The sequence below is a fragment of the Danio rerio genome, chromosome 21, assembly GCF_049306965.1.
Source record: "Danio rerio strain Tuebingen ecotype United States chromosome 21, GRCz12tu, whole genome shotgun sequence".
Lineage (NCBI taxonomy): Eukaryota > Metazoa > Chordata > Actinopteri > Cypriniformes > Danionidae > Danio > Danio rerio.
This window is the reverse complement of record NC_133196.1, coordinates 46819019-46891107: the sequence shown is the minus strand read 5'-3', so window position 1 is coordinate 46891107 and position 72089 is coordinate 46819019. Positions and strand designations below refer to the sequence as shown.

At 38.0% G+C, this 72089-nt stretch overlaps 4 protein-coding genes across 15 annotated transcripts in view; all 4 read left to right on the top strand.

Annotated features, from left to right (window-relative positions):
* hspa4a (heat shock protein 4a) overlaps positions 1-8844 on the top strand; it is a 34178-nt gene extending 25334 nt beyond the window's left edge. Inside the window, 6 exon segments of the mRNA NM_214716.1 lie at positions 377-529; positions 3232-3357; positions 3440-3547; positions 5425-5544; positions 5708-5869; positions 8129-8844. Of these exon segments, the coding sequence (NP_999881.1) occupies positions 377-529; positions 3232-3357; positions 3440-3547; positions 5425-5544; positions 5708-5869; positions 8129-8308 (849 nt within the window). The 3' untranslated portion in view covers positions 8309-8844.
* Positions 8845-14588: 5744 nt separating this feature from the next.
* On the top strand, positions 14589-48481 carry p4ha2 (procollagen-proline, 2-oxoglutarate 4-dioxygenase (proline 4-hydroxylase), alpha polypeptide 2). Of its 8 annotated transcripts, none has more exons than XR_012396485.1 (15): positions 14596-14717; positions 19460-19551; positions 23187-23283; positions 23394-23545; positions 29022-29159; positions 30768-31007; positions 32256-32455; positions 34403-34579; positions 36263-36333; positions 36710-36809; positions 39419-39472; positions 42783-42974; positions 46048-46116; positions 47215-47311; positions 48159-48481. XR_012396485.1 is itself a non-coding variant. In XM_005173893.5 (15 exons), exons 2-15 carry the CDS (start codon positions 19473-19475, stop codon positions 48227-48229), a joined length of 1611 nt encoding a protein of 536 aa, XP_005173950.1. In that variant the 5' UTR covers positions 14596-14717; positions 19460-19472; the 3' UTR covers positions 48230-48481. The 8 variants fall into 8 exon arrangements, 6 of the variants coding, with proteins under 6 accessions (NP_001007286.1, XP_005173950.1, XP_005173951.1 ...); XR_012396484.1 differs by having other exon boundaries at positions 29022-29177; XM_005173893.5 differs by having other exon boundaries at positions 42909-42974.
* LOC110438249 (prolyl 4-hydroxylase subunit alpha-2) lies at positions 48329-67804 on the top strand. Of its 3 annotated transcripts, none has more exons than XM_073935514.1 (15): positions 48329-48694; positions 50451-50612; positions 53567-53663; positions 55191-55342; positions 57829-57960; positions 58939-59157; positions 59278-59426; positions 60197-60364; positions 62082-62152; positions 63204-63303; positions 64049-64099; positions 64227-64286; positions 64360-64428; positions 64513-64609; positions 67472-67803. In XM_073935514.1, the coding sequence occupies exons 3-15, from the start codon at positions 53572-53574 to the stop codon at positions 67540-67542; spliced, it is 1431 nt and encodes a 476-aa protein (XP_073791615.1). In that variant the 5' UTR covers positions 48329-48694; positions 50451-50612; positions 53567-53571; the 3' UTR covers positions 67543-67803. The 3 variants fall into 3 exon arrangements, with proteins under 3 accessions (XP_073791615.1, XP_073791614.1, XP_068072282.2); XM_073935513.1 differs by having other exon boundaries at positions 48612-48694; positions 58912-59157; XM_068216181.2 differs by lacking the exons at positions 48329-48694; positions 50451-50612 and adding an exon at positions 51888-52535 and having other exon boundaries at positions 67472-67804.
* A 1082-nt stretch (positions 67805-68886) lies between these two features.
* Positions 68887-72089, top strand: part of jakmip2 (janus kinase and microtubule interacting protein 2) — a 209527-nt gene continuing 206324 nt past the window's right edge. For all 3 annotated transcript variants that reach the window (XR_012396940.1, XM_073935503.1, XM_001921741.7), the window contains exon 1: positions 68887-69028. The gene's annotated coding sequence lies outside the window, so the exon portion shown is untranslated. The remainder of the gene's footprint in view (positions 69029-72089) is intronic.

Genomic DNA, 72089 nt, shown 5'->3' with positions numbered 1-72089 from the left:
AGTTGACATTTCATTATGTTGATGCACTTCCAACTGAATATTGAGTAGGGGGAGGAGCTTTCTTTTGCACATCATACCCTCATAGCAAACTACCGGTAAGAGGGGCGTGGTTTAATATATTAATATGCAGTTGATATGGAACCCCTCAGGTTAACGTCAATAGCGGGATCGGCACTCTAAACCCGGAAGTAAATGATTAGACTTTAAATTGAAGACTACCAAAGCAAACTGTACTTTGTTTAGTGTATTACCTTTCACGTATTAATTGTTCACCTTACGAATAACAATGTGCACTAGCAAAATAGCAATGTAAATGTTTATTGATATTGCTCCCAGTGAAGATCTGTAAATTCACTGTGACTATCATTGTTTTCAGACTTCACCAGAAGACAAACAGGAGAAGAAGAATGATCAGCCTCCACAGGCCAAGAAAGCCAAAGTGAAAACCAAGACGGTGGATCTGCCCATCATGAACAGCCTGCAGTGGCAGCTCGCCAGCGACGCGCTCAATCTCTTCATGGAGAACGAGGTACATCTGTTCATATTAATGATCTGTGGGGTAAAAAGGGATGGTTCACCCCAACATTAACATTTCTTTGACATTTACTCTTTTCTTTATTCTGTTGAACACCAAATAAGATATTCTGACGAATGTTGCAAATGTTGTTGATTTCTGAGTGTGCCTCACACAGGTGAGTGGGCTTGACAAACCACCTGTAGAAACGCTCTCCTCTCCACATGCACCGCACACTTTACTTAAACTCCATCTAAAGGCCGGATCACACTGGGGGATTTTTTATAATCCTGAACGATTTAAGCAAATCAGACTGCATGAACATGGCTCTCATGTCACACTGTAAGATCTCAGCTGTCATAAAGTCAGACTGAACGATGATGAAGAAGTGCCAAACACGAAAGAGCACCACCAGAGCTTGACGTCATTCTTCTGTGACATTTTCACTATCCCGCGTTCTGAAATGATTCCTCACAGCAAATGTAAACTATCTGTAGCGGCAATTTTGCACACAGCGTGTCTCAATGTGTTGATATTTCCCCGCATTTGAATTGTTGCATGGATTGCGTCATCAAATTCGGAGCTGCTATTGGTTCTTGGATTGACGCTCATCGCAGCTGTTGTCACACCACAGGAAAGTTTCTGGAAACTTCTGGCACTGCCAGAACTTCATCGGAGGAAAAATCTGATCACAACAGGCCGTCAGTGAACATGTCAAACCCACGATGAAATGACCACGGATTTTAGCCTAGGATTTCAGGAATCTTTTAGGATTTCCCAAATTTGTCTCGGATGACAGAATCGTGGCTGAAATCTTGCATTCACATGGGGCGTCAACGCTTCCCATTCACTTTAAATGTATGATGTCAGGCGTTGCCGAACTGCGTTGCTCACTGCAGAAGTTGGGACTTGCTCAACTTTACAGCACCGACGGAAGCGCCAGCCAATCAGATCGCTGTATGCAAATACACCAGCTCAGACAGTGGCCTATTGCTGACTAATTTCATTGGCTGACGCTGCTATGATGATCGCGTCAGCCCCAGCTTCACACACGCCCTCTGTCAAGCATTAATGCTGAAGCCCCGTATGAATGGGGCGTTACAGTGTGAGCAGAGCTTTACAAGGATTCCATAAGGAAAGCAATGATTACTTATGAATGTACTGCAAATCATGCAGCACTATTTGTTTTCTTCAACCTAATACCTTTTCTGCACAATATCTTGCACAATATTGCTCTATCTTGAGTAAAAGTACTTGTAGTGTCTATTTTAGGTTATGTTTATAGGTAATTATGTATAGTTAGATTACCGCTCAGGAATGTTAGTTGCTCACTGGCCAGTTTATTAGGTACACTTTACTAGTACCAGGTTGGACCCCTTTTGCCTTCAGAACTGTCTTAATTCTTCATGGCATAGATTCAACAAGGTGCTGGAAATATTCCTTAGAGATTTTGCTCGATGTTGACATGACAGCATCACACAGTTGCTGCAGATTTGTCGGCTGCACAGCTATGATGCCAATCTCCCGTTCCACCACATCCCAAAGGGGCTCTATTGGATTGAGACCTGGTGACTGTGGAGGCCATGAGTACAGTGAACTCATTTTCATATTCAAGAAACCAGTCTGAGATGATTTACGCTTTATGGCATGGTGTGTCATCCTGCTGGAAGTAGCCATCAGAAGACGAGTACACTGTGGTCATAAAGGGATGGACATGGTCAGCAACAATACTCAGGCAGGCTGTGGTGTTGACACGATGCTCAATTGGTACTAATGGGCCCAAAGTGTGCCAAGAAAATCTCCCCCACACCATTACACCACCACCACCAGCCTGAATCGTTGATACAAGGCAGGATGGATCTATGCTTTCATGTTGTTGATGCCATATTCTGACCTTATCATAATGTGGCAGCAGAAATCGAGACTCAATTAGGCAATGTAAATATCTGCTCACTGGATATTTTCTTTTTTCAGATCATTCTCTGTAAACCCTAGAGATGGTTGTGTGAAATCCCAGTAGATCAGCAGTTTCTGAAATACTCAGACCAGCCCGTCTGGCAGCAACAACCATGCCACGTTCAAAGTCACTTAAATCCCCTTTCTTCCCCATTCTGATGCTCTGTTTGATCTGCACCAGATCGTCTTGACCATGTCCACATGCCTAAATGCATTGAGTTGCTGCCAAGTGATTGGCTGATTAGAAATTTGTGTTGCCGAGCAATTAGACAGCTCCATAAACATAAATAAACAATCATAAATATGAACACCACAGTGAACGTAAGAGCCATTGTAAACTCACCAGCATCAGGTAGCACCAGGGTCCTGCAAGACAACATTATCCACTCATTAAGTGGAATGGCACTAAAGCTCAATTTGACTTGGCTTAAAATTGTCATTGACATCCATAGAGGAACAAAAAAAAAATTCATGTCAATGTCTGTTTTTTCCAGCATTATTCAGTATATTCAGTCTTGTGTTCAACAGAGGAAAGAAACTCAAACAGGTTTGCAGGATGAGCAAATGATGACAGCATTTTCATTTTTGTGTGAACTGTCCCTTTAAGCTGTTTATTTTATGTTAAAGGAAAGAAAATCAATTCAGAAAAACAACACTCGTACTCGAGTCACTTTCAAACCAGGCTTTCTGTTGGATTTTCTGTTGGACTCCAGGAAAACCTCTGCTAGAACTGTGTTCTTACTCTGTTTTCTTGTGTACAGGGGAAGATGATCATGCAGGATAAACTGGAGAAAGAAAGGAACGATGCGAAGAACTACGTGGAGGAATACGTTTATGAAATGAGAGATAAACTGCATGGAGTGCTGGAGAACTTTGTCAGCGAGGCGGTGAGTGTCTGCATGTGTTCACTTTAATTCAATGGGACCCATCAGGGATGGTTTCCATTAATCAAAGTTGTCTTTAATTCAGGAGCGCGATTCTTTCTCCCTTAAACTGGAGGACACTGAAAACTGGTTGTATGAAGAAGGAGAGGACCAACAGAAACAAGTGTACATTGACAAACTGGCAGAGTTAAAGGTAAGCCTGGTAGTGGTATTGAGTAATTGACTATTTAAAGTCGGCATGAATTCAAAATGTGCTCTTCTTATTTTTAAAGTGTAGTGCTTGTCATAAACGATGTATCTGTGCACTTCATTATTTTGTACACATTAATTTGCCTCTAGAATCTTTAATTAAACACAACCTTCGCTCCACCCTCGAAGCGACTGTTCTTCACTTCTGGTCACATGGAATGCCTTTAGGGTGGAGCTATCATCCATTTAGGGCGTGTCAATCAGTCATTTTTGGTGGGGCTTTCAGACATTTAGGGCAGAGATATCAGTCATTTAGGGTGGGGTTATCCATCATTAAGGGTGTCAATCAGCCCTTTTGGGTGGGGCTATCAATACTTTGGGGCAGGGCTATCAGTCATTTAGGGTGTGTCAATCAGGCCTTTTGGGTGGGGCTATCAATACTTTTAGGGCAGGGCTATCAGTCATTTAGGATGTCAATCAGTCTTTTTGGGTGGGGCTATTAGAGTTAGGGCGGAGCTATCAGTTATTTAGGGTGGGGTTATCAGTCATTTAGAATGTGTCAATCAGTCCTTTTGGGTGGGGCTATCAATACTTTTAGGGCAGGGCTATCAGTCATTTAGGATGTCAATCAGTCTTTTTGGGTGGGGCTATTATAGTTAAGGCGGAGCTATCAGTTATTTAGGGTGGGGTTATCAGTCATTTAGAATGTGTCAATCAGTCCTTTTGGGTGGGGCTATCAATACTTTTAGGGCAGGTCTATAAGTCATTTAGGATGTTAATCAGTCCTTTTGGGTGGGGCTATTAGAGTTAAGGCGGAGCTATCAGTTATTTAGGGTGGGGTTATCAGTCATTCAGGGTGTGTCAATCAGTCCTTTTGGGTGGGGCTATCAATACGTTTAGGGCAGGGCTATCAGTCATTTAGGGTGTGTCAAGCAGTCCTAATGAGTGGGGCTAACAGATTTTTAGGGCGGAGCTATCATTTCTTCTGGGTGGATCTATCAGACTTTTAGGGTGGGTCAATCAGTCATTTTTTGGCAGGGCTATCAGTCATTTATGGTTGAGCTATAAGTCATTTAGAGTGTGTCAATCAATCGTTTTGGGTGGGGCTATCAGACTTTTAGGGCAGAGCTATCCCTCCCTTGGGTGGAGCTGTTAGTGTCTTAGGGCAGAGATATCAATCCTTTAAGATGGGGCTATGAGTCATTTTGAGCATGTCAGTCGGTCCTTTTGGCTGGGGTTATCAGACTTTTAGGGTGGGTCAATCAGTGCTTTTGGATGGGGCTATCATACATTTAGGGAAGGGCTATCAGTCATTTAGGGCGTGTCAATCAGTCCTTTTTGGTTGGACTATCAGACTTGGGGCAGGGCTTTCAGTCCTTTAGGGTGGGACTATCAGTCATTTAGGGCGTGTTAATCAGTCCTTTTGGCTGGGGCTATCAGACGTTTAGGCCTGAGCTATCAGTCCATTATGGTGGGTCCTTTAGGCTAGGATGTGTCAATCAGTCCTTATGAGTGGGACTATCAAACCTGGGCAGAGCTATCAGTACTTTGGGGCTGGGCTATCATTTAATTAGGGTGTGTCAATCAGGTCTTATGGGTGTGTCAATCAGTCTGTTAGGGTGGAGCTATCAGTCGTTTAGGGATATCTGTTCATGACTCTTTTCTAAACTGCCTTTGGCCATTTGTCAGTTTTTCTCCATTTTGTTAACAAAACCGATTTTCCAAGGATCCAATCGCTTCCCAAAGGACGAAATCATGCAGCACTCTCCATTTTTGTCATATTAGGGAAGAAGGGCAATCATAACTTCTGTTTCATGCAACTTTAAACCCATCAAAATGAATAATAAAGTGAATGAATAAATAAAATCCCTTTGCTTCTAGAAACTGGGTGATCCTATTCAGAGCCGATACATTGAGGCGGAGGTGCGACCTAAAGCTTTCGAGGAGCTCGGAAGACAAATCCAGCTGTACATGAAAGTTGTAGAGGCTTTTAAAGCAAAGGTAAGCAGCAGACAATACTCATTCATTCATTTATACAGCACTTTATACAATATCACTAGTAGTTTTCTTTGTTTTTTTTTGTGGTCAGTCTTTACAGTAAGATTCAGAACCCCCATTGTTTTTTATTGACATGTTAACGTCTGGATCAATGTCTCTGCCTCAGGATGAGCTGTATGATCATCTGGATGAGCTGGAGATGGTGAAGGTGGAGAAGCAGGTGAATGATGCCATGACCTGGATGAACAACAAAATGAACCTGCAGAGCAAACAGAGTCTCAGCCAGGACCCCGCCGTTAAAGTGCAAGAGATCCAGACCAAAACAAAGGTACGAACTCAACAGAAGATGCTTGATTTGCGGATCATGGATTATCCAAACACAATCCTGGCCAAATGGCAATTCTAAGTTTCTTTGGATTTATGACTTATTGTCAATACTAACATGCCGACAGGACATTTCTATGTCTGGAATAGAAATGACATTACTGGTAAAATAAAGCATCTCCACTTTAAAAAAATCTAACTAAATTTTTTTTATTTAATGAAATAATTCATCATTATTAAAATTAGTTTTGGCTTTCAGTTTTCGCCCAAGTGCTTCTCGGATTTGTAGTATCAGTTTTCGCCCAAGTGCATCTCGAATTTGTTTTTAGATTACGCCCAATTGCGTCTCGAATTTTGCATTCCAGTTTTCGCTTAAGTGCATCTCGAATTTGGGTTTCAGTTTTTGCTCAAGTGCATCTCGAATTTGGGTTTTAGTTTACGCCCAAGTGCATCTCAAATTTTGGGTTTTAGTTTTTGCTCAAGTGCATCTCGAATATTGACTTCCAGTTTTCGCTTAAGTGCATCTCGAATTTTGGGTCTCAGTTTTCACCCTAGTGCGTCTTGAATTTTGGGTTTGTTTTTGGCCAAGTGCATCCTAAATTTGTAGTTTCAGTTTCGTTCAAGTGCATCTCTAATTTGGGTTTCCGTTTTCACCCAAGTGCATCTCGAATTTGTTTTTAGATTACGCCCAAGTGCGTTTCGAATTCTGGATTCCAGTTTTCGCTTCAGTGCATCTCGAATTTGGGTTTTAGTTTTCGCTTAAGTGCATCTCGAATTTGGGTTTTAGTTTACACCCAAGTGCATCTCGAATTTGGGTTTTAGTTTACGCCCAAGTGCATCTCGAATTTGGGTTTTAGTTTTTGCTCAAGTGCATCTCGAATTTTGGATTCCAGTTTTCGCTTAAATGCATCTCGAATTTGGTTTTTAGATTACGCCCAAGTGCATCTCGAATTTTGCATTCCAGTTTTCGCTTAAGTGCATCTCAAATTTGGGTTTCAGTTTTTGCTCAAGTGCATCTCGAATTTGGGTTTTAGTTTACGCCCAAGTGCATCTCAAATTTTGGGTTTTAGTTTTTGCTCAAGTGCATCTCGAATATTGACTTCCAGTTTTCGCTTAAGTGCATCTCGAATTTTGGGTCTCAGTTTTCACCCTAGTGCGTCTTGAATTTTGGGTTTGTTTTTGGCCAAGTGCATCCTAAATTTGTAGTTTCAGTTTCGTTCAAGTGCATCTCTAATTTGGGTTTCCGTTTTCACCCAAGTGCATCTCGAATTTGTTTTTAGATTACGCCCAAGTGCGTTTCGAATTCTGGATTCCAGTTTTCGCTTCAGTGCATCTCGAATTTGGGTTTTAGTTTTCGCTTAAGTGCATCTCGAATTTGGGTTTTAGTTTACACCCAAGTGCATCTCGAATTTGGGTTTTAGTTTACGCCCAAGTGCATCTCGAATTTGGGTTTTAGTTTTTGCTCAAGTGCATCTCGAATTTTGGATTCCAGTTTTCGCTTAAATGCATCTCGAATTTGGTTTTTAGATTACGCCCAAGTGCATCTCGAATTTTGCATTCCAGTTTTCGCTTAAGTGCATCTCAAATTTGGGTTTCAGTTTTTGCTCAAGTGCATCTCGAATTTGGGTTTTAGTTTACACCCAAGTGCATCTCGAATTTGGTTTTTAGATTACGCTCAAGTGCATCTCGAATTTTGCATTCCAGTTTTCGCTTAAGTGCATCACGAATTTGAGTTTTAGTTTACACCCAAGTGCATCTCAAATTTTGGGTTTTAGTTTTTGCTCAAGTGCATCTCGAATATTGACTTCCAGTTTTCGCTTAAGTGCATCTCGAGTTTTTGGGTTTTAGTTTACGCCCAAGTGCATCTCGAATTTTGGGTCTCAGTTTTCACCCCAGTGCGTCTTGAATTTGTAGATTCAGTTTTTACCCAAGTCCATTTCAAATTTTGGGTTCCAATTTTCGCCAAAGTCCATCTCAAATTTTTGGTCTCAGTTTTCGCCGAAGTTCAACTCAAATTTTTAGTTTCAGTTTTCACCCAAGTGCCTCTCGAATTTTTTGTTTCAGTTTTCCAAGTGCATCTCAAATTTTGGGTGTCAGTTTTTGCTTAAGTCTGTCACTAATTTTTTGTTTTAGTTTTCACCCAAGTGCATACAGAATTCACGATTTCGGCCCAGACTTTTCATTTCAGTGTATTTCTAATGTTTCACAAACCTGCATGTCCTCTTGAGAACTGCATTTCCTAACTATCTCTATTGTCATACAGGAGCTGTACTCCGCTTGCAATCCCGTTGTCACCAAATCCAAACCTAAAGTAGAGCCTCCAAAAGAGGAGACGGCAGCCGAACAGAACGGCCCCGTGAACGGACAGCAGCCTTCAGACGCTCAGCCAGAGAAATCTCCAGAAAACACAGAGGCCAAACTTCCCGAAATGGACATTGACTAAATCTGCTCGACCTCTTCTGTGTGCGTCCAGCCTCTCTCACGCCTCAGAAACAAACAAATGTACACTGATTTTGTTGAAGCCGGCTTCGAAACTCAGCCAATGCTCTCTTGCTTTCGATGCCGTTTATCTTGTTTTTGTTTGTTTGTTTGCGGTTTAAAACAGGAGACCAGGATCCTTTTTTTTAGTTCTTCATCAATTAAAAAGCAGAACAGGATGAGAACCCGACCTCCTCATTTTGGAGATGCTTAGCATTGAAGATTTAAAGCACTTAGACTATCTACACAAGTGAAATACTTGGCGATAAAAGCACGGAAATGCTGGAGAAGCGGATGTTGAGCTGACAGAAGAGCGTTTGAGGCATGTATGCGCTGTATGTTGATGTAGATCTGCAGTGTTTGATCGTGAGCGGTGCGTTTGCCTGTTTGTTTGTTTTTCTTTTCCTTTTCTACCTGTAACAAGTGGAGACCAATTGGGTGTTCACTCCAGTCGCAAATATAATAATAATAAGAATGATAATAAACCATTTTTGGTATACAGACAAAGGGATTTATTGGAATGTAAAGCTCCTCGAGGATATATTTGGATGTACATACTGGTTTACTGTAATTTATAGTGTCAGTTTACTGCGGTGAAATAAAAACAGATGAAGGTATTTAATATCAAAATGGACTGAGCTTTCGCCAAACCATTATTGTCATCAAAATATGATCAATTTGAATGCAACATATATGATAAATGTCATAATAGTTAAGGATTATAACTCTCAAATACAGTTAAATTATTCGCCCTCCTGTATATTTTCCTATAATTTCTGTTTAACGCATTTCTAAACATAATAGTCTTAATAACTCATTTCTAATAACTGATTTCTTTTCTCTTTGCCATGATGACAGCACATAATATTTCAGTAGATATTTACAAGATACTAGTATTCAGCTTAAAGTGACATTTAAAGGCTTAACTAGGGCAATTAAGCAATTTAGGGTAACTAGGCAAGTCATTGTATAACAGTGGTTTGTTCTGTAGACAATCTAAAATAAATATAGCTTAAGGGCGTAATAGTATTGACCTTAAAATAGCTTTAAAAAAACGTAAAACTGCTTTTATTCTAGCCGAAATAAAACAAACAAGACTTTCTCCAGAAGATAAAATATTATAGAAAATACTGTGAACAATTTCTGAATCTGTTAAACATCATTTGGGAAATGTTTGATTAAAAAAAAAAATCTCAAGAGGAATAATTTAAATTTTCACTGTATATTGTAAACAATCAGTCTTGTATTTATAGAGTAAACGGTATGAAATTGTTTTCCTTATTTCTAAATGTATGTATTACTACAGTAATGTAAAGTATACGTTCTGTTTTTGAACTATACTAATATGAAGTGTATTATACTGTACACCAGGGGTCCTTAACCCTGCTCCTGGAGATCGACCTTCCTAAAGAGTTCAGCTCCAACCCTGAACAAACACACCTGAATCAATTACTGACCTGAACAACACTTGATGATTACAGGCAGGTGTGTTTAATATGGGTTGCAACTGAAATCTGCAGGAAGGTCGATCTCCAGGAACAGGGTATGTCAACCCTGCTGTACACTCACCGGCCACTTTATTAGGTACACCTGTCTACAGGCTTACTAATATTGGACATTAGAAGATTGGAGAAACGTTGCCTGGTCTGATGAGTCTCGATTTCTGCTGCAGCATTCGGATGGTCGGGTCAGAATTTGGCATCAACAACATGAAAGTATGGATCCATTCTTTCTTGCATCCACAGTTCAGGCTGGTGGTGTAATGGTGTGGGGGAGATTTTCTTGGCACATTTTGAGCACATTAGTACCAATTGAGCATCGTGTCACAGCCTGCCTGAGTATTGCTGCTGACCATGTCCATCCCTTTATGAGCACAGTGTCTCCATCTTCTGCTGTCTACTTCCAGCAGGATAACACTCCATATCATAAAGCGTGAATCATCTCAGACTGCTGTCTTGAACATGATGATGAGTTCACTGTATTTAAATGGCCTCCACAGTCACCAGAGCTCAATCCAATAGAGCACATTTGGGATTTGATGGAATGGGAGATTCACATCATGGATGTGCAAATCTGCAGCAACTGTGTGATGCTGTCATGTCAATATGGAGCAAAATCAAAGTCTGTTCTGAACGCGGCTACGCAAAGTCTAAAATAGTTCAAATAAATAAGCAAAACCTTTCCCTAACACATGGTTCTGGTTTTGGGGGAAACCATTTTCAATTATTATTTAATTAAGAGAACATTCCCAGAAAGTTCCCTGTGCAACATTGGTATTTTACCCACCTAATTGTTATAAAATTTTTACATTAGTATTCTGAATTCATTCATCTTCATTGGGCTCAGTTCATTCATCAGAGGTCGCCACAGCGGAATGAACCGCCAACTTATCCAGCATATATATTACACAGCAGATGCCTTTCTAGCCAAACCCAGTACTGGGAAACATCCATACACATTCATTCACACACTATGGCCAATTTAGTATATTCAATTCCCCTATAGCGCATGTGTTAGGACTGTGGAAACCGGAGCACACGGAGGAAACCCACACCAACACGAGGAGAACATGCAAACTCCACACAGAAAAGCCAACTGAGCCAGCTGGAACTCCAACCAGTGAGCTTCCTGCTGTGAGGCGACAGTGCTAACCACTGAGCCACCGTGTCACCCTTTGTGTTATCTTTGACTAATATTATTATTAGTTTGATGATCTAGAAACACATCTGCAAAAAAACTAAGAAATCAATAAGGGGCAAACACTTTCATAGCACTATTTAAAGAGCTTTTTATAGTACTGTCTGTAGGGGGAATCGCATTGTGCAGAGGATGAGGCTATAAATACACAACCAATTAGCATGTCTTTGCATCCAGCGAATACAACATCAACCCCCTCAAAAGGTGTCAAGACATGCGATTTCACACCACCTTTCATTTCGGAGCATTTCCTGTTTGGTCGAGTGTTTTGCATGGTCCACATTTTGAAAACAGCTGTTCTGAAAAGCCGACTCACTGATTTACACATCTCTTGACACCTTGGGGGTGTTTGTTTGCAATTGCCGGGGTCAAAGAGATGTAAACTGGTTGTGTATTCTTAACAGGAAGCAGTCGGGTTAGATTTTGGGGGCCCCTGATACATTTCTATTGGTCCTGCCCTATGTTTGCTGTGCTTTTTTGTGATTGATTAGCATGTTTGTTTGATGTGATTAAGCTTGTTGGTGGTTTTCTATTCGCATGTGTTTTTAAACTCTCTCAGTCACCGAAATTTACTAACTAATCAGGAAAATTCTCAGACCATTTTGACCTGCCAAAGCTTCTGATTAGGCAGAAAATAGCCTACAGAGACTAATAACTCATTTGATTGCCCTAACAAAGAGGGATATGAGTATGATGTGGGGTATGATATGGTGCAGAAATCTTATTAATAAACAGCTAGGATGATTTAACAGCTTAAAACACTTTATTAATAACCAGTTAGGATGACTTTACAGTGCAGAATACCTTATTAATGATGTTACAGTGCCAATTATCATATTAATAACCAGACAGGATGATTTTACAGTGTGAAATACCTTATTACAGTGTAAAATACCTTATTAATAACCAGACAGGATGATTTTACAGTGTAAAATACCTTATTACAGTGTAAAATACCTTATTAATAACCAGACAGGATGATTTTACAGTGTGAAATACCTTATAACAGTGTAAAATACCTCATTAATAACCAGACAGGATGATTTTACAGTGTAAAATACCTTATTAATAACCAAACAGGATGATTTTAAAGTGTGAAATACCTTATTACAGTGTAAAATACCTCATTAATAACCAGACAGGATGATTTTACAGTGTGAAATACCTTATTACAGTGTAAAATACCTTATTAATAACCAGACAGGATGATTTTACAGTGTAAAATACCTTATTACAGAGTAAAATACCTTATTAATAACCAGACAGGATGATTTTACAGTGTGAAATACCTTATAACAGTGTAAAATACCTCATTAATAACCAGACAGGATGATTTTACAGTGTAAAATACCTTATTAATAACCAGACAGGATGATTTTACAGTGTGAAATACCTTATAACAGTGTAAAATACCTCATTAATAACCAGACAGGATGATTTTACAGTGTGAAATACCTTATTACAGTGTAAAATACCTTATTAATAACCAGACAGGATGATTTTACAGTGTGAAATACCATATTACAGTGTAAAATACCTTATTAATAACCAGACAGGATGATTTTACAGTGTAAAATACCTTATTAATAACCAGACAGGATGATTTTACAGTGTGAAATACCTTATAACAGTGTAAAATACCTCATTAATAACCAGACAGGATGATTTTACAGTGTGAAATACCTTATTACAGTGTAAAATACCTTATTAATAACCAGACAGGATGATTTTACAGTGTGAAATACCATATTACAGTGTAAAATACCTTATTAATAACCAGACAGGATGATTTTACAGTGTAAAATACCTTATTAATAACCAGACAGGATTATTTTACAGTGTGAAATACCTTATTACAGTGTAAAATACCTCATTAATAACCAGACAGGATGATTTTACAGTGTGAAATACCTTATTACAGTGTAAAATTACCTTATTAATAACCAGACAGGATGATTTTACAGTGTGAAATACCTTATTACAGTGTAAAAGTACCTTATAAATAACCAGACAGGATGATTTTACAGTGTGAAATACCTTATTACAGTGTAAAATACCTTATTAGTAACCAGACAGGATGATTTTACAGTGTGAAATACCTTATTACAGTGTAAAATACCTCATTAATAACCAGACAGGATGATTTTACAGTGTAAAATACCTTATTAATGATTTTTAAAGTGCAAAATATCCTATTAATAACCAGGTTGGATGATTTTACAGTGCAAAATACCTCATCAAATTGTTTATACCACAATTAAATAAACTGGTAGATGGTTTTACAGTGCAAAATACCTCATTAATGATGCAAAATACCTTATTTATAACCAGGTAGGGTGATTTTACAGTACAAAATATCTTATTAATAATTTTACAGCGCAAAACACTTTATTAATACCCAGGTTGGATGATTTTATAGCATAAAATACCTCATCAAATTGTCTATACCACAATTAAATAAACTGGTAGTTGATTTTACAGTACAAAATACCTTATTATTGATTCTAAAGGGCAAAATACTTTACTAATAACCAGATAGGATACTTTTACAGTGCAAAATACCTCATTAATAACCAGATAGAATGATTTTGCAGTGCAAATTACCTCACCAGATTGTCTATATTACAGTTAAATAAACTGGTAGATGATTTTACAGTGCGAAATATCTTATTAATGGTTAAACAGTGCAAAATACATTTATTAATTACAAGGTAGGATGATTTTACAGTGCAAAACATCTCATCAGATTGTCTATACTACAATTAAATAAACTAACGGATGATTTTACAGTGCAAAATACCTTATTAATGATGCAAAATATTTTATTAATAATCAGATAGGATGATTTTACAGCGCATAATACATTATTAATAACCAGGCAGGACGATTTTACAGTGCAAAATACCTCACCAGATTGTCTACCACAATAAAACTGTTAAATGATTTTACAGTGAAAAATATCTTATTAATGAATTTATAGTGCAAAATACCTTATTAATATCCAGGTAGGATTATTTCACAGGTGTTTGACACTGTAGGTCGAAAATTAAATAAATTATATGGTTTAAATAATAAACAGCCCTGTATTTGTGACACATTCACCCGTATGACTCCAATATCCTGCGCATTTTTCTAAAATATAGTCATTATTATTACTTTAAAGACAACTTTATTTTATCAATGTTAACAACTTACATGTTAACCCATAACTTACAGCTGAACGATTCTGCAGAACCCCCGAGTCAAAAGGGAACGTGCAGTCCAGCATGATTCAGTTTTACCGTAAACCACCAAATACACACGGATCCATGAAGTCGTGCCAATTTCAGACGTCAAATGCTTACATCAGAGACAAATAGAAACACCCTTTATCTGACATAAAGAGTCGCTTGTTTTTAATATGGAGGCGGATATTTTCGTCAAGTAAGGACTAGATGAGATTATGTTCGTTTGCGATGTGCTTGGGAATGCGGATGCGCAGCTATCAGAAGGGTTGCGGGTGCGTGTGGAAAGTGTCGAGAAGGGTCTTCTGTACGTGGCAGCCACTAAAGAATCACTGCAAGACCATCTGAAACATAGCGGACGAGTGTTTATTAAACTCCTGTAGTAGAGCTGTCCCCTCACATGGTCCTTTCAAACCAAAATTAATAATAAATTTGAGCCGTTTTTACATTAAGGTAAGTGGGTTGTTTTGATTTGTATTAGAACTGCGCGCTGTACTTACGTTACTACTACAGCATAACGTTAATGCGTTATAGCGTTACCTGTGATTTCTGACATTTATATAACGTTTATTAGAGAAATATGTTGTTTTAATTGTTTTTATTTAAGCTAGTGTCGCTTTTAATCGACTGTCATGCATTTTAGAGCTGTATGGTATTAGCAAGTGGTAGTTTAAGTTGTAAAACGGTGTTTCTATCGTAAACACTGGTAAAGTATGTATGATATGTTGCTTTAATTTTATGATTTTAACACATTTAATTTACTTGTTGGTTTGTTTTAGAATAATTTCTGAATTTTAGAGATATATTTGGAGTTGTTTTTGACTTTCTGCAGGTGTTAAATCATTTTTGGCACGAATCTACTGTAAATTATTAAGTTTAATCAACTTATTTTTTTATAAAAACGAGCATACATCAGTGATTGAGTGTAGCTGAATGTATGTTTTTTTTCTATGAAGAGTTTTGCTGAAGCTCAAACTTTAGCCGCATGTTTCTGCTGCTGTGGGTGGAGAGGACATTTTCTAGAATATGTCGTCATCAGTCTCTTGAGCTCCTTTCAGACTTTTTCTTTTTTCTTAATAATATAGATTGGAGAAAAGCTTGGTTGTTGCCTCATAAATACTTCCTTCCTAATAAAACTAAAGAAATCCACTTTAAAATATTGCATAAAATAAATCCGGCTAACTCATTTGTTTCCATATACTGTATGTTGATATTCCGAGTAGTTGTATATTTTGTGGTAAGGATGATGAAACTTTAATACATTTATTTTGTACGTGTGAATTTGTTCAGAATTTTTGGTTTGACCTCTATTGTTATTTAAACACCCCTCCTAGCTTTGCACAATCTTTTAGTTTGAAAGAAATTATTTGTTATTACTCAGAATCTTCACATAAATCTAAAGAATTTATCTTCAACTTTTTAATCTTGTTTTATACATAAGCAAAAATGCATGGCTTCAGTCCCTACTTTTCGACATTTTCTGACTGAAGTTGACTCACTGCTCAAATCTTTCCATATATGTAAAAACAAAAAATGTGTCAGATTCCTGGTTCTATATGAAGAACTGTTGTCTACGGACTCTGATTTGAGGTAGAACGCTTTCCCAATGCTCTTAATTTAATTTCATACACTTTTATACAATTGTAATTTATTCACCCCTTCCTTTGTTTTGTTAATCTCTTTTTTTTTCTCTTTCTGCAGCTAATGTAATTTGTATTTTTCTCCTTTGTTTGTCTCTTATATCGGTCTCCTGGTTGTGGTTGTATATTTGCATTCTTTAATAAAAAAAAAAAAAAAAAAAACTTTTTCATTTCTTTTTTTTTTGTTTTTTTTTTTTTGTTGTTGTTTGGAGGTCATGTTAGTTTGTTCCTAAAGTTTAAGGGTGCTTTCACACCTACACTTTTATTTCGGAACGTGTTTCGTTTGCCCAGTTAGCACAGTTCGTTTGGCATATGTGAACAGGGCAATAACGCTCTGTTCCGCGCCAAAGTAATCACTCCGAGATCGCTTGAATGAGGTGGTCTCGGCTCGATTGAAACGAACCCTGGAGCGTTTCGATTACAGTGAGAAAGCGATCCGATCCAAGCGCGGTTATATCACAGTGTTTTATGGATATGTAATAGGCATACGGCTATATGAAGAGAGAATTATGAGTAGGGCTGGAAGTTTCGCGAGTCTCCGGATGCCCGCAAACGAGTGATGATCTCCCGGTAATCTCGCGTCTCCCTCCCGGTCCTCAAATAGGCATCGTCACCCTACCCCCCCGCATTTCTCCTCAGACACATCGTGCGTGCACACTGTCAATCACCACCAGACCACCACCTCTCCTGACAGCTGAGCGGGACGCTGCAAAATAAACCCTGACACTCTGACCAATGTGAGGAGAGTTTACTCGCACGTGACTTGTTTTAGCTATTTTGGTCCGATTAGAAACTTTGCAGTGTGAAAGCGAACCGCTCCAAGAGCAAAGAGCAACAATGTAACAATTGTAATCTCTGTTTCAGAACAACTGAATCGATTCACAGGTGTGAAAGCAGCAGAAACAAATCTGTTTTTTTTTAAAGACTGGTGGGAGAGAGGTATTTGGTCTGTTGTCCATCTATTAGACAAAGAGGGTGAGGTTCTGAGTCACATAAATGTTTGTGAAAAATATAACATTTAATGTGATTATAAGTGGGCATGGGCCGGTATAAGATTCTGACAGTATGATAACCTTTGATAAAAATATCCCGGTATTGTGCTTACTGCTTTAAAATATCTTCTTTTTAAATGTCTGGGTAAAAAGAAAAATGTCCCCCTTCGAAAACAATATATTTTATTTTTTGAAAGATTTATGATATTTTGGAGCAGTAAACATGTCAGGCTAATTATTTCAAATGAATCATTGACTTCTGCTGTCTTTATTTGTTTAAAAAGCACATTTCTTTACAATTTAAAACTGCTTCATTGAATTTTTGTTCTGCTGAAGATACCGTTGTCCTAAAAAACAAAACAAAACAAAACAAAAAAAGTAAATAAAAAAACCATACACCTACCTTAGGAATGGTATTACAGAAAATTTTGGCGGTTTTAAAACCCTGACTTTTCCAAACCGCGGTTATCGTCCCATGCCTAATCATAAGCAACACTTCCCACAGGTTTAACATACACTTGCGGTGGTAGCCAGATTGACACACACCATTTAATAAACATCACATAAATAGCTAACTATATGCAACAAACAAAACATAATTAAATTTTTTATTTGTTATGAAACTGTTATACACTAATTATTTTTAATGGGTTAAAGTAGAAAAAAAACTGTTGAAATAAAATGGAAATCCACTATTTCTCACACTTTTATGCTATTCAGAAGCCATGTGCACCCACTGACAGGTAAAACCTGCTTCTCTCTATCTCAAGTTCAAAGCAAAGTTGAATGCCAAAGCATTTAAGATATGTACATAAAATAGCGGGCATCACGGTGGTGAGTGGGTAGAACGATAGCCTCACAGCAAGAGGGTCGCTGGGTCAGTTGGCATTTCTGTGTGGAGTGTGCAAGTTCTCCCATTCTTCGCATGGGTTTCCTCCAGGTGCTCCGGTTTCCCCCACAGTCCAAACACATGCGCTATTGGTGAATTGAATAAGCTAAATTGGCTGTAGTGTATGTGTGTGAATGAGTGTGTATGGGTGTTTCCCAGAGTTGGGTTGCAGCTGGAAGGGCATCCGCTGCGTGAAACGTATGCTGGATAAGTTGGCGGTTCATTCCGCTGTGGACTAAGCTGAAAATAAAATGAATAAATAACATAACATATATAATATTATATCTGTAATATATATACAATATTTAATATTTTGGCTGGAATAAAAAATATTTCAAAAATGTAAACTGTTAAAATCAATATTATTAACCCCCTTCAGTTCAATTCAAATGGGATCCTGGTTTTGCTCACTGGTGTTTTTCAGGTGATCTTGTCGTTTGAATGACTCTAGTGAATCAGCAGTCTGTGTGGCAATGGAAAGATCATTCCACCAGTGAGGAACTGTGAATGAAAATGGTTTGGAAAGTGACTTATATGTCTGACCAAATTTGGTAGTATGTAATTTTTTAGGTATAAGTTTAAGGTATTTATCAGTCAAGCAATTGAACAAACAAACTATTTGGTCATACAGATATTAGCCAGGGGTTGCTTATTTGTCTTTATATTATAGTCTAGTCCAGGGGTCACCAACCTTTTGGAAACTGAGAGCTACTTCTTGAGAACCGATTAGTGTGAAGGGCTACCACTTATTAAATATTACATTTTTCTTAATTTACTTTTAATTATATGTTATTATTAATAATTAATAATATACATCTATTGTGAAGACATTGATCATGTTAAGGATTTCTCACAGTAGTTGTCAACAATGACTTATCAAGTTAGATAAATATCAATATGCAACACTTAATTTGTCTGAAATTGTTTTAAAAGTTTTTTTTTTAAATATATAACAAAGTAATTTTCAAATTTACACCAATGCAAGTGTGATTTAAAAAGAATACCTATTAAAATATTAGATGCAGCTTACTTTGGTGAGCTATTTTTAGAACAGGCCCGTGGTGACCCCTGGTCTAGTCTCTGGATAAATGTATATCAGGTTATTTCTATTTCTTCATCCTCGATATCAGTTCTGATTATATGTGATTTTATGAATTGACTTTTAACTTAAACTTGTCTTGCATTAAGTTTATTATTACACACATTTGGACATTTTTAATGTAGTTTTACTTTTGAATAGTGACGTCTATGGTTAACGTCTGTGTCTCGCATTAATGAAACAATCATTAGACTGAATATGTTTGTCCCAGATTTATTTAAGGTAATCTGGCTACTGAAAGTATACACTTCTATGATTGCTTAGTAACATGCCATGTTTTCTGTGTTTTGTTTTTCCTAAAAAAAAGTTTGCAGCTGTTTCTTGACCCAATTTTGGTGAAGCACCAAAGAGCTTTTTTGACCTCGCTTTAATAAGCAGTCTTCAGTAGTAAACCAGCTTAATACACACGTGTGTAGTTTTGCTGCTCTTATAACTCCAGATATATCTTTAAATCAAACCAGTGTGTTGCCTACAAAATCTATTTATAACGAACGCCGCAATTTCCATTTAAAGATTTTGGGTTATTTCAATGGCATCTGCACATTTCTGAAATGTCTGTCTGGTTTCTTTTGTAGGTTTTTCTCAACCATGGCGGCATTTCTGGTGTTTCTGCTGTCGACTCTGAGCTTCTCTTCTCCCACGCGTGCAGAAATCTTTACCTCAATTGGTAAACTTTATGCAGACACAACAAGAAAACCATTTGACAATTGATTTATTCAGAGCCGTGTAAATACTGTAGATTTATAATAACAACATCACCACAATGCTTTCTGAAACTTTCTCATTAGTCTAAATAATTTGTCAGTAGTTTTTAAAAATCTTATTTAACACAGTAACTATAGGGGTGTGCAATATAGATAAAAACAACGCAAACCTCATATTGAATTCAGCTGAAATATTTGGAAATTTTGATTTTGGCTGCAAATCAATGAATTTGGGCACTCTGGTCCACTCATCTAAAGAATGTAGAAGCCAATATGGCAAATTATAGCCAAAACATATTATGTTGATCACTTTTGATCTTTTTTTAAGACATTTTAGTCTCGTTTTTTTCACCAAATTTAATTTTGATGTAGTCCCTGTTTATATCCAATAATCTCCACATCGTCTTCCTCTCGTCTTAAGGCCTTTGCACACAAAGGTCTGAAATTTGTATGTGTTTTTTTTAATTCAGATCTGAAACATAGCTTTTGCTCACGCACAATTGCATCACAACCCAGAGAATATATCCAACCCGGGCTCATTGTGGAAACGTGTGGATCCGCAAGAGGCCGCTGTACGCGCTTTTCCGCGTCTTGAGCGCCTCTCGGGAGCGCGCGCCATTCGCGCCCACGCTGTTCTCGTGTGAAAAGCCTCCGGAGGCCGCTGTGGAGCGACCGTCCGTCCGATTTGCTGGCTGAACGACTAAACGATAGACCGGGCGGCCGGCCAATCAGCCGACCCGGCCGCCCTCCTCTTCCTCCTCCTTCCCTAAACCCAAGCGACGGTTTGCAAAAGCGGTCCAGAAAAAAAAAGCCCTCGTCTTTGATTTCGACCGTGTTTTCGGATCCCGCCACGTTCTCGCCCTTATTTTTTGGATTCTGTTTTTCATCTTACCTGATTACCGGAACCGCTCCTCCTCGGACCCGATCCCGGTCGTCCCCGCGGCCGGCTCCTTCTCCTCCGGCCGACGTAACACTGTGAGCTAATCGGACAAACTGGTTGCATCGGGAAAGCCCTCCACTCGTCAGCCCGTCAGACAGCGAATGCGATGAGGAGGAGTGGAGCGGCGCCACACCGCCCCGCAGCGTTCGCTCGAAAAAAACTAAACGTGGCCATACGTACCTCCGGCCACATAAATCGCGGTCTCCAGAAACGTCCGCGGGGCTACGTTTCCAGAATGAGCTTGGGTTGAATTTATCACTTTAAACTATTAAAAATGGTCATAAAAGTAACTTTTTCCAACTTTTAAAGGTTAAAAGGTGCATCAAGGTCCAATAATGCAACTCAGAAGCATAAATAAATGGAGAAAAATAAAAACATGAATCACAAAATACGAAAAACTCATGGACATTTTTTACAATGTACTTCAGTTTAGCATGCATTTATCAGTCACTGACTTCTACAGTTATGTCTGATTTTGCAAAAAAGTTTCGATTATTTAAATAAAACGTGCCGTAACATATTAAGGCTGATTTATACCTCTGCTTCAAGCGCACGCATATGGTCCGGCGCAGTCTTCGTGCTGTTGCATAGCCCTCACCACGTTTGATGTCAACGCTGATACGAACCTCTCAAAAAATGTAACTAGACAGCGAAGCGACACGTAGTGCGAGCTCAGTGATTGGTCGGCTTTGTAGCCTGATGGAGCGAGTGTTTACATGTGTAGAGTCCAGTGAGGGAGCTCTAGATGGAAATTTTTGTGTAAAATATGATTAAAGTTGTTGCACGTCTGCCGGTTTCCGCCTGAGCGAGTTTGAGCTACTTGTATATAAAGGGAGCGTTCAGTAAAAATAAAACACCTGCGAAGAAACTAAACAGAGAGGAACATAAGCACCTACTGCCAGCTAGCGTTCCGGAAGTGTTGTTGCAGAGTAACACACACAGAAGTATAAATGCACGACTACGCGCAAGGCAGGCGCCAAGGGTCACGCTGATCACTTGACGCAGAAGTGTAAACCAACCTTTATGAAGCAGAGATACCCAAACTAGGGCCAAAGACAGCCCATGGTATCTTTTTTCAGGCCCACCATCCCCTCTGAGGCCCCGTTTACACTAGTGCGTTTTAGTTTTAAAACGGCGTTGTAGAATGAAAACGATCCGCGTCCAAACTCGCGTTTTACCCAGCGTTTCTGAACAGCTCTCCGTCCACACCAAAACGCTGAAAACGCACATCACTTGACCACACACACACTCTTGAGCAAGCGCTCCAGCATTTCTACCCAGATGAGAGCTCTGCTTGTCGGACTGCTCATCACGCATCTCCCGCTGGATCTAATCTCACTATATTTGCTAAACGTGATATTTCATTCATGTTGTTGTCTTTATCTAACGACATAGGCCAATTCCCTGACTTTGGTCATTGGAATCTATTAAGTTACTTGTTCACGGGTAACATGTTTTGGTTAAGCGCAAAGATAAGTTAATGATTAATCCAGGTACATTGACTGATCGCTTGCCTTTATTTCCTACAATGTATAAACTTATTGTATGTTATACTTTTATAATTATCGATTATTAAAACTGATATTCAGCAGAAGAGAGGGTGTGTTTCGTATTTTCACTGAAATTGAAAGGAGGCAGTTGTTATCGGCTCCGTTTTGTTAAAAATATCCACACAGTGAAGATGACGCTCATATATGCAGCACGACGCCTCAACATTTCTGCTGTCTGTTAAGTTGCTAATATTAAAAAGAAAATAGGCAGTTCCTTAAATCATGTTTACATTTTATTGTTGAGAAAGGGAAACAACATAGCCAAGGTGATGTAAATGAAGTTATAAAGTTACACTGTTCCCTTTGAAGATTCACCCGTGTCCTCGGTATGTTTTCCATATCAAACTGAGAAGGGGGAGACTGCAGCCTTGATCAAACTTGCGAAGTCTGAACTTATAAGAAGAGGATGCGAGACTGAACTGTGTGTGGGCTACTTAATATTGAGGAAAAGCCCCAATCAGAGAGGCGAACGTCTGCAGCCCCGCCTCCGTTTTCAGATGTCTCCGTCTTTCCCCATCCACACTGAGACGGAGCAGCAGCGTTTTAGAATGAAAACGGCCTCTCCAGTGTTTTCAAAAAGCTCAGTTTTCGGCGCTCGAGAACTCCGGCGTAGTGTGGACGGATGGCGTAACCGTAGCAAAACTTATGCGTTTTCAAACTAAAACGCACTAGTGTAAACGGGGCTTGAGATAAGATAATAATGGGGATGGGTTAGAGATTGTCATTTCAAATCTAATGTAACCTTTTGTTTGTTTTATTGTCAAACGCTGACTAAAATTAAGCGTTTTAATTAAAGGGTAAATGCAAATGTAGATTCAACTTGACTAGCGTATTCTGCATTCAAATCCACTGTGATATAAATTTTTATTGCAAAAAGTTATCATTTAACAGTTATACTGCATTAATTGATACAATTTAAAGTAATGTTTTCTATTATTATTATTATTATGAAATAAATTAGGAAACTACCTATGGCAAATTGAATGTAATATAGTTTGGTTAAATTTACCTTTGGCCCATGGCTCTCAATAATATATATTTTTGGCCCTTCATACAACAAAGTTTGGGAATTCCTGGCATAAAGCTATTTTTCTACTCTTTTTCACAGGCCAAATGACCAACCTCATATTCACCGAGCGGGAACTTGTCCAGTCCCTGAAAGAATACATTCAAGCAGAGGAGCAGAAGCTTGAAACTGTCAGGAGGTGAGTCTGTCTGTTTCTGAAATGCAAGTTTTTGCATGACGGCACATGAAGCCGTGACTCATTTCTGTGTGTGTTTGGTGCTGTGTGTCTTCTCCATCTGCTGGCTCCAGCTGGGCTAATAAACTGGATAAGTTGACGCGTACATCCACATCAGATCCTGAAGGCTTCCTGGCTCACCCGGTGAACGCTTATAAACTGATGAAGAGACTCAACACAGAGTGGTCCGAGTTAGAGAGCCTGGTGCTTCAGGACCCGTCTGATGGTACAGTATTGTGTATATAAACTATTAAGCCTCCTGTGAAGTTAACTGTTTTTCAAATGTCATGTTTTTGAAAATAGTAAGAGCATTTTTCTATTATATTGTTTTTTTCTTGTGGAGAAACATTTTTTTCTTTTAGTTTAGCTGGACTCGCCCTCCTGTTTTTCCCCCCTAATTTCTATTTAACGGAGAGATTTTTTTCAACACAATTTTAAACATTAATAGTTTTAATATCTTATTTCTAATAACTGATTTCTTTTAACTTTGCCATGATGACAGCACATAATATTTGACTAGATATTTCTCAAGATACTAGTTGTCAGGGTTCTGCCACTCTGGTCTTGTAATTTCTTGTTTTGGTGGCAGAGTCCTATGGAATAAAATCACTGTCATAAATATTTCGTGTGTAAATAAAATTCACGCATCCGTAATTATAATATCGTAACGGAAAACGGAGCGTACTCGTAATTTTACGAGGGTACAATTCCAAAATCTGCGATTAGAACAGACACAGATACGACACTTTCTTTGTCTGTTTGTTTATGGTAAAGGTGACTTAGGCCCCGTTTACACTAGTGCGTTTTAGTTTGAAAACGCATAAGTTTTGCTACGGTTTCTAAAACGCTGCTGCTCCGTCTCAGTGTGGATGGGGAAAGACGGAGACATCTGAAAACGGAGGCGGGGCTGCAAACGTTCGCTGATTGGGGCTTTTCCTCAATATTAAGTAGCCCACACACAGTTCAGTCTCGCATCCTCTTCTTATAAGTTCAGACTTCGCAAGTTTGATCAAGGCTGCAGTCTCCCCCTTCTCAGTTTGATATGGAAAACATACCGAGGACACGGGTAAATCTTCAAAGGGAACAGTGTACTTTATAACTTCATTTACATCACCTTGGCTACGTTGTTTCACTTTCTCAACAATAAAATGTAAACATGATTTAAGGAACTGCCTATTTTCTTTTTAATATTAGCAACTTAACAGACAGCAGAAATGTTGAGGCGTCGTGCTGCATATATGAGCGTCATCTTCACTGTGTGGATAATTAAAAACAAAACGGAGCTGATAACAACTGCCTCTTTTCAATTTCAGTGAAAATACGAAACGCACCCTCTCTTTTGCTGAATATCAATTTTAATAATCGATAATTATAAAAGTATAACATACAATAAGTTTATACATTGTAGGAAATAAAGGCAAGCGATCAGTCAATGTACCTGGATTAATCATTAACTTATCTTTGCGCTTAACCAAAACATGTTACCCGTGAACAAGTAACTTAATAGATTCCAATGACCAAAGTCAGGGAATTGGCCTATGTCGTTAGATAAAGACAACAACATGAATGAAATATCACGTTTAGCAAATATAGCGAGATTAGATCCAGTGGGAGATGCGTGATGAGCAGTCCGACAAGCAGAGCTCTCATCTGGGTAAAAATGCTGGAGCGCTTGCCCGAGAGTGTGTGTGTGGTCACGTGATGTGCGTTTTCAGCGTTTTGGTGTGGACGGAGAGCTGTTCAGAAACGCTGGGTAAAACGCAAGTGTGGACGCGGATCGTTTTCATTCTACAACGCCGTTTTAAAACTAAAACGCACTAGTGTAAACGGGGCCTTAATCAACAGATGTCATGTTATAGTTAACAGTGTTTATTGATTCACTGATACTGCGCTCGCTGCCTGTAATGTTAACTTACATTATGCTAGCTCACTATCCTCGGCCCATTCTAAATTTTGATTCTGTAAAATGTCCAAGAAACACAGCGAAAATGGACCTCATTAAGTCCCAACCTTTATTACAGCTCATGACGGACATTTCTCAAAGAGGGAATAACCAAACTATTACCTGAGACGGTGTGTGGGGGCTCTGAGTGCCCTGCAGGCGCACCATTGTGATCGATGGCTCTCGCTTGTTTATTAATGCCTGTGACAGCGGTGACGTAATTTTGAGAGTGTCGCTGTTTGATTTGTATTCGTAATCAGGTTGTCCTGTTCGTGATGAAACTCTGTTTCGTGTTTGTAAAGTACACCCATCGTAAATTTATCAGTCGTATACAAACAGACAAAGAAAATGTCGTATCTCTGTGTCTGTTCTGATCGCAGATTTTGGAATTGTACCCTCGTAAAATTACGAGTACGCTCCGTTTTCCTTTACGATTTTATAGTTACGGATGCGTGAGTTATTAACGCATGAAATATTTATGACAGTGATTTTATTCCATAGAGTCCGGACACTAGGGCTGCGTCCGAAAGCGCATACTTCCATACTATATAGTATGCTAAAATCAGTATGCGAGCCGAGTAGTATGTCCGAATTCATAGAATTCGAAAAACAGCATGCAAGAAGTACCCGGATGACTTACTACTTCCGGCGAGATTCTAGAGTGCGCATCCCGTGCATGCTGCGCTATCCCATGATGCCCCGCGAGCAAATTCATGAATGGGGGTAAAGCGACGCAACTGACGCAGGCAGGTCACGTGACCATGACAAAATGGCGGATGTAGTACGTTCGAATTCCATTCATACTTTTCACGTTCATACTGTATAAAACATACTTTTCTAACGGCCGAGTAGTACGTTTACATTCAAATGCAGTACCTACTGTGTAGTAGGCGGTTTCGGACGCAGCCTAGCTCTGTCTTGTCCTGTTTCTGTCATTGTGTGTGTCTCTGTGTCTCATTGTGTGTCGTGGGTGTGCGCAGAGCGTGCGCGCTCCCGCTTGATGCGGCCGCGCGGGCTCTGTGCGTGCCTCGGACGCGTGGTTTTGTACTCGTGTTTGTGTTCTGTTCTGTCGGCATCGCTCTGTTTCATTCTCAGCGTCTCCGTCTAGTTGGTTTCGGTTTTGGTTGACGCTGAGAAGAAGCATGTGCGTTGCATATGTGTGAGCGCACGGTAAGGTCGTGTGCTCATGTCTTGCGTCTATCGTGTCTTGCAGTCCAAACACATGCGCCGTGAATTGTCTGTAGTGTGAGTGAATGAGAGTGTATGGGTGTTTCCCAGTGTTGGGTTGCAGCAGGAAGGACATCCGCTGCGTAAAACATATGCTGGATAAGTTGGCGGTTCATCCCGCCGTGGTAACCCCTGATTAATAAAGGGACTAAGCCGAAAAGAAAATGAATGAATGCCTGCACACCTTAAACTGGTAGTGTGTACAGTATATTTAGCAGCTTATATTTTAAAAGGTTTTAAATGGTCTTCAATCATATTTGGCCTGCTTTGAGATCTCCACCAGTTCTAACACGTTTGCTTCAGACTAAATCACTTGTCATATCTTAAAAGGCAGCTTAGAGATAATGCCAAAAGATAAAACCGTATATCAGTAACCACACCACAAAATTACAGTGCGCTATAAACACACAGCTATCATAAAGCTACGGTTCCAACCAGGTCGTTATCTTTGATTATAGCATCCTACAACACTACAAATGACCCAGACCTAAACAAACAACCCTTTTCAAATGTTTTCCAAGTGCTGTTTAGCGGAGAGAAGATTTGAACACAATTTTCAACATAATTTCATGCTTTAATAACTAATTACTAGCTCATTTCTGTTGTCTTTGCCATGATGACGGTTCATAATATTTTACAGTTGAAGTCACAATCATTCGCCCCTTCTGTTAATTTTTTTATATTTCCCAAACTATATTTAACAGATTCAGGAATTTTTCACAGTATTTCCTATAATATTTTTTCCTCTGGAGAAAGTCTATTTCGGCTAGAATAAAAGCAGTTTTTAATTTTTAAAAATCATTTTAAGGTCAATATTATTAGCCCCCTTACATCAATTTCATAATAAAACTACATACCGTTATTAAAGCTTCAGCGATTAATCGCAACAAGAAAATGTGATGTGATCATAAGGCCCGTCTCAGCTGAATGTGGACTTGTGTGTGCATGTGTTGCTACATGTTGCCACGTGGAGTTCTGGAGAATGTTTCCACTTAAATGATCATCAAGAATGAGAGAGATAGATAATACACAGAGACATCAGCACAAGTTTGGTGAAGTGTTATTACTAAGGCTGTCAGTTGGTTAACATTCATTCATTCATTCATTTTCTTGTCGGCTTAATCCCTTTATTAATCTGGGGTCGCCACAGCAGAATGAACCACCAACTTATCCAGCAAGCGGATGCCCTTCCAGCCACAACCCATCTCTGGAAAACATCCACACACACATTCACACACACACACTCATACACTACGGACAATTTAGCCTACCTGTACCACATGTCTTTGGACTGTGGGAAAACCGGAGCACCCGGAGGAAATCCACACGAACGCAGGGAGAACATGCAAACTCCTCACAGAAACACCAACTGAGCCGAGGCTCGAACCAGCGACCCAGTGAACTTCTTGCTGTGAGGCGACAGCACTACCTACTGCGCCACTGCTTCGCCCCAGTTGGTTAACATTTATAAGCTAATTAATTTCACAATGCAAACTGACAGAAATTACCCCCAAAATCCCCAATTGTTATATTTTATTATTCTTACATAATAAGGTTCAATATTTCAATAACACAAACCTTTTTAGCATCTTAATTGGTATCAATATTTACAAGGATTGGACAATGTAACTGAAACCCCTGTTTTTAGACCCCAGTTATTCATTAGTATGGTGTAGGACCTCCTTTTGCGGCCTGTACAGCATTAGATCACATTGGGAATTACAGATACAAGTCCTGCACAGTGGCCGGAGTGATTTTAAACCTGCTCTTCTTACAGAATAGTTGCCAGGTCACTACATGATGCTGGTGGAGGAAAAAAGTTTTGCTCCTCCAAAACACCCCAAAGTGGCTCAATAATATGTAGATCTGTGACTGTGCAGGCCATGGAAGATGTTCAACTTCACTTTCATGTTCCTCCAACCACTCTGGATATTTTGGGACTGGCACAGATGGATGGTTAAGCTGACTGAAAAAAGACTTGATTTGAACCGTTGGGTGCACATGGTCTTTCAGAATGGTTTGGTGGTAGCATAAGTATTGGGCCTAGGGAATACCATGATATTGCAGCTAAACCATCACTGGTCCACCCCCATGCATCACTGTAGGCATGCAGCAGTCTGGGTGGTGCGCTTCTTTGGGGCTTCTCCGCACTATAACTCACCCGCATGTAGGTAAGACAGTGAAGGTGGACTCATCAGAGAACAATACATGCTTCAAATTGTCCAAAGCTTAAGGTTTTCGCTGCTGGTACCAATGAAACTGATGGTTAGCATTGCGTGAGTGATTAAAGGTTTAGCTATAGCAGCCCAGGCATGTATATTGACCCTTTGGAGCTCCAGATTAACAGTTTTGGTGAAAATGGGAGAGTTAAGATGTATATTTAATTCTGCAATGAGTTGGGGGGGGGGGGGGGTAATAATGGATAATAATGCACCAATACACACAGTAAGTCTGGTGGTTGGATGAACATTGTATCTGCTAAACATGTGTGACAGCTCTATTTGTTTTTCTTTATTTGTCCTGTGGTGTGAAGGCTTCATCTCCAACATGTCGGTGCACAGACAGTATTTCCCAGATGAGGAGGATGAGAAGGGAGCAGCCAAAGCTCTTCTGCGTCTGCAGGACACCTATAAACTGGACGCAGAGAGTTTCTCCAAAGGCAAACTGCCAGGTCAGAGGCAGCACTCGGGTAACTCCAGCTCTGACTTCACTATGTGTTCAACAGTCTTATGGAAGTCTGTTTTATGGAAGGATGCAAATATATCGTTTCAATATCCAGTTTTCAAAACAGTCAATTTTAATTTTAAATTATAATAACTCTATAATCATTTATAAATCACAACTTTATATCTCACTTTAGGTTATATCTCTCTTTAAATATAAACACAATAACTGGACAAATAACATATTAAATACACCAGTGTTATTATATTTATGCATTACTGATTTTTCACAGTGTAAGTAAAAAAAGTGCATGCACACATGCGTTAATAAATAAATACATGCATACATAAATTAATAAATAAATAAATATGTATAACCAAATCAATAAATGAATGCATATATATATATATATATATATATATATATAGTTGAAGTCAGAATTATTAGCCCCCCCTTTAAAAAAAATTCTGTTTTAAATATTTCCCAAGTGATGTTTAACAGAGCAAGGAAATTTTTACAGTATGTCTGATAATGTTTTTTCTTCTGAAGAAAGTCTTATTTGTTTTATTTTGGTTAGAATAAAAGCAGTTTTAAATTTTTCAAAAAATATTTTATGGTCACTATTATTAGCAATATTATACAGAACAAACCACTGTTATACAATAACTTGCATAATTACCCTAACTTGCCTAGTTAACCTAATTAACCTAGTTAAGCCTTTAAATGACACTTTAAACTTTGTAGAAGTTTCTTGATAAATATCTAGTCAAATGTTATGTGCTGTCATCATGGCAAAGGTAAAATAAATCAGTTATTAGAAATGAGTTATTAAAAAATCTTCTCTACATTAAACAGAAATTGGGAAAAAAATAAACAGGAGAGCTAATAATTATAGAGTTCAACTCTATATGTATATAAACGTGCAGCCCTACATGCATTAATAAATAAATAAATACATGCAATCATCAATTAAAAAATAAATACTTATATAAATAAATGTGCGTGCATACATGCATCAATAAATAAACAAATTATTGAATTAACATGGAGAATTAATACATACAAATACAAATAAAAAATATGGTCATGCATACATGCATGAATAAATAAACAAATATGTGCATACATACATGCAAAAATAAATAAATAAATATGTGCGTGCATACATGCATTAATAAATAAACAAATGCATTTATACATAAACAAAAAAAAAAATGCCAATATAAATAGATAAATACGTGCATGCATACATATGCAAATAAATAAATTTGGTCATGTATACACGCATTAATAAGTAAATAAATGCATGCATACATGAATAAATGAATATATAAATAAATAAATGCATAAATTAATAAGTTTTTGTAATAAATTGAATAATAAAAAAGGTAAAAATTAACAAAATGACAAAAAAAATTGCTAATGTTTAAGCAAAAACAGAAATATAAATACAGATAAAACAGTAAATTGATGCAGAACATGACAAAATGATAAGGAAACAAAAGTGTTTACAAAAGACTTATAGAGTACCACCAGGTTAAACCGGGGCCTAATAACACAGAAATCCATGCTAATGATCTTGATGCTGATTGGCTGTGTATGGTTGTTACTTCAGGAGTGCGTTACAATGCTCTGCTGACGGTGGACGACTGCTTCGACATGGGGAAAATGGCCTACAACGACAACGACTACTATCATTCAGTGCTGTGGATGCAGCAGTCGCTCAGACAGATGGACTCTGGAGAAGAAGCCAAAACACCGAAAGCAGATGTGCTGGATTATCTCAGTTACTCTGTCTATCAGATGGGGGATCTGCCACGAGCCATCGAGCTTACCAGACGCCTGCTAGCCATCGGTAACCGCAGCATCAACATCCACATCACTACATTTATTTACTTTATTTACTTGCAATTATAATTATTTATTTGTGTATTTATTTGCTTGCTATTATATTTATTTATTTACTTTATTTATTTACATGCAATTATATTCATTTTAATAATGGGACTAAGCCGACAAGAAAATGAATGAATTATTTAACTTATTTCATTTATTTACTTGCAATTATGTTTATTTATTTTATTTAATTATTTAATTTATTTACTTGCAATAATATTTATTTTTTTGTATTTATTTATTAGCTTGCTATTATAATTATTTATTTATATTACAATTTTTAACATATTTAATTTATTTACTTGCAATTATATTTATTTATTTGGATTCATTTATTTGCTTGTTATTACATTTAATTATTTACTTTATTTACTCACAATTTTATTTATTTATTATTACTTATTTATTTAATTTAATTTATTTACTTGCAATTATGTTTATTTATTTTTTAATTAATTATTTATCATGTTTCATTTATTTACTTTATTTTTTATTTATTTACTTTAACTTTTTTAGCTGTAATTATGTTTATTTACTTTATTTATTTACTTGCAATTATATTATTATTTTTATTTATTTGTTTGTTTACCTTATTTAATTAATTTCTTGCCGTTTTATTGATTTATAAATGTTATTTTTTTAATTTATTTGCTTGCATTTGTATTTATTTATTTACTTTACTCATAAACTTGCAATTATATTTATTATTTTATTTATTTACTTTATTTATTTTTTATTTACTTTCAATTATATTATTTTATTTATTTATTTATTTACCTTTACTTGCAATTATATTTGTTTACTTTTATCTATTGATTTAATTCATTTACTTGCAATTATATTTATTTAATTAATTAATACATTTTATTTATTTACTTGTAGATATATTTATTTGTATTTTTTAACGTATTTAATTTGTTTGTTAGCAATTATATTTATTTATTTATTTATTTACCTTGTTTATTTAATTTATTTCTCTGCAAATATATTTATTTATTTACTTGCAATTATTGACTTGGCATTAAGAGATTCATCATAAACAGGTAATACACACAAGGAGTGCTGTTTTTTTTTTTTTTTTTTTTTTTTTTTACAAATGCATTGATATTATATACACACACAAGTTGTTTTTTTAACATTAGACTGAAAAAAAGCATTTTCCTAAAAGACAAAACATTCTGAGACGTTTGTGTGTGTGTGTTTGCAGACCCGAGCCACCAGAGGGCAGGAGGCAACCTGCGCTACTTTGAGCGTCTGCTGTCTAAAGAGCTGCAAGACTCAGGGCAGACCCAGCCGGAGCCTGCAGACGAGAGACCCATTCAACTGGACACGTACCAGCGGCCTAAAGACTACCTTCCTGAGAGAGAGGCGTACGAAGCCCTGTGCCGGGGGGAGGGCGTCAAAATGGTGAGCAAGGCACACACATCAGGCTATCACACCCAATCCCAATTCTACCCCTTAGTTCTTTCCCTCCACCCTACCCTCTCTTTTTGCGCGTTCAAGTGAAGGGGTAGGGGTGTCCCAATTCTCTTTAGTTTGAATGTGCTAAGGGGGAGGGCTAATGGGAAGCGGTAGATAGCCCTTGGAACTGAGATTTTTAAGGACCACACTGGAAACAAAAGTGTACGAAAATTTTCCATGGCTGCACACGAAGTTAAGGATTATTAGCGGATTATTATTTGTTTGTGATTATTATGAATTTTTATTATGAACAAACAAGCATGCAGTATGTTTTAATACATTCACAATTTTACTATGGCCTGGGTGGGCCGGTGACCATCTCGGTGACCATCAACTGTTTTCTCAGAGAATGATAAGCTGACAAAACATTGCGGTCACTCGGATACAAGTTTTATTTATGGAGAAAATGAAAAAGCACTGTAGTGTTTGGCCGTTCTGTGTGTGTCTGAGGTAATTAGTGTACCAAAATGTGTGTATTGCACACAAGGTATGAAGCTGATCGGTCAGTTCTTGTCACATGACTCGCAGTGCGCTCGAGCTAATCTGCTCGATTAGCTGTCATCTCTCACCTTATGCTGTGTGCTTCAGGGCCATTCTCCTCTGTTTTTGAGGTGATGTGCATAAGTAATCCTTTTATATGTCTGATGTGCTCCAAACACAGTGAACTATGTTTGATCAAACAAAAGAATAGTGAAATATGAAAACAATGATCGCTCCCTGTGGCTTAGACAGGTATCTAAACACGCACTAATACACCTTTTAAACTTGACAAAAACTCTTGAAAACCTTTACTGTCTGCTATGTCAGTATTCGGCGGGCCGAAAAAGTCCGGCTGCTGGCCCCGAGAAAGCCCTGCTTTGGCCCTATCAGTCCCCGGAAGTGACAGTGGAAACGCGACTGGCCTTGGATCACCCTGGCTTGCTCGCTTTATGCGCGATAGTGGAAACGCGGCTATTGTGTGCAAAGTTTATATACTTATAACCACCTCAGAGGATATTGAGAGTCGTGAGTCACAGGCAATATAATTTTGGGGTCATGGAGCTGAAAAGTTTGCTTTAATCAACATGTGTCTGCACGACTTTTAGTTGAAATGAAATAGGAGAAATTTCCAACCCAGGCTCTTTGTGGAAACGTTGTCCCGCGGACATTTCTGGAAACCACGGAATTTGTCCCAGCGGGTACATACGGCTGGAGTTTTTGTTTTCGCGAATCCGCGAGAGGCCGCTGTTGCGCGCTTTTTCGCACCTCAGACGCCTCTCGCGGGTGCGAGCTGTTCTCGCGCGAACCCGCCGGAGGCCGCCGTCCGACTGACCGGATGATTGACTGCGCGACCGGCCAATTGGCCGACCCGCCCTCCTTCTTTCCCGAACCCAACCAATTTTACTGATCGACCCGCCCGCTTCGCTGAACCCGAGCAACAGTTTACAAAAAGCCGTCCAAAAAAATAAAAGCCCCGATTTTTTTTTTTTTTTTTTTTTTTACCGCGTTTTCGAATTTCGCGAACTCGTTCACTTAATATTTGGGATTCTGTTTTCGTCTTACCTGAAAGCTGGAACCGCTCTTCCCCGTACTCGAAACCGGTCGCCGTGTTCAACTCCTCTCCGCATCTCGAGCCTGCCGACGTTACACAGTGAGCTAAGTGGACAAACGGGTTTCAGCGGGGAAGCCCTCCACAAAGAGGTAAGGCAAGCGCGAAAGGTAACGGCGTCACACCGCCCCGCAGCGTTCGCTTGAAAAAAAATAAATGCGGACGTACGTACCCCCAGGGATGTATTCCACTGCCTCTAGAAACGTCCGCGGGACTACGTTTTCAGAATGAGCTTGGGTTGGAAATTTCATCCTAAATGTGCTGTAGGTTGTTATAAAACATTTTTTCCTCTTTATCTCCTGCAGACTACTAAGAGGCAGAGCCGGCTGTTCTGTCGCTATCGTGATGGAAACCGAAATCCCCGTCTGCTGCTGAAGCCCATGAAGGAGGAGGATGAGTGGGACAGTCCTCACATCGTGCGCTTTCTGGAGGCACTTTCAGATGAAGAGATCCAGAAGATCAAGGAGATCGCCACACCCAAGGTCAGTCTGATGTAGGGCTGCAGGATACTGTGAAAAATAAGCAACGCTGTTGTTCAGTATTGCGATGACTGCAGTTGAGATCCGAATTTAATAATAATCATTCATTTATAAACATGAGTTTCCTTTTTCATTCATTCATTTTCTTTTCGGCTTAGTCCCTTTATTAATCTGGGGTCGCCACAGCGGAATGAACCGCCAATTTATCCAGCACATGTTTTACACAGCAGATGCCCTTCCAGCTGCAACCCATCACTGGGAAATATCCATACACTCTCATTCACTCACAAACAATACAGATAATTTTAGCTTACCCAATTCTCCTATATCGCAGGTCTTTGGACTTGTGGGGGACACCGGAGCACCTGGAGAAAACCCACCCAAACACAGGGAGAACATGCAAACTCCACACAGAAATGCCAACTTTTTTTAAATGAAAAATCTCAGCCAAATTCCAAGGTTGTGGAGGGATTTATTTGACATCCAAAATTACATCTTTGAGTTTCTAAAGAAAAACAAACCACAAAACTGAAATGCCACTGAAATGCACCATACGGTTATTATATGGTAACAAAATTAATACTGTTATAATAGTAATATTAGATTAGATTATAATATTTAGATTATAATATTAATATTTAGATTGTCTACAGAACATACCACTATTTTTTAATAACCTTTGAATTTCACTTAAATAATTCAATTCACTTCATCTTTATTTCTATCGGGATTTTACAATGTAGATTGTGTCAAAGCAGCTGAACAAAGAAGTTCTAGTAAACTGAAACTGCCAGTCCAGTTTTCAGAGTTGAAGTTCAGTTTAGTTCAGTTCGGCGTGGTTTAATTTTCACTGCTGAAAGTCCAAACACTGAAGAGCAAATCCATCAATGCGCAGCTTCACAAGTCAAATATTATTTATAGTCATCATGGCATAGATAAAATAAATCAGTTATTAGAAATGAGTTATTAAAACTATTGTGTTTAGAAATGTGTGGGAAAAAATCTTCGCTATTAAAGATCACTTGAGAAGTATTTAAAAATAATGCTTTCACAGGATGGTGGATGAGTTTGACTTCAACTGTATATAAACAGTTAAAGTCACAATTATTCGCCCTTCTGTGAATTCGTTTTTTTCAAATATTTCCCAAATTATATTTAACTGGGCAAGGAAATTTTCACAGTATTTCCTATAATATTTTTTCTTCTGGATAAAGTCTTATTTGTTTAATTTCGGCTAGAATAAAAGCAGTTTTTAATTTTTTTAAAACTATTTTAAGGTCAGTATTATTAGCGCCTTTCAAGCAGTATTTGTTTGACTACAGAACAAAACACTGTTATACAATGACTTGCCTAATTACCCTAATGAACCTAGTTACGCCTTTAAATGTCACTTTAAGTTCAATACTAGTGTCTTGAACAATATCTAGTCTAATATTAAGACAAAGATAAAATAAATCAGTTATTAGAAATGAGTTATTAAAGCTATTATGACTACAAATGTGTTAAATAAAAAGCTGAAAAATATTCAAGAGGACGTATAATTCTGACTTCTACTGTATATGTATATAAATAAAATGTAAAGTCAATTTTTCTTGTGCCCAGTCATTATAAAATACGGAAAGACTGAGATGCGTGTGTGTTTTGCTTTTATTTTGGTTCTGTCTGATGTTGAGGTGTTTTCTGCAGCTTGCGAGGGCCACAGTGAGAGATCCCAAAACAGGAGTTCTGACCGTCGCACATTATAGAGTCTCCAAAAGGTGAGCACATCTCACAAACAACAAACCATTCAATGCCGTCTCATTCAATTCAGTTCAATTCATCTTTATTTCTATAGCGCTTTTACAATGTAGATTGTGTCAAAGCAGCTCGCGCGAACGCAATTATTTTTGTCATTTGCGTTGCTTTTCAATTCTGTGATCGCCTTTGCATGCATGTTGGACCATCCTTATTGCCGAACTCTGCTTGTAAGAATTATTATGCAGGACAGTTATTTTCAACCAGCCAAAGTGGCTAGTGGGAGTGTCTGTCGTACCTGCCACTGCTCAAATCTACCTGCATTTGGCGGGTTGGTGAGTGTTAATGTCAAACCCTGTGTATAACCATTGGCTTTATTGTGCTGTTTTCTATATACAGTGCGTGGCTGGAAGGAGAAGATGACCCAGTGATCGCACGAGTCAATCAGAGAATAGAGGACATCACTGGGTTAACTGTGGATACTGCCGAACTACTACAGGTCATTCAAGCGAAATACTCCACAATATATCTGATCTGATATCTCATCTAATACAGTGTGTGTATAGTACAAATCACTACTAAAACAACAGTTACACTATGTACTAAACACAACACAGGCTCATTCTGAATATGTAGCCCTATATACGTTTCTGGAGATCGCCAGTTATGTAGCCAGAGCTACGTATGGCTGCATTTAAACTATGGCTAACCAGCTGACCGCTTACCTTCATGTGGGCGGCTTTCCCACTGTTACCAGTTTGTCCCGTAGCTCGCCATGTACGTTGGCAGACTTGAGATGCAATGAGTCGACAACCACAAGGACAGGGTCTAGGTCCAGCGAAGAACAGTTCCAGAAAGCTGGCAAGACATAAACAGAAGGCAAAAAACATAAATAAACAAGTAAATAACAGGGTGAGAACATCGTAAAATCTGAAAACGTGGTAAAAATAAGGCGAGGGCTTTTCTTTTTTCTGGATTGCTTTTTAAAACTGGAGGAGGGTGGTTCAGTTCGTCGACAGCGACCTCTGGTGTATTTATGCGAGCACAGCAGGCGTGAATGTCACTCGCGAGAGATATTTGAGATCTCAAAAAGCGTACACTGCAGCCTCTGGTGGGTTTTCGAAAGAACAGCAGGCGCGAATGACTCTTGTGAGAGAAATTTGAGATCTTAAAAAGCGTACACAGCAGCCTCTGCTGGATTTGTGAAAATAAAAACGGCAAAAAAGTAGCTCCTGGAACGTATTTGGCGCTCTCCAGAAATGTATGCAGGGGTACGTTTTCAGAATGAGCCTTGACTAAATATTTTTTAAGGAACAATTTTAATTCGCAGTATACACAGCACAATAATTGAAAAAATCAAGAGAGTATGATGAATAAGATGATTGCATTAAAGGGACACGAAACCACCACTGTTTCAGCAGGGTGTTTTCACACCTCTAGTATGGAAAAAGTCAGGAAAGTGGGCGTGTCCAGCTCTGTTTAGGGGGGAGTGTCGGAGGAGGGAAGGTGCATAAAAATTTGCATAAAAATTGGAGTTTCGATTTGAGCACATGCTGATTTTCACAGCGGCTAAACAACACACAGACGGAGGAGAGAAAGACAGTGACTGTGTTTACATGGATATCAGTAATCAAATTACTTGACAAATTATTAAATGGTGGACTATAACTGCAGTTTGGCTCTTTCATTCAGAAATTTCATTCATGCCCCTCAAGACAAACCAGATATTTGAATTGAGGAACTGCTGTAAGCATGTATTTTTATTGCAATGTTTAATCTCGCATGGCGAATGAGAGAAAAAAACCCTCCGCATTTCTCTGTAACTCAGTTGCACTCAGTAGGTAGCGTCTGAAAGCTATGTATGTTATTCCTGTCACAAAATGCGCGAAAATCCTACACAATGGTAATAGTTTGCTTGTTTACATGTTTACACTCGGCTGAGCAGCATTTACAGTGAATCTTTCAGTCTAATATTGTAGTGATATGAACGTACTGTAAACGTTAGTAACTTAGAAATCATTTGACTAAGGTCTGTCTTTAAACACTGAAAGAGTACTGCTGATGATAAGAACTAACTTTACCATCTGAATAAACAAACAAAGACCACTGATCGCTCACTAACCAAATCTGTAGAGACAGGACAATCAACACTAACTGGAGCCGCGTCTTTACTAAAAGGAGACGAGCAGCAAATCCATATTTCACCATTTCCAGATGAGAAAAGCTCTCGGGTAAACAATGTTCTTTAGACATGTATGTTTGTCGAGCATCGCGTGCACTGATCCACACGTGAGCCCAGCTGCGCTCTCATAGCGGGAAAATGACAACAAAACCTTTAAAGCAGCAAATAATAAAAGCAACACTGACGACTCGTATCTCCAAACAATTCTTGTTCTCCCTCTTGTTTTCTCAACACAACGTGGTGATCAGGTAATCAAACCAATCAGGGAAATACAGTCTTGGAAGCTATCATGCATATTAATGAAGTTGCACAGCAAACACAATAGAGCGCGCTGATTGGTTTGAGCCAAGTCTTTCTCATGAATGAATGCAGCACACTCAGAGACGTCACAAAGTACTCCCAGGTCCAGCCTACACGCTGGAATAAATGCTAAGATCTCATGGCCGTGACGCATCTTCAAAAAGTAGTTCCAAACCGGAAGTACGAATTTGCTCGAAATAACGCAAAAACAACCAATTTTTGCTTTTTAGTTGAATATATGTGCCCTAATAGTGTTTATAACAGCGTGGGACACATATACGACTGTCAACAGCTCAAAACATGTGACCCTTTAAGGTAAACAGTATACTACGTACACTCACGTGGTTTAATTTAATGTGCATTTTCTCTCAAAAAAAGATTTTTGCTTCTTGTTCAAACTCCTCATCTAAAATGAGCTGAAACAACACAATTCTTGAGTTTTTTGGGACAGCTTAAATGTTTCATGTTCAATCCACTTAAATTTGTTATTACAATTAGGTTAACTTATTTAGTTTGTGTTGGGACAATATGAAGCAATCATCAGCATCAGAAACCCAGCATGTTTACTGTTTTTGCAAATAATGAATTGCTTTGATTAACTGAAGATGATTTCTGTTGCATCTTAGGTTGCGAACTACGGCGTCGGGGGTCAATATGAACCACATTTTGATTTCTCCAGGGTAAGATCATTGTGCACGAACGCCATCATTATTTTAATTATGAGGCATGATATTTTAATTCCACATCAGGGGCATGTGCATGAAGAAATGTACATGGTTTATTTACTGTAATTTGCAAATATATAGGTGTTAAGATGACTTCTGTGGTCTGTATTTAGCAATAATAATAATAATTACAATAATTAAGTTGTAATTATAATTAAGTTTTTTTGTATAGTCTCTTATTGAATTGTGAATGTTTTTCTCTATCATGCTATTGCCCTGAAATAGCCATACTGACGTTTCTGATGTGGCAATAAATCAAAATATTAAATAATATGTTTTTAATAACATGTTCAGGATACAGTGTGTCACTTGATGTCAAAAAATCACTTTAAAATGTGCTGTAATTCAGCGTATACATAGTTTATTGCTGGTGGTAATACATTTTCTGATCCTTTCATTTGGAGTTTATTGAATGATTGTAATTTGTTGGTGAAATTGAGAATGCTTTACAGACCCGATTATACGATTCCTGAATTTAATGCAAAATCAAGCAAACGTCCCAAAAATTCATGGAGCTTGCAAATTATTAAAATTGCTGCATATTTCCAACATATCAAGCCACGTGGATGACTTAGTTTAATTTATTAATTTACTTATTTTCAAATATGATAAACTATTGTCGGTGGCTCAGCGGTTAGCACTGTTGCCTCAAGGCAAGAAGGTCGACATTTGTCTTTTTTCCTATGATTACAGACATGTGCAGGAACCACCAAAATTAATTACAGCACGCTAGACCACACACAACCTGAAAGGTACACTTTCAAATTTGAGTTTATAAACAAAAAATACAAAAAGCGCCTCTTTTTTTAGGTGTTGATTATAACAAAGACAACATATACAGATATTTTAAACACTTTCAATAGAGTTTTATGAAAATTCAAAGGGTTTTCTTTAACATGATACCAACTTTTTGCATTTACACCTCTGCATGTAGATTTGGGAATCTTTTAAATTTGGGTAGGCAAAATCCTGACGGAATTTCCAAAATAACAGCAGAGTTTAACTGGTTAAGCAGTGGACTTTACATTACGATTGGTTGCCGCTGAACCTCGTCATAGCTCATTACCATATAGTAGGAGTGTCAAAATGAATCGTTTCTTCGGTGCACCGCGATGCAGACGCGGACAATTCGGTATCGGTTCAGTAATAATCATAACCGGTTATTACTGACGTCATTTACCTCATACATAGTAGTATTTACAACGATCTAACTACTTAAAACTCATAACTGTGCACAAGTTCACTGTGTGTGTTTGCTGGATCAGTCTTTCACTGACATTAACAGCAAAAGCCCCTATTTCACTGAGATCGAGAGTGAAAGTACTCTCTCTCTCTCTCTCTCTCTCTCACACACACACACACAGTGGCCCATTTGACCTGCTGGCGTGGCTTTTCTTCTCCTCTTGGCTGTTTTACAGCATTACTTCTGGATAAAGAAACGAGCGCGTGTCTGCAGAGTTTTCTCCATCGTGTCTATCTTACATCAGCTGTGATCGCCGCCTGCCGCTTATCAGTGTCACTCATCTGTGAAGAGCGCAGCGCGCAAGAGCCAATCGCAACCATTTTTGTTGAGGGTGTGACCAATCAAACAGGTGTAAGAGAACTAGATAAGGATCAGAAAGCGAGCGGGATATTTATATTTGTTTATATTATTTGCTAAATGCTCGTGTTGTTTAAAGGTGCAGTTTAAATATCTGACTGTTTGTATTAAATGACAAAATTGTATTACAAATAATATATAAATATAAATATATTCATACATTTTAATACAAGAACTGCTGCTGTGAAGAAAATATAAAACTGTGTATGGAAAGCACCGTCAATGCACTGAAATATCGAATTGAACCAAATTGATGGCATGATAATCGTAACCGAACCGTGAGACTAGTGTAGGCTCACACCTCTACCATATAGTTGACTTGTTTTCAACTCTCCTCGACGGCCACAATAGCGAAGACGCGCCAAACTACTCCTCGCCGCTTATCTCCATCAGCTTTCATTGAAAATGAATGACTTCCAGCTACTTTGACCCTCTCGCCGCTTTCGGTGTGAATGCACAGTTAGCCACCTTATGCAGTATTTGTTTAGGATAGTCTACAGCAGTGGGTTAATATAAAAAATATTAACACATTGCTCCAACAATATAATATAATATTATAACATCACAAACTGTCCGTAACTCTAAATCAATGGGAGCCCTGAGCTTGTTTCTTTGCAACGAGATGGTCCCATCTGGGGGTAATGGCAGACAAAAGCCCCTTTTACACATACAGACCTTTCCGGAAAATTACCGGCAATTTTCCAGGAAAGGTGTGTATGTGTGAACAGGGCCTTTTTAAAAATACCGGTAAATTCGTTCTGGCTATTTTCTGGAAAGAGAAGTTGTAACATTACCGGTAATTTGCCGGAATGCTGCGCTGTGTGAATGCAGAAGGAAGATTGCCGTAATAAGCGCATGCACGTCTAGAACGTGCTGACGTGAGTCGTCTACTTTAGCCAATCAGAACAGTCAGACGCGTTTACGTCCGCGCGGTTTATGAGAATAAAAGCCTTTGAATATTTTTCCAGACACATTTAGCTGCTAGATGTTAGTCAGATAACATTTATATGTTCTTCTAAATGCCAACTATGTAAATAATTATCGATAAGATGCTTATGATAAGCCGCTGTTTGTTTACCTTCAAGCTTTCAAGTGCCCGTGAAAAAGCCCATGAGCGCCAGCACACACACACATATCATGCAAGTCCAATATGCCTCTGTTCACGCGCCGTCCCCACAAATCCAGTTTGGCTTTAAATGCAGCTACTATATCTGCCAACTTAAAGATAATTAATTCTTGTGCGGCCCGGTACTGATTGATCCACAGACCGGTACCGGTCCTCGGCCGAGGGGTTGCACTGGTCTACAGAACAAACCATCATTATACAATGACATACATAATTACCCTAACTTGCCTAATTAACCTAGTTAATCCTTTAAAAGTCACTTTAAGCTGTATAGAAGTGTCTTGAAAAAATGTCCTGTGAAATATTATTTACTGTCATCATGGCAAAGATAAAACAAATCAGTTATTAGAGATGAATTATTAAAGCTATTATGATTAGAAATGTGTTCATTAAATCATCTTCCCTTTAAACAGAAATTGGGGTAAAATAATAAGGAAGGCGAATAGTTCGGACTTCATCTGTAATGTAACGTCAGAGGTGGATATTTTGTCCACTGCCGCACTTCAATCTGGTTTAATAGTTACACACGTCTGTTGCAGCGTCCTTTTGACAGCAACCTCAAGGTTGACGGAAATAGACTTGCCACCTATCTGAACTATGTAAGTACATGTGTGTGCCTTTCTCGCCTCTCTCTGTCTTTACCCTACACGTTTTTATCTTCATAGAAAGATGAACCTGATGCTTTCAAATCATTAGGCACCGGAAATCGCGTGGCTACTTATTTAAATTATGTAAGTATGTGTATGCTGTGGTGCTCGGTCCCAGAGCTCATATCTGCTCATGTGTGATTTTGTGTTTGGGATTAATACGGATCCACATGAACACTGCACACCCGCACCAGTTGCTCAAAGTAAGAGAAAACAAGCTGGAAACTGAGCTCAGCAACTATGTGGAGTAACTACATTTGAGTGAAATGTGGACAAGACCTACTAATTTTTTTAATTTTTTTTTGTATTGCATAGATTTTAACATTTACTTACAAATGTATTGTACGCAGATCATTTTTACGTTCGATATAGCAAACAACTAAACTAGAATCTAGAAAGAGTTGAAGAATATATATATATATACACACACACTTTATTGGGTACACCTGTTCAACTGCTCGTTAACGCAAATTTCTTATCAGTTAATCTCATGCCAGCAGCTCAATGCATTTAGGCCTGTAGACATGGGCTGCGTCCGAAAGCGCATACTTCCATACTATATAGTACGCTAAAATCAGTATGCGAGCCGAGTAGTATGTCCGAATTCGTAGAATTCGAAAATCAGTATACGAAAAGTACCCGGATGATTTACTACTTCCGGCGAGATTCTGAAGTGCGCTTCCCATGCACGCTGCGCTATCCCATGATGCCCCGCAAGCAAATTCATGAATGGGAGTGAAGCGACGCAAATGACGCAGGTAGGTCGCGTGACCATGACAAAATGGCGGATATAGTACGTCCGAATTCCATTCATACTTTTCACATTCATACTGTATAGAACGTACTTTTCTAACGGGCGAGTAGTACGTTTACATTCAAATGCAGTGCCTACTGAGTAGTAGGCGGTTTCGGACGCAACCACTGTCAAGACGATCTGCTGCAGTTCAAAGCGAGCATCACAATGGGGAAGAAAGCTGATTTAAGTGGCTTTAAATGTGGCATGGTTGTTGGTGCCAGACTGGCTGGTCTGAGTATTTCAGAAACTGCTGATCTACTGGAATTTTCACGCACAACCATCTCTAGGATTTACAGAGAATGGTCCAAAAACGAGAAAATATACAGTGGGTGTGCAGCCGACAAATCATGTCAATATGGAGCAAAATCTCTGAGGAATATTTCCAGTACCTCGTTAAATCTATGCCACAAAGGATTAAGGCAGTTTTGAAGGCAAAAGGTGGTCCAACTCAATACTTGTAAGGTGTACCTAATAAAGTAGCCGGTGAGTGTATTTATAAAATGTATGTATTTTACGTTCAGTATATAATTTTATGTTGGATGATGTATTTTTTTTTCTCAACTTTGTTTTTATTGATTTTAATTATAATACAAAACCCAACAAACAGTACAGAATGTTAACTTATGATATTTCAGAGTCTACTTTCCCACCCCAACATTTTTTAAATTAAAATAACATTTCAAATAAATTATAACATAGAATAATATACAATACTTTAAAAAATACAAAAATAAATAATTACAAATAAAATGCAAAAAAATATATAAAAAAATTATGTATGTATGTATGTATATATATATATATATATATATATATATATATATATATATATATATATATATATATATATATATATATATATATATAACAAAATAAATAAAATTAAAATAAAAAACTATTACATTGAATTTTAAATTACAGTCATCTTTCCAGAGACATCCTTTTTTTCTATCCATTTAGAAAGCAACTGAAAGGGGACCACACTTTTTTAAAAGTCTCTGCTTTACCTCTGATCACTTATGTTAATTTTTCAAGGGCAAGATTATCAGACATTTCCTTTATCCATTGTGCAAGAACAGGTCTTGGATGATGTATTTTAAGCTTTTTATTATGAGTCAAAAGTATGGATTTTACATTTATGCCAAAATTAGGATGTTAAGATGAAAATATGAAACATGAAAATTTTAACATGAATATATATATATATGTATATATATATTTTTTTATTTTCATGAGTAATGTGCATTGCTAAGCACTTCTTTTAGACTACTTTAAAGGTTATTTTCTCAGTATTTTTGTACTCTGAAGTTTCAGATTTTTAAATCGTTGTATCTCTGACAAATAATATTATTATTTTCCTTATGGACTTGTTTTGTGGTGTAGAGTTGTGTATATTACCCAGACTTGCTCTGAGTTTGCCAATAGAGTCTGGCTACAAGCCTTTTCACTAAATATCTTCATTTGAAACTATAAACTATCAGGGTACTACACTTGATCATTTTAAAATGGTAAAAATAAATAGTCCAGTTTAATAATAAATAATTAATAGGGACGGGGCGGCATGGTGGCTCAGTGGTTAGCACTGTCGCCTCACAGCAAGTAGGACACTGGTTCGAGTCCCAGCTGGGCCTGTTGGCATTTGTTTTTCATACTATATACAGTAGTGTGTGCTTTCGCTGTCGTTTATGAATGATTAAATAAATGGACACAAGTAGAGATGATTTTCTTGCTTTATCACTCTCTCTGCATCTTCTTTGCTGATCTTTTCCATTGGCCTTTACTTTTTTAATTTATCGCACTGTCAATAGCTGTTTGTAATCTTTAAAGGTCCCGTGAAGTGCTTTGAAATCTGCATTTTTATTAGATGTTTGATGTAATCTCAACCAAGACATGAAGAGAGGGTGGGACGTAATGTAGCTTCTCACCTTTAAAAAAACAGCCAATAGCGTTTAGTTTGACCACAGCTCTGCCAGTGAGAGAGCTCAAGTGCATCAAATGTGAAGCCTCTTGAAGGGGGCGGGGCATATCAGATACTAGAGAGAATTTGATTGGTTATGATGTGACGAAAAACTGAAGTATGAGGTAATGTGATTAAAATAATATCAGTTTTATATCTCCCTAGACGCAAATTTTGTTTCTGTTTTGGAGCGCAGTAGCTTATAGATATCCTAAAAACTAACGACACTGATACAAACATCTAAAAAACGTTATTGGGATTTCATGGGACCTTTAAAATTGAGACTTTTCTGATTTTAATCGTTTTCTGCACTAAACTTGAAGTCCTTCTGTAATTTCTGTAACACTGATAACATACTATCTCTCAGATGAAAAGTGTATATTTATACTGGATCTCCATTACAGATGAGTGATGTTGAAGCCGGCGGAGCGACTGTTTTCCCTGACTTTGGTGCTTCTGTTTGGCCCAGAAAGGTACACACACTCTATTGATATTTTATAATAAATTGTATAATGTCGGGCGTCATGGTGGCCTCACAGCAAGGACACTGGTTCGAGTCACTGTATCAATTGGCATTTTTGTGTGGAGTTTGCATGTTCTTCCAGTGTGGGTTTTCTCCGGATGCTCCGGTTTCCCCCTCAGTCCAAACACATGCACTATAGGTGAATTGGGTGAGCTAAATTGTCATTGAATAAATGAGCGTGTATTGTGTTTCCCAGTCATGGGTTGCAGCTGTAAGGGCATCCGTTGTGTAAAACATATGCTGGATAAGTTGGCGGTTCATTCCGCTGTGGCGACCCCAGATTAATAAAGGGACTAAGCCGACAAGAAAATGAATGAATTGTATAATGTCATCGGTAATATAATTGCCTCTATAATATATTAAGTCAGGGGTGTCAAACTCAATTCCTGGAGGGCCGAAGCCCTGCACAGTTTAGTTTCAACCCTGCTCCAACACACTTACCTGTAGGTTTCAAACAAGCCTTAAGGACTCAATTAGTTTGATCAGGTGTGTTTAATTAGGGTTGGAACTAAACTGTGCAGAGCTGCGGCCCTTTTGGAACTGAGTTTGACACCTGTGTATTAAGGTGTTACACCTAAAAAAATCTAATAGGCTTATAGGGGACCTATTATGCTTCTTTTTACAAGATGTGAATTTTTATCTTAAAATACCAAACAAATAATGTTTTATAACTCTTTGAAACTCAATCCAAATTGTGTTATTTTGATGACTGTCACTTTAAATTCAAATGAGATTGATCTTTTCAAAAGAGGGCGGAGCTATAAATGCCTGTGTGTCAGCATAGTGGCAGATTCAAAAACATCATTATGCTAATGAGGGAGAGATGGTCACTAGTAGGCGGGGCTTTCCCCCTCTGATGACTCGTACAAAGGGAAAATGTCAATCAAAGTGTTTCTGCAGACTGTTTATATCAAGTGTGATGATAAAAAAACACAGTTAATTTATGTTTACCATTATAAGCTGAGTATATCCACACACAACCTTGTTTAAATCCCTTATAAAATGATTTTTGCTTAATAGGCTTTAATATATTGTATTGATGTTGCAGGGAACAGCAGTGTTCTGGTACAATCTCTTCAGAAGTGGAGAAGGAGACTACAGGACAAGACATGCAGCCTGTCCTGTGCTAGTAGGCAGTAAATGGGGTAAGTGCACTAAATTTTAACTACAGATTATTGTGTACTATATACAGTAGACATTTATACACACACACACACACACACACACTTATCGGCCACTTAATTAGGTACACCTGTCCAACTGCTCGTTAACGCAAATTTCTAATCAGCCAATCACATGGCAGCAACTCAATGCATTTAGGCACGTAGACATGGTCAAGACGATCTGCTGCAGTTCAAACTGAGCATCAGAATGAGAAGAAAAGGAATTTAAGTGACTTTGAACGTGGCATGGTTGTTGGTGCCAGACTGGCTGCTCTATAGAGTATTTCAGAAACTGCTGATCTACTGGGATTTTCATGCACAACCATCTCTAGGGTTTATAGAGAAGGGTCTGAAAAGAGGAAATATCCAGTGTGCAGCAGTTCTGTGGGCGCAAATGCCTTGTTGATGCCAGAGGTCAGAGGAGAATGGCCAGACTGGTTCCAGCTGATAGAAAGGCAGCAGTTACTCAAAAAAGCACTCGTTACAACGAACTAGTAAGGTGTACCTAATAAAGTGGCCGGGGAGTGTGTTTTCTGGCTGAAATTAAACAAATGAGTTTCTCTAGAAGAAAAAATATTATAGGAAATACTGTTAAAAAATTCCTTGCTCTGGTAAACATCATTTGGGAAATATTTGAAAAAGAAAATGCACAGGAGGGCAAATAATTGTAATCTTGCATTAATTTAACTATGAGTTGCTGATGTGGCAATAAAAAAACAACCCCTGCCACTGTTACATAATTGAATATGAAAGTAAACAAGGCATAAAATGTGGTTGTTTTAAGCGCATCAGATGTTCACAAACCTTACAAGTTCCTCTTGTCTTTCAGTTTCAAACAAGTGGATCCACGAGCGAGGGCAGGAGTTCAGACGGCCGTGTGGCCTGACAGAAGTGGACTGATCAGGGATGATGAACGCAGTATATTACCCACAGTGCCTTGACTCTGCACACACACAGAGATAATCACACTCTCCACATTCATCCATACGTGATGTCCGTGAGGGATTTCAGGCTTTATTTTGTGTGTTTGCATTCTCCAGTCAGGTTCACCCGGGGAATCGTGTCATTGTTTATGTAATGCTTAAATTATTGTCCTGTTCTAGTGTTTATTTTATATTCATGTATGATTTGCAATAAAAATATAGGAAATTATGTGTTTCTTTGCTTGCATATTCATTTATTATTGAAATAAATAATGTTTTACATTATTTAAGAATAGTTTCCCAAGTCGTTCAAGAATCATTGCTGTAAACTTACTCTTGGTTTACTTGTGTTGAAATAGAAAGCGTGGGTGCCTGAGCGTGCAGAGCGCAAGCCTGAAGATGCAAGTTCAACTCTGCAGCAAGACCCTTCTCCAAAATTCTGGTTCATATCAATCTTTACATTTTTTCAGATAAAGACTTGACTTTGTAAAGTCAATAATTGAGAGCATTAGATTAGTTAAACAATGGTTGAGAATGTTGCACCATTTTTTACAAAATTCAACTATAGCCCCTTTCACACATTGTATGTGTGAACAGGCCCTTTTTGAAAATACCGGTAAATTCGTTCTGGCTATTTTCCGGAAAGTGAAGTTGTAACATTACCAGCAATTTGCAGGAATGCTGGGCTGTGTGAATGCAGATGGAAGATTGCCGTAATAAGCGCGTGCACGTCTAGAACGTGCTGACGTAAGACTTCTGCTTAAGCCAATCAGAACACTCAGACGCATTTACGTCCGTGCGGTTTGGGAGCATAAAAGCCTTTGAATATTTTTCCAGACACATTTAGCTGCTAGAAGTTAGTCAGATCACGTTTATATGTTCTTCTTAATGCCAACTGTGTAAATAATCATCGATGAGATGCTTATGATAAGCCGTTGTTTGTTTACCTTCAAGCTTTGCGTGCGCCTGTGAAACAGCCTGTGAGCAACAGCACACACACATATTATGAACATCTTGACATGCGAAAGTGATCCTGCGAAAGTTGTTCGCAATATTGATCATCCACAGAGTTTGTAGTTTAGTCCAATGTTTACAAATACAAGCGCAGCCGTTTAAAGCTCATTTGTGGTGAATGATGTCAGAATTTACCGGTATTTTGGAATGGATGTGTGAATGCTCTTTTCCGGAAAAATTCCGTAACGTCCTCGTCTGTGTGAACAGCGCTTTTTTCAATATACCGGTAAAGTCGTTCCGGAAATTTTCCGGATATTTACCGGTATCACTGTGTGAAAGGGGCTAATGCTAGGATGAGATAATTAGCCCTTTCACACAGTGATACCGGTAAATATCTGAAAAATTTCCGGAACGACTTTACCGGTATATTCAAAAAAGCGCTGTTCACACAGGCGAGGACGATACGGAAATTTCACACAGAGCATTCACACATCCATTCCAAAATACCGGTAAATTCTGACATCATTCACCACAAATGAGCTTTAAACGGCTGCGCTTGTGTTTGTAAACATTTGACTAAATTACAAACTCTGTGGATGATCAATATTGCGAACAACTTTCGCAGGATCACTTTCGCATGTCAAGATGTTCATAATATGTGCGTGTGCAGGCGCTCACAGGCTGTTTCACAGGCACACGAACGTAAACAAACAACGGCTTATCATAAGCATCTCATCGATAATTATTTACACAGTTGGCATTAAGAAGAACATATAAACGTGATCTGACTAACTTCTAGCAGCTAAATGTGTCTGGAAAAATATTCAAAGGCTTTTATTCTCACAATCCGCGCGGATGTAAATGCGTCTGACTGTTGTGATTGGCTAAAGCAGACGTCTCACGTCAGCACGTTCTAGACGTGCACGCGCCTATTACCGCAATGTTCCTTCTGCATTCACACAGCGCAGCATTCCGGCAAATTACCGGTAATGTTACAACTTCTCTTTCCGGAAAATAGCCAGAACGAATTTACCGGTATTTTCAAAAAGGACCTGTTCACACATACACACCTTTCTGTAGGTCTGTATGTGTGAAAGGGGCTAATAATTGATTCTTTTTGGATTCACAGTCCTCATAGTATTTAAGAATTTCTGTAGTACTCACTAAGTGTTTGGGCGTGTAGCTCCATTCAGACTTTTTTTTGTCATAATACCAACAGTCTTTGTTCCTTCCATTTGTTTTAGCGTTTCCCTAGTCGAGATTGTGGACATGAGTACTTGACCTGGGAGTAAAATCTTCTCTGCATCACCTGTACTGGATGTGAATGTAGCAGCTGTTTCTTCATCTTGCTAATCTCATCAAAAGACATCTTGTTAGACGCTGACAGCAGGGGCTTAATAAATCACGTTGAGTAATGAAGTTTGCCCTGCGCGCTCGCGGTTTTAAAAACCTTTTTGGTGCGTTAATCTTCTCAGTAATATTATTCAGAACTTGATCTTGTCAACTTGAACAAATTCAAAAGATATCAATCAGAAACTGGGATTTCTGAGCACACAAACACACATATGTAGGTGAATAAGCAACCAAATAAGGCTCGGGTGAACACAATAAGCAAACACTTAATAGACTAGGCTGTATCCGCCCCTATACCCTTGAATAGTGCAGAAACCATAGTGGACATTCTGAAGTGTTTATGTGAATGCTCATCACAACATGAATTTTACTTTGTTTTCATGTTTGTGTGTGTGTGTGTGTACGTGTTTTTGTGACATATCAGTACACAAATCTGCATAATGACATGGGTATGACACAGGAATTACAAAAAGGAGGTGAAATATGAGGACATTGGTGACGTCCTCATTTCTCCAAAAGCTTATAAATCACACAGGATGAGTTTAATCAGAGAGTAAAGCTGCTCACAGTTTACTGTGATGGTTGGGTTAGGGGTAGGGTGGGGTGAGGGCAATATTATATACGGTTTGGACAGTATAAAATGAATGGAAACCTGTGTAATGTTCCCACTTTTCACAAAAACAAACGTGTGTGTGCGTGTGTGTGTGTGTGCGTGTGCGTGTGCGTGTGCGTGCGTGTGTGTGTGTGTGTGTATTTGTTTTCGTGTGTGTGTTTGTGTGTATGTGTGTGTGTGTGTGTGCACGCGTGCGTGTGTGTATTTTACTTTGTTTTCATGTGTGTGTGTGTTTGTGTGTATGTGTGTGTGTGTTTGTCCATCCAACTTAAAAATATGTGGAAGAATCTGTGTGTGCATAAACCCAAACAGTTATCAAATTGTTTTCTCTGCCATGTCTCTGTTATAACCCCAGTTAATCTACTTACTTAAATGCACTGCGCTGCTGTACTGTGAGTAAATGAACTATTCGTAATTATAAAAATAAAGTCAACCTAACAGTTTAGACTTTTTTTTAAAGTAACGTCAACTAGAACAAATTAATAAACTTTGATTTCTAAGTACACAAACTCACATACTTTAGCCAATACGCAACCAAACAAGGCTCAGGTGAACATAATAGGCAGCCACTGAAAAAACTAGGCTGCATCCAAAATCGCCCCTCTACCCTTCAGCAGTGCAGAAGCCACAGTGGACATTCGGAAGTGTTTATGTGAATGCTCAACACAACATGTATTTGGATTTTGACTTTAAATACAGTAAATTGCTTTTTACAGTGTGTGTTGTGATTAGCTGCATTGACAACAGGTGTACCTAACAAAGTGGCCTGTGAGTGTGAATATACCAATGCTATCTCACTGCAATTCGTAACTTTTTGATTTAGTGGCTAATTCGTACAATATCATTCGTACAGTTAAGTACGATTTGCTTATTCCCCAATGACAGTTGGGTTTAGGGGCGGGGTTTGGAGCCACACCTCCTTTTAAAAATTGCATGACTGAACTCTGAATTAGCCACTAAACTGACAAAACGCTAAATAGTTCAGTTTCCTCATAAAATCAGGCTGGAATATACAGTACAGTCTCTGTGATTACCTGTTTCTCAATTGGATTTAACGCTGTAAGCACATGTATTTGTTGCAACCACAGTTCAAACATCTGGGTGTGTGTTACCTGGTGTTATTATCTGGGTTATGTTCTGTCATAGGAGATCATCTAGGCAGACCAAAACACAATTAGCCGTAATCTGTTTTGTCGAGTGGTGCAACTCACCGCACTGCATCATTAGCACACAGTCTAGTTTTAGATTGAACAGAGTAAAACTGAACACTACATGTCTGAAATGGAAGCTAAGTGGATGATTTTGCTGCTGTCGACATGCTGGATGTTCTGTGGGGCGGTAAATGAGTTTTACTCTTCAACAGGTTAGTCTACTGCAAAAAGTGAGTAACTGTGTGTTTATATACATACAAAAATATATGTATACACTTAAAAAAATGATCACCGAAAAAAAAGGATGTCTGCAAAATTGTTGCAAGCAATTTATATGTGTTGAATTTAAACAAACAAATTAGATTGATTAATGTTCAACTTATTTAGTTGGTTTAAATAAATTGATAACAATCACTTAAATTAAAATGATTTATCCAAGGAGTCACCTTCGAATAATTTTGTTCAAAGATGTTTGCTTTTTGGTCAAACTACAGTAGTTTTTAAATGTTGCTTAACTACTACAATTGCTGCTGTAGTAGTAGTAGTTGGTGTAGTTTTTTTAACGACAGTATTACTATCATTGTTGTGACTCCTTTGTTTCTGTTTTAATTATATATTATTTGCTTAATTGATTAATATTTGCTATTTATGACTTAATCATTTCTGCAGTTTTATTATTTATTTTTTCATCTCTGTTCTTAGTTTATTTTTTCTTCCATTTGTATGTGATCCCATGTAATTTGTGTCCCTCCTGCATAAAAAAAAAATGTTGCTTAACTTAAATGTTTTATGTTCAATCCTCTGAGTTAAAAACAACAACTTAATTCCTTCATGTTGTCCTGACACAAATTGATCGATTGTGTAAAACCCAGGATGTTTTACAGTGTTTATATATTTTCCTGCGTTTTCAAGCTACTTATTTAAAATGAGCTGAAACAACACAATTCTTGTAATTTTATGGAACAACTGCAATTTTTATGTTAAATCCATTTAAATTTGTCAAAACCTATTAACTCAATTGATTTGAATTGGGACAACCTAAATGAATTGTTAGCTTATTAGTTTTTACAAATTTAAGTGGATTGAACATAAAACAATTAAGTTGTCCCAAAATATCTCAAGAATTGTGTTTTGTCAGCTCATTTTAAATAAGTAGCCTGAACAAGCAGCAAAAATTATTATTTTTTTTTTGTAAATGCAAACATAATAATTTATTTTCTTATTTATGATATGCCATCTGCAGATCATATGACTCGGCTTATCGACATCAGAAAAGAGTTTGCCAGATGTCTTCACGGATATATAGAAGCACTGGAGGGTCAAGTAGACGCTCTGAAAAGGTAAAATGTTCGTTTACTATGAGGGTGTACAGCAGGGGTGACCAACCCTGTTCCTGGAGATCGACCTTCCTGCAGATTTCAGTTGCAACCCATTTTAAACACTGCCTGTGATTATCAAGTGCTGTTCAGGTCAGTAATTGATTCAGGTGTGTTTGATTAGGGTTTGAGCTGAACTCTTTAGGAAGGTCGATCTCCAGGAGCAGGGTTAAGCACCCCTGGTGTAAAGTAAAGTATTGCTTATTCAAAATTACATATAAGAATGCAGTAATATGTACAACAACCATTTCACATTGAAATGTAATATTAAACTGGGCATATATTGTGTTGTTTGCATATTTTGTTCTAAAATATTTAGAAATCGGCTGGCCCATTTCTGTGTGGAGTTTGCACGTTCTCCCCATGTTGGCGTGGGTTTCCTCCAGGTGCTCCGGTTTCCCCCACAAGTCCAAACACATGCGCTATAGGGGAATTGAATAAATTAAATTGGCCGTAGTGTATGAGTGCGTGTGTTAATGAGTGTGTATGGGTGTTTTTAAGTGCTGAGTTGCAGATGGAAGAGCATCCACTGTGTGAAACATATGCTGGAATAGTCGGCGGTTCATGCCGCTGTGGCGATCCCTGATGAATAAAGGGACTAAGCCGAAGGAAAATGAATAATTGAATATTTAGAAATAAGTATTTATTTCATTTTAAAGCCTCAGCTATTGTATATTAAGTGTACATTAACTGCTCAGTGTGTGTGTGTGTGTGTGTTTGTGTGTTTAAGTATTAATATCAATGGGCCATCTTAAAGTTACAAGCAAACATTCGTGTTGAAACATTGGTCCTAAATAATGTAATAAATATGTTGGCACAAGATTCATTCATTTTCTTTCGGCTTAGTCCCTTTTTTATCAAGGGTTGCCACAGCGGAATGAACCGCCAAACATTCCAGCATATGTTTTATACAGCAGATGTGCTTTCAGCTGCAACCCAGTACCGAGAAACACCCATACACACATTCAACTTGGGGGGAAACACAGCACCTGGAGCAAACCCACGATAACACCGGGAGAACATGCAAACTCCACACAGGAATGCCAACTGGCCCAGCCAGAACTCGAACCAGTGACCTTCCCACTGTAAGGAAACAGTGCTAACCACTGAGCCACCGTGCCGCCCATTCAAAGAATATTCACAACACATAATAAAATGGAGAGTTAAATTAAAACAATAAATATTAGCAGGTATTACTCATAAAAGATTTTATAAAGCAGTTTAGTCAAATGTTCCTTTAATGTAGTTTTTTTTTAAAGGTGTTTCCTAATCTCTAAGAGAACACTCAAAAAGAAACTTCCTCTTTGGAAAAAAAACCAAGCACAAACATATTGATCATAACATTTATTTGGAAACGTTTTGTTGGCATGCGTATGTGATGATTTTCTCCACAGAACACTATTTTGTTTAGTTTTTTTTACACTAACTTGTGACCCTTCATACATGTAACCCTTCTTTTAGTGTTTAATTATTTATTTACCTATTTATCAGGACTCTGAATACGCTTGAGAAAGACTTTGACGACGCTCCTGAAGATCCAGAGAAATTCATCAGCAATCCCCTTGCTGCATTTCAGCTTGTGAGAAAACTGAGTCGGGTCTGGGCCACGACACAGGAACATCTAGAGGGAAGAAGAAATACAGGTCTGAGGAGAAACACACAAACTGTACAAATGCTGAATATATCATGCAGAAACTGGGATTTCTAAACACACAAACATATTCGAGTTAATAAGAAACCAAACAAGTGTTGCTAGACCAGGGGTCACCAACATAGTGTCCGCGGGCACCAGGTAGCCCGCAAGGATCACATGAGTTGCCCTCAGGCCTGTTCTAAAAATAGCTCACCATAGTGTCACTTACCAGTATGCTGAATCTAATAATTTTTGTAGCTACTCTTTCTAAATCAAGGTGTAAATTTGAGCTATATATAAAAAAATCTTTACAAATACCTCATTTCAGATCAGAGCTAGCTGGTACAATATTGAGAGAAATTTCAGAATGTGTCACACAAGCAATGTTACCATGCTAACCCACACCGGGCACCACACTACAGGTGGAAAAAGTCTGGAAGGTTTGTGAAAACAGCCGTCTTTTTTCACGAGACAGGTGAAAACCTCACCAACAGCAACCGAAACCTCATTTAGAGCTACACATTTTTTATAAAAAAATAAAAAAAATAAAAAAACAAGGCATTTTCAGACAGGAAAGCAAACCTGTGCTTAAAGATGAGAATGGATGTAATTCTCCACTCTCTCCGATGTCCAACTCAGGGCAACTACAATTGTTAGAAGAGTGTTAAAACTGCAGGAGATTTGGTGATAACTTCAGTAAAATCTGAATGTTGATTTATGTTACACAATTGATAATCTGTACAAACAAGGAACAACAGATTAGTGAAAATGTTGTAGAAGTGATCATTTGAAAATGTAAATACTTGCAGAGATATATAAAAAATGAAGTTTTGCACATTGATATTTATGTTTCCTACCCTGATAAATCATTGTTGATAACTATTGTGAGGATCATTAACATGATCAGTGTCTTCACATAGATGAATATCATCAATTATTAACAATAACATACAGTATAATTAAAAGTAAATTGAGCAAATGTGTTATTTGAAAAGTGTGTATCAAACTGGTAGCCCTCCACATTAATTGATACCCAAGAAGTAGCTCTCAGTTTCATAATGACTGATGACCCCTGTGCTAGACATAAAGCTCTACTGTGCGGCCCAGCTCCCCCTCAAAAGTTTTTTTTTTCTATATTTATATATATATATATATATATATATATATATATATATATATATATATATATATATATATATATATATATATATATATATATATATATCAGGTTTGTAGCCAACCTATTAAAAGCGGTGGCTCTTTTTTTCCAGACATTCGAGGGTTAAATACTGCATTTAAGTCGGATGGTTATCATTACCACACTTTTTGATGGAACAAAAATACTTCCTACATGTTGGTCAAAGTGCAAACTATTTGTTTAATTACAAGTTGTTACAGTTTTATTTATAATGCAATGAGATTTGAATTTTAGAAATATTAAAAATACTTATTTTTAATGCTAATTTATTATCATCCATAATAAAAATAAAAATAAATGTTTTAAATTAAAAACTGTAGCCTAAAGGCAAATAACAAACAGGCCAGCTCGTTTCGTCAGTCAGAATTTGTCCAATCAAATAATAAAAGTCATCTTTTATTGGTTGTTCTTCTTAAAGCCTTCTTCGATTGGTTATTTTCACAATTTATCATGGCATACTGTCAAAAATGGGACAAATGGGGGGTCTTTCGAACCACCCAAACCCCCCTGGCTACGGGCATATATATATATATATATATATGTATATACAGTTGAAGTCAGATTTATTAGCCCCCTGAATTATTAGCACTCCTGTTTATTTTTAACAGAGAGCAGATTTTTTCAACACATTTCTAAACATAATAGTTTTAATAACTCATCTCTAATAACTGATTATCTTTGTGATGATGACAGTAAATAATATTTGACTTGATATTTTTCAAGACACTTCTATACAGCTTAAAGTGGCATTTTAAGGCTTCACTAGGTTAATTAGGGTAACTAGGCAGGTTATTGTATAACGATGGTTTGTTCTGAAGACTATCAGGAAAAAATATAGATTAAAGGGGCTAATAATATTGTCCTTAAAATGGCTTTTAAAAAAATTAATAACTGCTTTTATATTAGCTGAATTAAAACAAGTAAGACTTTCTCCAGAAGAAAAAATATTATCAGACATACTGTGAAAATTTCCTTGCTCTGTTCAACATCATTTAGGAAATATAAAAAAAAAGAAAAAAAATTTAAAGGGGATGCGAATAACTCTGACCTCAACTGTATATATATATATATATATATATATATATATATATATATATATATATATATATATATATATATATATATATATATATATATATATATAAGTAACAAATAGCCAACATAATTTTGTGAGTGTATCATGCCTTTCCAGATCAATTGATTTGTGATGACTGTTGTGCTCATTTGAGGGTCCTCGTAATTTTTGGTGATTAATTCTCTATGAAGATCAAACCAGTTACATTTGTCATTTTTCACAGAGACTTTAGAAAAGCTGAGGTCCACAGCTCAGACACTCCCCGGTGCAGATGATGTTGACGGTGTCGTGATGGCTCTGGTTCGACTGCAGGAAATGTACAGATTAGATCCAAGAAACATCTCCTTATTTTCTCGTGAGTTTTTGTTTGTGTGTGTGTGTGTGTGTGTGTGTGTGTGTGTGTGAAGTTTCAGCTCAAAATACCCCATAAATGTTGTTTCAAGAGTTCACACTTAGATGTTGCTTGACAACTGTTAGCAGGTTTGGCATGCTGTCCCGGGAGAGAACCCTGAGCTCGGAGATAGTTGAGCCCAGGGCTCCCGCCAGGTCCATAGAGCATGTGAGGGGAGTACGAGATCAGGTGGTTCTCGAGAGCTCCCCTTTTTGTAAAGGAGAAAAGGAGGAGAAAGGGGGTGGATGGGGGGTTTCTTCGGAAAACGAAGATAAGGGAGTAATATCAAGCTAGGCTACTTATAGTGGGTTAGGATAGATCTGATTGGCTAACTAATGAGTGTAGATAGGTGGCCAGCTGCTGTCAATTATATCACGTGCTCCTCTCGAAATTAGTTTAAAAACTTCACTTAATAACTCTTTGAAACTGACCCTTTTAGGCTTTGTTCCTAATTGGGGTGTTTTAGTGTCTGTCGCTTTAAATTCTAATGAGATTGTGCTCTCTTCAAAAGAGGGCGGAGCTACAGTTGCCTGTGTTTCAGCATAGTGGCAGATTCAAAAACAAGACTAATGTCTTATGCTAATGAGGGAGAGATGGTCACTAGTGGGCGGGGCTTTCCCCCTCGGTTGACTTGTGCAAAGGGAGAATGTCAATCAAAGTGTTTCTGCAATCAAGTGTGATTAATAAACTCATTAAAATAAATAAATTTTGACCGTTAGAAGCTGATTGTATTCACACGCTGTTGCCACACAACTGTGTTTAAACCCCTTATTAAAGTGATTTTTACATAATAGTTCCACTTTAATATTCATGTCACAATATGTAGCAATATTATCTATGCAGTAGCTGGCAGCAGCCCACATATGTAAAAACCACTTGAAAAAAAACTTTTTTGTGTCTCTTTATGTTTCACAGATGTAATCTTGATGTTTGCCATTTCAGAAGTGAGCCATAACTTAACACTGGATCCAGATGAAACTTTCCACATCGCCATGATCTCCTATCACAGTCATCGGTTACAGTATGCGCTCCTCTGGATGGAGGAAACCCTCAGGAAACTAGATGAGGGCGAGGAAGCCAATGTCACTAAAGACGAAGTGCTTTACCAACTGGCTTCATTTTCCCATCAGCTGGCAGTGATTCAGATGCCATCTAGACCAGGTAAAGATGGTTGTAACGCTGAGAGTGAGAGTGATGGAGTTCCGTGTGCAGCTTAATTTTAAGAGAATCTGGTTGATCCGGGTGATCTGGCTGTCTTTTTGTCTTCTGGATTGTTTCTAGAACCCACTAATGGGGGTCTGCTTCATCCTGCGCTTCACAAAAGTTTGATAGAGAGCATCAAGACCTGGGAATGGACTGCAAAATACATCCCTCACACTGACACGGAGAACACATACGAGGCTCTTTGCACAGGAAAAAGAGTTGCGATGGTGAGTAGAAACCTTAATATTGTTATTTTGTTTTGAGTTTGGGAAGTCAGGCGACCAGGTGGCTCAGTGGTTAGCACTGTCGCCTCACAGCAAGAAGCTCACTGCTTCGAGTCCCAGCTGGCCCATTTGGCATTTCTGTGTGGAGTTTGCATGTTCTCCCCATGTTGGCGTGGGTTTCCTCCAGGTGCTCCGGTTTTACAGTCTAAACACATGCGCTATAGATGAATTGCGTAAACTAAAATTGCCGTAGTGTATGTGTGTGTGTGTGTGTGAATAAGTGTGTATGGACGTTTCCCAGTACTGGGTTGCAGTTGGAAGGGCATCCGCTGTGTAAAAAAAGGCTGGATAAGTTGTCGGTTCATTCCGCTGTGGCAACCCCTGATGAATAAAGGGACTAAGCCGAAGGAAAATGAATGAGTGAATGGAAACTGTGCTATATATTATCTGATTTTAAAAATAAGACAACATAGATAAGTAGCTGGATACTCACATGCAAATCTGATATATGGTAATATATGCAAATTATATACATGACATAACAAGTTCAGTTTTGCTCTGTGTTGGGGTGGGTTTCCTCCGGGTGGCTTTTCCCCACAGTCCAAACACATTGGCCGTAGTGTATGAGTATGTGTGTGAATGAGCGTGTATGGGTGTTTCCCAGAACTGGGTTGCAGCTGGAAGTGAAAATATGCTGGAATTCCGCTCGGAAAACCTCTGATAAATCAGTGACTATGCTGAAGGAAAATGAATGAATGTTGTATTATCATCAGACACCACAGAGAGAGAGAAAACTGGTGTGCAGGTACAGGAGAGGAAGAGGGAACCCGCTGATGCTCTTCAAAGAGGAAGTGGAGTGGGACCAGCCGATGATCCTACGATACCATGACTTTCTTTCTGAAGGAGAGATCGACACCATCAAAACACTGGCCAGACCCAAGGTACATGCAGATTTAATATGCTAAATAGACATAAACGCTTAATGTTGTATGATAAAATTGTGGTAACGTTTTACAATAAGGTTGTATTAGTTGATGCTCGTTAACGGCTCGTTTCCAGTACGGTACGGTTCGGGTCGGTATGGGTCACCTTTATCAGGCTTGCGTTTCCTCTACCAAGGGCACCTTTTTGGTGGGCGTGGTGTATGACAGAGAGTTTCAGTCGCATCATTCTCGCTCGAATAAATATCTACAGTAAGCCTGCACAGGTCACTCACATATCATATGAGAAGCACTTCTCACAAAACAGACGCTTTGTTACTAACTTTTCTATGAACAGGATTTGATTATAACTGCAGATTAATGACAGCGTGAAATAGCCTACTGTAACGTCTGTAATTATATTAAATAAATAAATAAATGAACATATATGAACACATACAGACCCTTACAGTCTCCGATATGTTACCAACTACAGAAGAACTTCACACAGCAGACATTTAGTCCTTATTTAGGTTCAAAAACAACACAAAGTTTAGCCTACAGTGTAAACCTCTTATCTGTGTCTGTAATCTTCAGCAGCACGTTTAGCCTCTGTTAGACAGTCACTCCATCATTCTGAGTTCATAATAGTCCAAAAGGTGATGGTAATAGTTAAACAAGGCAGTTTGTTCACATTTGCTGAAGAAATAATGTGCTTCTTTTTTTCCGACTTCTTTTTTTCCGCGCTTCACTCTCGCGTTTGTCAGTGTCTGACAGGATCGGGTTTCAAAAGCTTGTCATTAATCAAGCCCACGTTATTATCATCAGTTCAAGAAGTTTGTTATTTTAGATATAGACGTGCGGCAAGCGCAAGCAAGAAAGTGAAAACGCTCGCGCTTCAGACTGGCTCGTAAAAACTACGAGGCACAGTGTAGATTGTGTTCTACTCCATGGCTTTGTGGCTGTTCATCAAGACGATGACAAGGTATGTTTGAGCCTGGATTGACCATGGCTCGTTATTATATATATATATATATATATATATATATATATATATATATATATATATATATATATATATATATATATATATATATGTATATATATATATATTATGCTGTAATCTCTCGGCTGTGTATTTTAAACATGGCAGCTCTTTTATTTTCATTCTGGCTTGTTGCGTAAGCGAATTACGTATCTCTGTAAACCAATATCGTACAGCTGCGCGTCTAGCTCCACCTTTTGGTACCCTTTCTCGTGTTTGGTACCCTCAAAAGGGTGCTGAAAAAGTGGTATGGTACAGTTCGGTTCAGTACGCCTTTTGACAGTGGAAACGGTCATAAAAGCGTACCAAACCAAACCGAACCGTACCACTCAGTGGAAACAGGGCAATGCTAACGCTAATGCTAACATAAACAACCAAAGAACATTTATTATAATATATTTATCGCTTTATTTATTTATGTTAGTTAACATTACTTAACAGAAATAGTTAACTCATGGTGCATAAATTTGGATGTTAGTAATGCATTAGTAAATGCTGAACTATGATTAATAAAGGTTGTACAAGCATTGTTCATTATTAGTTCATGATAGTAAATACATTAACTAATGAAACCTTATTGTAAAGTGACTGACCCATAACTGACTATTGCTGATTAATAATAAACATCTAATTAAGATGATTTGCATGTATTCTGTCATGTCTAACACAACTCTAATGTCTGTTTTAATGTAGCTTTCCAGAGCTCAGGTCATTGATGCAGTCTCTGGGAAAAGGGTTTCTGCTGCGTCCCGTGTGTCACAGAGGTACTGTACGCCCCTCCACGCCATATTAAAATGTCATTTTATCCCAATAGTGTCTTTCCAGAACTCTATTCTTCTTTTTTTTCTCTTATAAAACATAAAAGCTGGTATTTTAAAAATATTTTAATTGGAAGTGGTTTTTAATTCCCAACATACTTCAAAATATCCTCTTTATCAAAGTGCCCTTTGGTGGACAATATATGCCATTTAGAATGCACCATCACTGAATATTGTTTGTCTGTTTGTATTATTTTGTTGAAAAAGTCATGGCTTCCAAACCAAAGTGCTCAAAACTGGCCTCTTCAAAAGGCCCTTCAGCATGGTGGATTTTGAAAAATAGAACTGATGGACACTTCAAGGCTTGATCCTTTAAGCTGGGAAGTTGTTTGGTGTCACAAACTGCCCTCAGTTCGGAAGGGCTCATCTCTATGCTCTGACCCCTACAAAGGGCCCTCCCAAGGGATTAGGGCATTGGGTTGAGACCTTCTGAATGGAACCCAGTGACAATATTTCAGTTGTGTGGCAGCTGGTATGCATATAGTCAGCCTTTAGTGCTCAAAATTAATAATTCCATTGTTTATAATCAGACTTGATAAAAGCAGTCTGGAGAAACACTTTGATTGACATTCTCCCTTTGTAAGTGTCATCAGAGGGGGAAAGCCCCACCCACTAGTGACCATCTCTCCCTCATTAGCATAACATGTTTGTCTTGTTTTTAAATCTGCCACTATGCTGACACACAGACATTTGTTGCTCCGCCCTTTTTTGAAAAACACAATCTCATTTGAATTTAAAGCGACATTCACTAAAATTAGGATCAAAGCCTAAAAGGGTCAGTTTCCAAGAGTTATAAAACATTATCTGTGGGGTATTTTGAAGCTGAAACACACACACACACACGCACGCACGCACACACACACACACACACACACACACACACACACACACACACACACACACACACACTAGGGACATCAGAGACTTATTTTATCGTGCAAAATGGGGCATAATAGGACCTCTTTAATGTCTGTCCTCTTCATTATACATGTGTCAGTGCGTGGCTCTATGAGGATGAAGATCCTGTGGTCACTCAGGTCAACCAGAGAATCGCTGATGTCACTGGACTGGAGCTACAGACAGCGGAAAGCCTCCAGGTATTCACAGTCCTCATGAGGCTGCAAATATATATATATATATATATATATATATATATATATATATATATATATATATATATATATATATATATATATATATATATATATATATATATATATATATATATATATATATATATATATATATATATATATATATATATATATGCGATATATATGCGATATATATATATATATATATATATATATTGCAGTGGCGCAGTGGGTAGCACGTTCACCTCACAGCAAAAGGGTTGCTGGATCGCTGGTTCGATCCTCGGCTCAGTTGGTGTTTCTGTGTGGAGTTTGCATGTTCACCCTGCGTTCGCGTGGGTTCGCGTGGGTGCTCCGGTTTCCCCCACAGTCCAAAGACATGCGGTCCAGGTGAAATGGGTAGACTAAATTGTCCATAGTGTATGAATGTGTGTGTGGATGTTTCCCAGAGATGGGTTGCGGTTGTAAGGGCATCTGCTGCGTAAAAACTAGCTGGATAAGTTGGCGGTTCATTCCGCTGTGGCGACCCCAGATTAATAAAGGGACTAAGCCGACAAGAAAATGAATGAATGAATATATATATATATATATATATATATATATATATATATATATATATATATGATAAGCCTTTTCTAATTTTCTACTTTTTAGGTGCTAAATATATACCTTTGAGGATAAATATGTACCTTTGTAGCTTTCGAAAAGGTACTACCCCAGCTTTTTTTATTTAATTTTTTATTTTCAGATTGCAAATTATGGAATCGGAGGCCAGTATGAGCCACATTACGACTCAAAGGTAGAAAACTCTATTATTGTGTTAACATTTTTTAATTTATATGTGCTATTGCGGTGCTAATGCCACTTGAAATCAGTGTAACCGAGGATCTACTGTGCTTTATTTCAATCCATTTATTTCTCCTCAGTTGACAAATGACTCAGACTTTCAGCTCAGAGGAGGCCGGATTGCTACTGTCCTTATCTATGTATGGATGCAATCTATGTAATATGAATTAATTCACATAATATACAGTATTTACATCAGCTGCTGTGTTGTAGATGAGCGACGTGGACATTGGTGGAGCAACAGTTTTCCCTGATGTTGGAGCAGCACTTCAGCCGAAGCGAGTTAGTTGAAGCTTTATTTTACATCTGTTAAGAGTTCAACTGACTGTAAACTCTACTCACACGTGTATAATTGTGTTCTTTAAGGGTTCAGCAGTGCTGTGGTTTAACCTGCTGAGGAATGGGAATGAAGATATCCGAACTTTACATGCAGCATGTCCTGTGTTTGTAGGCAGTAAATGGGGTATGTGTTTTGTAATAAGTCTGTCTTCTTGTGAATATTGAGGTAAACTCAACCAGGCCAGGCATTTACATAATTAACAAATAATAATTTTGTATTTCATCAGTTCTTATAGTTCTTATAGTTCAATAAATAGTGCCACAGACATGAGGCCTGTTATACAAAACTAATTGAACAAACTTCAGGTTGACAAAATCAAACTAATCCAAACGGTTGGATCAGGTTAAGTGGTTTCACAAGGCTTGATAAAAACTTTATCTATTAATTTTGGGTTTAACCTAGAGAAAGTGTGACACATACAGTAAACAGCCAATCACATAAGTGCAGCAAACAGCCAATCACAACACATGAGTGCAGCAAGCAGCCAATCACAACACATGAGTGCAGCAAACAGCCAATCAGAACACCTTATTGTAGCAAACAGCCAATCACATGACACATGAGTGCAGCAAACAGCCAATCACAACACCTGAGTGTAGCAAACAGCCAATCACACGACATATGAGTGCTGTAAAAAACCAATCATGACACATGAGTGTAGCAAGCAGCCAATCACATCACATGAGTGCAGCAAGCAGCCAATCACAACACATGAGTGCAGCAAACAGCCAATCACAACACATGAGTTTAGCAAACAGCCAATCACAACACATGAGTGCAGCAAACAGCCAATCACAACACATGAGTGCAGCAAATAGCCAGTCACGACACATGAGTGCAGCAAACAGCCAATCACGACACATAAGTGCAGCAAACAGCCAATCACAACACATGAGTGCAGCAAACAGCCAATCACGACACATGAGTGCAGCAAACAGCCAATCACAAAACATGAGTGCAGCAAACAGCCAATCACGACACATGAGTGCAGCAAACAGCTAATCACGACACATGAGTGCAGCAAATAGCCAATCACACGACACATGAGTGCAGCAAACAGCCAATCACGACACATGAGTGCAGCAAACAGCCAATCACACGACACATGAGTGCAGCAAACAGCTAATCACGACACATGAGTGCAGCAAATAGCCAATCACACGACACATGAGTGCAGCAAACAGCCAATCACGACACATGAGTGCAGCAAACAGCCAATCACACGACACATGAGTGCAGCAAACAGCTAATCACGACACATGAGTGCAGCAAACAGCCAATCACAACACATGAGTGCAGCTATCAGCCAATCAGGACAATGAGTGCAGCAAACAGCTAATATAGCTTGAGCAGCATATGTTATGCAACCCAGTACTGGGAAACGCCCATACACTCTCATTCACACTCATACTCTACGGTCAATTTAGTTAATTCAGTTCACTTATAGTGAACGGGACTGTATTTGTTGGACTGTGGGGGAAACTGGAGCACCCAAAGGAAACCCACACCAACACAGGGAGACCATACAAACTCCACACAGAAATGCCAACTGACCCAGCCGAGGCTTGAACCAGCGACCTTCTTGCAGTGGCGTAGTGGACGGGCCCGCAGGGCACGCACCGCGGGGGGGGCCCGCGTGATTAGGGGGCCCCACGTCGTCGCGATTTTTAATAATTGAAAATCCAGGAACCGCAATAATCAAACTCTTGGGAACAACTGTGGTCGGAACCAAAGTTTACAGGTCTGTGTTCTCTGAACTCCGCTCAGGCGGTGGACTACTTCATTCTGATTGCTTGCCGCCGAACCGCGTCATAGCCAATGAAGACGCGCCGCTGTTTCTCGCCGCCGGTTCTCGTTAAAAAATGAATGACTTCTGGCTACTTTGACGCTCTCGCCACTTTCGGTTTGTGATCGCTCCTCAGTTTGTGAAGGATTCCCCGCGTTGTCACGCCACTCCGCCTCCTTTCCCCGCTCCTCAATTTGTGACATAGATATATACACTAGATATTGCATAGGGACCCTGAGCATGCGTCTATAGCGCCGCCACATTGGTACAGTGCTCCCAGGACAAATGTCATTCAACCGCACTAGTCAAGACAGTGTTATTACGTGAAGATGCAGGACTTAAGCGCCGTCTACGAGTGTAGTAACGAGCAAACAAAGAAAACAAAGCACAAAGGCAGAACATTTCATAGGATTAAGTTTTTTACGTTTTTGTATGTTTTAAAATTTGTGCTAAACAGGTCACGTTATTGATAATAATAGCTATAGTCACTTACTGCATTCACCATAAGGCAAAGTAGCACCAACTCGCACTAAACACTCGGTTTATGCTAGGTTTGTTGAATAAATCAGCAAACAATGCAAAAGAAATATGACAAAGAGATGCTGCGCTGCCAGAAACTTGTATTAATGTCGGCTAGTGAACGAGTCGTTCATAACGGAGATTCATTCACAAACGAATCGCTCCCTCCGTCAGTATGAGCAGTGAAAGCAGGAGAGGAGCTGTGTTTCAGGACATGATTAGATCAAATTTAACAGGGAGGGTGAATAGTACATTTCCATACACACAAACACAAGCTTTTTGTCAGGAATGCCCGTGCGATAAGTGATCCATCAATGTAGAAAAGTGATGTCAAATAAAAATTTTCATCATTAAAAAAAAAATGCATACTAACATCCAGGAAAACTCCCGATCATAGACATATGTGTATATGTGTATATCTATGTGTATATCCCCCCCCCGCCTTCAACTGGGGGCCCCGTCAGTGATCCCTGCAGGGGGGCCTCCGCATTTTGCGCTACGCCACTGCCTTCTTGCTGTGAGGCGACAGTGCTAACCACTAAGCCACTGTGTTGCCTAAGGAGATAAATGTACTGAAATACCAGGCTTGAGTTTTAGAGAGGCTGCATGTATCAAGATGACTGGAAAATATCTGCACTATACACACTGTAACACTGATTTCTTTGATTTCCTTATTTCAGTGGCCAACAAGTGGATTCGTACGTATGGGCAAGAGTTCAGAAGAAAGTGCTCCACAATCAAATCTGATTAAAACACCCAGATAAGAGAGAGAGAGAAAATAAATCATGCTCCAAGATGCAGTGAAGAGACAATGTGATGTTATGAAAAAAGTGTGTATATTATTATTGATTATAAGCGTTAAATAACACAGATATTACCAATATTATTCTGCTTGAGATTGCTGTTTCATCCACATTCCTGCTATTCACATTTTTGTACTTTTTGTCTTCTGTGTTTAGCGTATGTTGTTTTGCACACTTAACAATAAAATAACAATAATTTTGTCCACCACTACCACTATCTATCCATCCATCCATCCATGCATCCATCCATCCATCCATCCATCCATCCATCCATCCATCCATCCATCCATCCATCCATCCATCTATCTATCATCTATCTATCTATCTATCTATCTATCTATCTATCTATCTATCTATCTATCTATCTATCTATCTATCTATCTATCTATCTCTATCTATCATCTATCTATCATCTATCTATCATCTATCTATCTATCTATCTATCTATCTATCTATCTATCTATCTATCTATCTATCTATCTATCTATCAATCTTTCCATCCATCCATCCATCCATCCATCCATCCATCCATCCATCCATCCATCCATCCATCCATCCATCTATCTATCTATCTATCTATCTATCTATCTATCTATCTATCTATCTATCTATCTATCTATCTATCTATCTATCTATCTATCTATCTATCTATCTGTCTGTCTGTCTGTCTGTCTGTCTGTCTGTCTGTCTGTCTGTCTGTCTGTCTGTCTGTCTGTCTGTCTGTCTGTCTATCTATCTATCTATCTATCTATCTATCTATCTATCATTCCATCCATCCATCCATCCATCCATCCATCTATCTATCTATCTATCAATCCATCAATCAATCTTTCCATCCATCCATCCATCCATCCATCCATCCATCCATCCATCCATCCATCCATCCATCCATCCATCCATCCATCCATCTATCCATCACTCTATCTATCTATCTATCTATCTATCTATCTATCTATCTATCTATCTATACATCAATCAATCTATCTATCTATCTATCTATCTATCTATCTATCTATCTATCTATCTATCTATCTATCTATCTATCTATCTATCTATCTATCTATCTATCTATCTATCTATCTATCTATCTATCTATCTATCTATCTATCTATCTATCTATCTATCTATCTATCTATCTATCTATCTATCTATCATCTCCCTCTCTGCTGAAAGACTGCAGTGAGTGACCTGTGAATGTGATGAGGTCATTATGACAGTGGTAGTAGGCGGGGACACGCAGCATCCGGAGGCGGAGCCACGCAGCATCACTCTGACAGCGGCAGGAGGGCGGTGTTACGCAGCATCATCTGAGCTGCTCGTCGTTTTATTGTACGGCTGCTGATGCTGAGAGGTCGAGCTGAGAAATATATATAAACCATGGTCGCGGATTTAAGCTTTGCAGACCGCGTTGCATCGTGGCGGACTGTTTTCTAGGTAAGCAGAGCTTTATTCTTGGCGTCTTTGAGTCGCGGGTGTTTTAATTGGACGAGCGCTCCGTCGCTGAGATGGATGGAGAAATACTGATTATAGCAGATGCAGATGGCTGGAAAACACACGGAATTAGGCCACGCTATGAAAGTATGAATTGGTTGTGTTTTATGATGGTGTTTGCTCGTGTGATGTGCTGTGTTTGTGTGGATGTGTGTAAGACAGTGAATGGGCGAGCTCGGCCTGCGTGTGATTCAGCCTCTCTGCAGGCCTGAGGAGACACTAATGCGGTGCTTTACACACACTATACACACACTTATACACACACTGTACATGTCTGCATTTATTCTGCTCAATAGCGTACAGATTTCACCACAGGAGGATCATTTGACAGGCCTGAGGCGAACTGTCACATGAACGCGACGACGGTGTCAAAACACAAATGTGACTCAATATAAAAAAAGATATTGTTAATAATTGTCTTAAAGGGGTTAGTTCACTCGAAAATGGAAATTCTGTAATCATTTAGCCTACTCAAGCTCCACTTATGTCCCGGACATGTTTGAGTTTCCATTGAACACGGTTATTTTGAAAATTGTAACCGTTGACTTACTACTTGCTTTTCCCATTGATGGACGTCAACGGTTACAGGTTTTCTAACGTATTTCAAATAATTTTTGTGTTCAACAATAAGGGAATGGGATATAATTTTTGTTGAACTACCTCTTTGACGAAAAAGTTTGCCCGAAAATGAAAATTTGTTCATCGTTTAGGCTATTCAAGCTCCACTTGTAAAGGGTTGACTTTGATCAAAACCCAACGTCATGGCAATGTCCAACCTAAAAGCATCAAAATATCAACTTCTAATGAAGTTACAGCTTTACGTTATGTGGATGTTACCACTATGACGTCTATCAATCGTTGGATTTTGGTTGCCATGCCCAAAGAATAAATGTCAGTATTTGATGTCAATATGACGTCGGTTTAAGATGTTAGCTCGACGTTTGATTTTGGTCACTTCTGAACACAACCTAAATCAACCAAATATTCGCGTCATTTGACTTCATTATTGGACATCAAAGTAATGTTGTCCTTAGACGCTGACTAGAAATTTTGGGTACCTGATGTCACAACCTAAATCTAACTTAATATTAAGGTCTTATAGCATGGCATTGTGTGCCTGCTGGGTAGTAAGTAAATTAAATTTTTTGAGCGAACTATCCCTTAAATAAAAGTTTACCCTAAAATGAAAATTCTGTCGTCATTTAGGCCATTCAAGCTCCACTTGTTCACAGACATGTTTGAGTTTATGTTTTTCTATTAAACACAGTTATTTAGAAAATAGCTGGAAACCATTGACACTCATAGCACTTGCTTTTCTCATTCTGGAAGTTAATGGTTACAGGTTTTCTAATGTATTTTAAAAAATTCATTTCATGTGCAACAAAAAAGGAATGTAATGTAATTTTTGGGTGAACTACCTCTTTGACTAAATAGTTTGCCCGAAAGTGAAAATGTGTTCATTGTTTAGGCTATTCAGGCTCAAATTGTACACAGTTTGAGTTTATAATCTTCTGTTCAACACGGTTATTTTGAAAATAGCTGTAATCCATTGACTCCCATAGTACTTTATCCGTAGTTCACACAAAAATGAAAATACTGTCATCATCTACTCATCCTTTTCTTGTTTCAAACCTTTATGAGTTTCTGTCTTCTGTTGAACAGAAAAGAAGATATTTAGTAAAATGTTTGAAACCTGTAACCATTGAGTTCCATAAAATTTCAATGTCAATGAACACAGATTTTCAACATTCTTCAAAATATCTTCTTTTGTGTTCAACAGAAGAAAGAAACTCAAAGATTTTGAACCACTTGAGGGTGAAAATAAAAAAAATGAAATAAATAAAAACTAAATAAAATGATATATATATATATATATATATATATATATATATATATATATATATATATATATATATATATAATAAATAAATAAATATATATAAGTAATAAAGTAAAAAATAAAGTAAATAAATATATAAATAAATAAAAATGAAAAAAGAAATATATATATATTAAATGAATAAAAACGAGATAAATTATATATATATATATATATATATATATATATATATATATATATATATATATTAAAGTAAATAAATATATAAAATAAATATAAAATAAATAATTAAATATGAAATAAATAAATAAAATATTTATATATTAAATAAAAAATAATTCATAAATAAAATAAATATTTAAAAATTATGTTTTTTCAAAAGTATATATGTAGCGTATAATATTAGCTGTTACTTTTTATTTATTTATTTATACATAATTGAAACAAAAAAATAGATATTCACTTGAATTTATTTCGGGCAACCAAAAACTCCAAAAACCCTGCATGAACGGATTACCTGGGAGAGAGAGTCCTGTTGCATGTTTTGCGGATGCAGAATGCACCCTTAGAATTGTTTGTGTGTGTGTGTGTGTGTATGTGTGTGTTTATTACACCATTGCCCAGCTTTTTTTCTTTTTTCATTACATGGGTTGAACTGACCTATGTATAGTAGTCACCCTGAGTGATTATGTGTGTGTTGTCTGGAGTTTGGTGTCAGTGGATGAATGTAAAAGTGGGTCATGATGCCACTGTGTTTGTACGTTTGCCTCATGCGGGCAGGAAATGGGCCAGAACAGCTGAAGGGAAAACCAACTGTATCATCATCCCATTACCATGCTCCGCTCTGCTCGTCCTCTCTAATCAGATGGATATTTTACTATATAAAATGAGCACAATTTATAATTTCAGAGTTCAGCCAGGTTACCACATCAGTCAAATGCTTTATAATGCAGTTACTTTCATTATGTGTTTTCCCTTCCCTGCAAGCTATTTACTTAAGTCAAAATTATTCACCCTCCTGTGAATTAGTTTTTTTTTTTAAATATTTCCCAAATTATGTTGAACAGAGCAAGGAATCTTTCCCAGTATTTTCTATAATATTTTTTCTTCTGGAGAAATTCTTATTTGCTTGCTTATTTGACTTATTTCGGCTAGAATAAAAGC

Bases quoted from the DNA above. Each gene is read 5' to 3' on its own strand.
- p4ha2 (XM_005173892.5), top strand. From the start codon at position 19,473: ATGGCGGCATTTCTGGTGTTTCTGCTGTCGACTCTGAGCTTCTCTTCT. The intron at 23,546-29,021 runs GTACAGTATTGT...TGTGGTGTGAAG, and splicing joins GCTTCAGGACCCGTCTGATG to GCTTCATCTCCAACATGTCG. The intron at 29,178-30,767 runs GTAACTCCAGCT...TTGTTACTTCAG, and splicing joins AGGTCAGAGGCAGCACTCGG to GAGTGCGTTACAATGCTCTG.
- LOC110438249 (XM_068216181.2), top strand. From the start codon at position 52,445: ATGTCTGAAATGGAAGCTAAGTGGATGATTTTGCTGCTGTCGACATGC. The intron at 62,153-63,203 runs GTACTGTACGCC...TACATGTGTCAG, and splicing joins GCGTCCCGTGTGTCACAGAG to TGCGTGGCTCTATGAGGATG. The intron at 64,610-67,471 runs GTATGTGTTTTG...TCCTTATTTCAG, and splicing joins GTTTGTAGGCAGTAAATGGG to TGGCCAACAAGTGGATTCGT.